Source organism: Psammomys obesus, unplaced genomic scaffold (assembly GCF_907164565.1).
Source record: "Psammomys obesus unplaced genomic scaffold, mPsaObe1.curated_primary_1811, whole genome shotgun sequence".
Lineage (NCBI taxonomy): Eukaryota > Metazoa > Chordata > Mammalia > Rodentia > Muridae > Psammomys > Psammomys obesus.
In genome coordinates, this window is record NW_026585689.1 from 19,795,949 (window position 1) to 19,868,037 (window position 72,089).

Consider the following 72,089-nt stretch of genomic DNA (forward strand, 5'->3'; position numbering starts at 1 on the left):
GATTATTTCATTCTTCTTGTATCTCTTGAGGCTTGCTTGTACCTTACTATATGGTCAATTTTGGAGAAGTTTCCATGAGGTGCTGAGAAGAATGTATATTCTTTTGTGTTTGGGTGAAAAGTTCTGTAGACATCTGTTAGGCCCATTTGATTTAGGACCTCTGTAAGTGCCATTATTTCTCTGCTTAGCTTCTCTCTTGCTGATCTGTCATATGGTGAGAGTGAGGTGTTGAAGTCTCCCACTATTAAGGTGTTGGGATTAATGTGTGATTTAAGCAGGAGAACTTTTAGAAAGACCTAGAAGAGACAGGAGCTCCACCAGGAGGCCAACAAAGCCAAAAAAAATCTGTGCTCAGGTGGTCTACAGAGACTGATGAATCTACCAAGGACCATGTATGAAGAGGACCTAGACCCCCTGCTCAGATATAGCCCATGGGCAGCTTAATCTCCATTTAGATTCTCTAGTAAGGTGGGCAGGGGCTGTCTCTGAAAGGGATTCAATGGCCAACTTTTTGTTCACCTCCTTCTGGTGAGGTGGCCTTACTAGACCAAGGAGAAAGAGGATTCATGCAGTCCTGATAAGACCTGATAGGCTAGGGTCAGAGACGTGTCAGTGGACTAGGAGAGGGACATAGAGAGAGAAAGAGGGAGGGAAAGTAAGACTGGGAAGAGATGAGGGAGAGGGATACAGCTAGGATACAAAGAGAATATATTGTAATAATGATAATAATAACAATGATTATAGTAAAAATTTAAAAAAATAAAGTGCTAAAAATATCACACAGTAGAGTATTATTTGACAATGTAAAGTAAAACAGAGGGTGATTATTTTCCATAACATGAATGAGTAATGAAACTATACAAATTAAGTCAGATATTAAGTCCATATATTGTATTATTTTATTAATATAATATTTTGACAAAGGAAATATATATGCATATTTTTATACACAGTTCTGAAGTTAGTGGTTACCATTGGACAAAAAAGAAAAATAGAAAGATTACAGAAATTATTTTAGACCATTTCTTAGTAATGGTTATTCAGGTCTATGATTTAATAGACAGTAGAATGTATACATTGGTTAAGAGCATTGTGTCATATATGAATTATATCACAATTAATTGCCTAATAATCTGTGTGTCCTTTTCATGAGATGATAAAATTGTGTCACTTATCTTCTCTGAACAATATAAATTTTGGGGCTTTAAGGTCAGTGAATAAAAAATAGTACTTAGGAGTGTAGTTTTAGGTATTATGATTCTAAGTCAGCTGAATTACTATTTTTTAACAGAAAAAGATTGTCTCATGATTCTTTTAGCTATTATTTAACTTACTCTGATTTTACATTTATTAACATTGTATTAAGAAGATGCTGACACCTTGACCTTTAATCTACATTTTAATGTCTATTGCAATAAAAGTTTATATTTTTATAGTTTGAAACTTAAAGATGTCATTGTGCTTTGGTATAAGTCATATGAGAGAAAGAAGGAATTATTGGTAGTCTTTTAAATCTGTGAAAACTAAAATATATTTGGCTCATTAAAGAGACATCGAAGCCTTTAGTTATATTAACATATTTACTGTCATACACTTTTATTGTACTCTGAAATAGGCTTACTTGAATCTGTAAAATCTCTTAATAACACTCCTTATTTCTCAATCTTTTAAAATATCTGGAAAGCAAAATAAATATTATTAGTTATTGATTGAAAGTTTGGAAACTATTAAATGAGGGCAATTTGCTTTGTTAGGATAAGGAGTGTGTTTGAACCTTCCATTAAGCTTACAAATATCATATTCACTTCTTTCATAAACATCTCAAAGTGGCTCACATGGGAAGAGGTAAATGATGAGATGAAATTTCTGAAGTATTGCATTTTTCATAATTAAAAAGAAATTGCATAATAACCTGGTTTACAGATGATTATAAGGAGTCAATAAGTACAATTAACTTCTTCTTTTGAATACTAAGTTTAAAATTAAGGTTCATTTTAATTTCCAACTCATTAAAAAGAGAGACCTAGAAGAAATACATTTATTCTGTAATAAAGGTGATACTGAGAAATAGAACTCTATAAATCAATCATCTACCTAAAATTAATTCTTTTGAGTTACTTTAATTCTCATAAAGGAGGATTAGAATGGGATTTAAATAAAACCAGTTTGTTATATTTCATATACCCACAAAAATAATTATATAATGATGGTGACAGTTTTCAGATTCAGTGTAAATATGTCTTAAACTTCAAAAAAGAAGGTTTCCTTCAAACTTGTTTAATTAATCAAACTTTACTGAATAAGTAACTTTTCCATTGTTAAAAATAATGTGTCCTATGTAATCCACTTGGAAACTGAACTGCCATGGGCTACATCTGTGCAGAGGTTCTAGGTTATCTCCATGAATAGTCCTTGGTTGGAGTATGAGTCTCTGGGAAGTTCCCTGTGTTCAAATTTTCTTGTTCTGTTGCTCTCCTTGTGGAGTTCCTGTCCTCTCCAGCTCCTGCTATTTCCCACTTCTTACATAAAATTCCATTCACTCTGCCTGGCAGTTGGCCATCAGGCTCAGCAGCTGCTTTGATAGTCTGCAGGGCAGAGGCTTTCAGAGGCCCTCTGTGGCAGGTTCCTAGGTTGTTTCCTGTTTTCTTCTTCTGATGTCTATCCTCTTTGCCTTTGAGGATGGGGATTGAGCATTTTAGTTAGGGTCCTCTCTTTTGCTTAGTTTGTTTAGATGTACCGATTTTAGTGGGTTTATCCTATGTTGTATGTTTATTTGAGTGAGTATATACCGTGTGTGTCTTTTTGCTTCTGGGACAACTCACTCAGGATGATCCTTTCCAGGTCCCACCATTTACCTGCAAATTTCATGATTTCCTTATTTTTCATTGCTGAGTAATACTCCATTGTATAGATGTACCACAGTTTCTGCATCCATTCTGCAGTTGAGGGGCATCTGGGTTGTTTCCAGCTTCTGGCTATTATAAATAAAGCTGCTACAAACATGGTTGAGCAAATGTCCTTTTTGTGTACTTGTGCCTCTTTTGGGTATATGCCTAGGAGTGGTATGGCTGGATCTTGAGGAAGCGCTCTTCCAAGTTGTCTGAGAAAGTGCCAGATTGATTTCCAGAGTGGTTGTACCAGTTTACATTCTCACCAGCAGTGGAGAAGGGTTCCCCTTTCTCCACAACCTCTCCAGCATGTGTTGTCCCTTGAGTTTTTCATCTTGGCCATTCTCATGGGTGTAAGGTGAAATATCAGGGTTGTTTTGATTTGCATTTCCCTAATGGCTAATGAGGTTGAGCATTTCTTTAAGTGCTTCTCTGCCATTCGATATTCCTCTACAGAGAATTCTCTCTTTAGCTCTGTTCCCCATTTTTTAAGTGGATTACTTGGTTTATTGCTTTTCAGCTTGTTTAGTTCTTTATATATATATTGGATATGAGTCCTCTGTCAGATAAAGCGTTGGTGATGATTCTTTCCCAATCTGTAGGCACTCGCTTTGTTTTGATGACAGTATCCTTTGCTTTACAGAAGCTTTTCAGTTTCAGGAGGTCCCATTTATTGATTGTTGCTCTCAGAGCCTGTACTGTTGGTGTTCTGTTCAGGAAGTTCTCTCCTGTACCAATGAGTTCTAGGGTATCCCCCCACTTTTTTTTTCTAATCGATTTAATGTGTCTGGTTTTATGTTGAGGTCTTTGATCCACTTGGACTTCAGTTTTGTGCAGGGTGATAAGTATGGATCTATTTTCTTTTTTTCTACATGTAGACATCCAGTTAGACCAGCACCATTTGTTGAAGATGCTATCTTTTTTCCATTGTATGGTTTTGGCACCTTTGTCAAAAATCAGGTGTCCATAAGTGTGTGGGTTTATTTCTGGGTCTTCTCTTCAGTTCCATTGATCCACCATTCTGTTTCTATGCCAGTACCATGCAGTTTTTATAACTGTTGCTCTATAGTACAGCTTGAGATCAGGGATGGAGATACCTCCAGAAGATCTATCATTGTTGAAGATTGTTTTAGCAATTCTGGGTTTCTTGTTATTCCATATGAAGTTGACAATTTTTCTTTCCAGGTCTGTAAAGAATTGTGTTGGCAATTTGATGGGAATTGCATTAAATTGCATAAATTGCTTTTGGTAAGATGGCCATTTTTACTATGTTAATCCTGCCAAGCCATGAACATGGGAGACCTTTCCATATTCTCATATCTTCCTCTAATTCTTTCTTCAGAGACTTGAAATTTTTTTCATACAAGTCTTTGACTTGCTTGGTTAGGGTTACATACCAAGGTACAATATGTCATTTGTGGCTATTGTGAAGGGTGTTGTTTCCCTAATTTCTTTCTCAGCCCTTTTGTCTTTTCTGAAGTTCAAACTGCTCAAGGTCTAAATGTGTGACTAAAAAACCAAGTTCATAAAAAAATAATAATAGGAATTATATATAGCATCTGCAGGCATAATTGAAGTAAAATGTACAAATTATTAAAAATGTAAAAACATTTTATAAAATTTGTTCTTATTGTTTTCAGTTTTGTATGCATATGTGTTTTGTGAATGCTTGTATGAGTGTTCATTGTGTGTGCTGCACCTTGTGGGTGAATGAGAACGTGCACACGTGAGAACATGCAATGGAATGGTTGTATCTTTTTTAAAGTAACTGACAAAGAAAATTCTATGTCAAGAAAGAAGAACTTTAAATATTAAATGAAAATAAAGAGTTACTAGATGTAAAATGTAAACAAGTCTGACACTCCCATATATTTATTCAGCTAATAATACTAGTAAAATTCTTTCTGCCCAAAGAAACAGGGCTCTAGATAAAACCTTCAACATTAAACTTTATATGTCAACTTGATTAGATCTTGCACCCAAGATCTAATGATTATGTGTTGTCACATAATCATCTGAACATTGTTACCAATCTATTTTGGAGATGCCACTAAAATTTTCATCTAGGTAATCTAGTCCTCTGTTTTGTTAGTAAGCCTTGTTCTGTAAGACAGATAGGAGGCCACACTGAAGTTTGCTGAAGCAGGCTTTATGCGCTTAACGTGGTTCACAGTGTCAGTTACCAGTCTTTTAAAAATCTTTTCTGACATGAACTCAGTGGCAGGCTCTTTGACCATTCTCCCTCCTGAGGGGGAGCAGGGGAACAGAGACTGTCTCTGTCACAAACTCAGTGGCTGGCTTTTTGACCACCCCATCCTCCTGAGGGAGGAGCAGCCTTGCCAGGCCCCAGAGGAGGACATTGTAGCCAGTCCTGATGAGATATGATAAGCTAAGGTCAGATGGAAGGGGAGAAGGACCTCCCCTATCAGTGGACTTAGAGAGGGGCATGGGAGGAAATGAGGGAGGGAGGGTAGGATTGGGAGGGAATGAAGTAGAGGAATACAGCTGGGATACAAAGTGAATAAACTGTAATTAATATAAAAATAAAAATTTAATTAAAAAAATCTTTATCTCCTCAAATACCAGAGAAATGTTTAACACTTTTAGCCTCCAGGGATATGCAAATCAAAACAACTCTGAGAGTTCATGTTATACCTGTCATAATGGCTAAGTTGAAAAATACAAGTGACAGATCCTGCTGACAAGAATATAGAACATTATTGAGAAAGTGCAGATTTGTATAACTACTTTGGAAATCAATATGGCCATTTCACAGAAAACTGGGAGTCAATCTACCTCAAGACCCAGCTCTACCACTCCTGGTCATGTACCCAAAGAATGCTCCATCATATTACCAGGATACTTGCTCAACTAGGTTAGTAGCAGCTTTCTCCATAATAGCCAGAAACTGAAAAAAAAAAAATGTTTCTTAAGAAAGAATGGATTTCCTTGGTTTTAATTGCTGAGTAGTATTCCATTTTGTAAAAGTACCACAATGTATCCATTCCTCAGTTGAGGGGCATCTGGGTTGTTTCCATATTCTGGCTATTATGAATAAAGCTGCTATGAACACGGTTGAGCAAATTCCTTGTTGTGTAGTTGGCAGCTGAGTATTCAAGTGGATACCTTAGTAAGCGAAACAGGGACTGTCTCTGTCATGAACTCAGTGGCTGGCTCTTTGATGACCTCCCCCTGATGAGGAGCAGCCTTTCCAGGCCACAGAGGAAGACAATGCAGGCAGTCCTGATGAGACCTGACAGGCTAGGGTCAGATGGAGAGGGAGGACCTCCCTTTTCAGTGGGCTTGAAGAAGGGCTTGGGAGGAAATGAGGGAGGGTGTGATTGGGAGGGAATGAGTGAGGGAGATACAGCTGGGATACAATGTGAATAAACTGTAATTACTATAAAAATAAAAATTAAAATAAAGAGAATAGATAAAGAAAATATGGTACATTTAAATAATAGAGTATTACACATCTGTTTAAAAATGACATCATGATAACAGCTGGTAGATGGATGGAAGTAGAAAAAAAATCATCGGGTGCAAGGTAACCCAGACCCATAACGGCAAATATAGTATGTACTCACTTATTAGCAGATATTGGATATAAAGTAAAAGATAATCATGATGCAATCCCCAAACCCAGAGAGGCTAAGTAACAAGAAGGGCTCAAGAGGGGATGCATGAATCTCCCTGGAAAATAGAAAAAGAATAGTAAGAGCTGGAGAAGACAGAAACCACACAAGGAGAGCAACAGAACCAGAAAACTTGAACACAGGGAACTTCCCAGAGACTCATACTCCAACCAAGGACTATTCATGGAGATAACCTAGAATCCCTGCACAGATGTAGCACATGATAGTTCAGTGTCCAAGTGGGTTACATAGTAATGGGAAGAGGGACTGCCTCTGACATAATCTGATTGGCCTGCTCTTTGATCACCTTCCCCTGAGGGGGGAGCAGCCTTACCAGGCCACAGAAGATGACAATGCAGCCATTCCTGAGGTGATTTGATAGACTAATATCAGAAAGAAGGAGAAGAGGACCCTCTCCTATCAGTGGACTTGGGGAGGAGCATGCATGAAGAAGGGGAAGGGAGGGTGGGACCGGGAGGGGAGGAGGGAGGGGCTTATGAGAGGATACAAAGTGAATAAAGTGCAATTTATATATATATATATATATATATATATATATATATATATATATATATAATAGACATTACGGCTGAACTGGGGTGGGTGGGGACAGAAACAGGAGAGATCACATTGGAGGAAGATGTGGAAGAGAGAGTACTCGGAGCAAACACTGGAATTGGGAGGAAGATGCGGAAGAGAGAGTACTCGGAGCAAACACTGGAACTGGGAGGCATTTCAGGGTTGAAGTAGAAAGCTAGTGCAACGGGAAGTCCCAGGGATGTGAGGATGATCCTAGCTAAAACGCCTGGTAATGGAGGATACAGAGCCTACACAGGCCATCTCCTGTAACTAATCAAGTCTTCAACTGTGGGGATTGGACTACCAACCCAGCCACAACACTTTGGACCAACAATTTATCCTGCCTGCAAGATGTTCTGAGACAGAGTTGTGCAGAACTTGTGGGAGGGGCCAACAAATGACTGGTCCAACTTGAGAACCATAACATGAGAAAAATCACACACCTCACATTGCCTGGAGGGCCAGGAATCAGAGGCTCAATAACCTGAGTCCTAAGATATGACTAGAAAAAAAGATCATGAAATGAAATGATTCCTAATGGTTCTCTGCTAAACTCATAGAATGGAGCCTACCACAATCATCATCAGATAGGCTTCATCTAGTAAGTGAAGGGAACACATGCAGAGATCCACAGTCAAACATTAGGTGTAGCTCAAGGAATCCTGTGGAAGGATTGTAGGAGTCAAAGGAGTCAAGTTTATTACTAGAAAACCCATAGAGTCAACTAACTCTGGCTCATAAAGACTCACAGAGATGGAACCAAAGACTGGGGACCCTACATGGTCTGATCTAGGCTCTCTGGCTATATCATAGAGTTGTGCAGCTTGATTTTCTTCTGGGAATTCTAAGTATGGGAGTGGAGGCTGTCTTTGTCTCTTTTGCCTTCCTTTGGACCACTTTTTTTTTCCCCTACTGGGTTGCCTCCCAGCCTTGATATAAGATGTGCTTAGTCTTACTGCAACTTTATATGCCATGCCATGTTTGGCTGATATCTTTGAGAGCCTTGCCCTTCTCTGAAGGTAAATGGATGAGGAATGAATCTGGGAGAGATGCGAGATTGAAGGAGGGACTAAGAATAGCGAAGGGAGGAAAAACAGTAATATATGAGAGAAGAATAACTAAATAGAAATAAAGGAAGGAAGGAAGGAAGGAAGGAAGGAAGGAAGGAAGGAAGGAAGGAAGGAAGGAAGGAAGGAAGGAAGGAAGGAAGGGAAAGAAAGAAAGAAAGAAAGAAAGAAAGAAAGAAAGAAAGAAAGAAAGAAAGAAAATTTTGTCCCTTCTTGCACTACATACACACATACACAGAGTGAAATAATTTCTACCTCTCTACACAGCCTTGAAAGAAAGCTCTTTTATATAGAAAGAACTTTTAAAAGTCACATATGGCAAATGCATACAAAAATACAAAGCATTACTCCTCTCTTTAGACATTTGAAAGATGTGTTGCTGGCAGTTCTGTTTCAGTTGCGTCTGAAGAATTGTTTAAGAGCTTTCTGTCAAGTAACAATTGTAACTTCAAGTAATATATCAAAAAATATCATCTGAAATCTTTAAAATAAAGACAAATGATATAGAGAAAAAGTAAGACCTGAAAAATGACAGCCACAATGGACTACTGGATCAAAACTGTCTTCAACTACTCTTAGATGTCTAGGAATTGAAGAAATAGATATAAGGAAATGCAAGAAATATAGATAGTGTGAGAAATCTTTTGTTTGTTTGTTTGGTGGTTGGTTGGTTGGTTTTTTGTTTGTTTTTTTTATTTGTTTTGTTTTTATTTTCTCTGTGTAGTGTTGGTTGTTCTGCACTTGCTTTGTAGACCAGACTGGGCTTGAACTCACAGAGATCTGCCTGTTCTGTATCACACTGGAATTATTATTTTTATGAAGAAGGGAGACATTTTTTAAAATTAATTAATTTTTTAAACTTTTATTAATTACACTTTATTCACTTTGTATCCCCCCCATAAGCCCCTGCCTCCTCCCCTCCCAACCCTACCCTCCATCCCTCTTCTTTGTGCATGCCCCTCCCCAAGTCCACTGATAGGGGAAATCCTCCTCTCCTTCCTTCTGATCTTAGTCTATCACATCTCATCAGGAGTGGCTGCATTGTCATCTTCTGTGGCCTGGTAAGGCTGCTCCCTCCTCAGGGGGAGGTGATCAAAGTGTAGGCCAATCAGATTATGTCAGAGGCAGTCCCTCTTCCCATTACTATGTAACCCATTTGGACACTAAACTGCCATGGGTTACATCTGTGCAGGGGTTCCTAAGAGAAACAAAAACTGTGAAAAAGAAGAAAAGGAAATCCTGCAACTAAAACATTTAATGTATGTATTAAACATTGTATAGCACTCATAATGGAGATAGCTGAGTCAGCAAACAGAGATCATCAAAAATTACCAGAAAAAGGAAAAAAAAAATCAAAAACCAAAACAACAGAATTAGAGAGATGTTTGAAGGTATCAGAATGTTTATAGAACACATACTAAACAGTAAATAATCAATAGGATAAAATTAAAGATATATAATCAGTACACTGTTGTGGTTCTGAATAACCCAGGTGAACAAAACAGATAACTAGGTGTTACCTAAACAAATTTCCAATATGATACCCACATCAGATATCCTGTTGAAAGTGGTAACCAAGAATATCTAAGTCATTTCTTACTTTACAAGTAACCTTAGTGCTTTCTAACCAGTTGACCATGCTGTCAAAATCATTCCTATACTCTGTCTCACAGACAAGCTTACTATGGTTTACCCAGTAATATTTCCAATGGTTCTCAAATGTAAAAAGTTTTGACATAATTTATCATGTAGCAAAGACTTTAGTGAGCATTTCAAGATCTAAGAAGCTTAGTTCAGTGATGGCACAGTGAGGGCACTTTGTCATTTTCTCAAAACAGTTAACCCCTCACAAAGAGGAAAGTTTGCATCCTTCTATGATCTTCTTTGCTTGCTACACAGCCATTCATTTGGCTGACAGAACAGAGATTTCCATGTCTTAGATGAATCAAGTTAAAGTAGACTTGAGGAAGCTACTAGAGGAAAAGAGCATGACAACCTTAATCTCCCAGCAGAAGACTTTATTTTTCAAGATGGTGGCTGATGTTTTAATATCTCCATGATCCGGTTCAGCTTGAAATGACTGAGAACAGGAAAATACAGCATGGAACCCTACAGGAGTCTTTTTTGGTGCCTCATATTGCAGTCAATACTTTTTCTCAGATGAGGGATATGGTTTATTAGGTAAAGTACATGCTGAACAATCATGAGGACAGTAAGTGATATCTCTAAAGCAAACATAAGGCCAAATTTGGTAGCTTGCAGTTGTATTCCAGCATTCACACTCCAGGATGGGAGATGCTACAGGAGAACCCCCAGAAGCTTAAGAACTAGCTATCCTTATATTGCTAGCACCCTACAACAAAAATGGTCTCAAATGTGGTAGAAGGTGAGTGCCAATAACCAATATTTCTCCCTAATTTCTACAGATATGTACCGTCACTCACACACAGAAACACACACCACACACATATCATAAACACACACACACACACTAAATATAAAAAAGAGAAGAAATTCTCCTATGCTGTGTTTGTAATTCTACCTGACATGCACATGCCTTCCTCCTTAAATATTGCACTAAATCTGAAAGCAGAGAGAGAAATACTAACCATCAGAGTCTGGACTTGTTGAAGCTCGGTAGAAAGGGTACAGGGTACATGATCATTCTGGATCCAGACATGTTGTCCAAACTTTCCATGCAGTGTGTTGCTGTTGCAGACATGTTCTATGGCAGCCAAGACACTCAGGAGGAAGTGAAAAGAAGAAAGCACTGTTAATTTAAGGGATCCAGTAATGACCTCATTATCTGCAAAAAATGCACCTCCTAATCCTACGACATTGGGAGTGAATATTTAAAAATATACAATCTCAAAGACCAGAAACTTTTAGTATAACAATATTGAATAGAATTAACTACCCAATGTCATAATTCACACAGCTAATGGAAACCATAAATGTTAATATTAGATAGATCAGATTGTTTTTCTTTTTAAGACCCTTAAAGTAGTTGATAAAATCTGTAGACATATATGTAAGAAAAAACATACAGCTTATTTTCAAGGGCAATGCTTACAAATATTCAGTATTCAGGAGATATGGCAACAACATATTTATGTATAAATGTTCTAACAAATGTTGTATAAAGTATTGCTAATGAGCCATCTGGAAAACAAATAATGAAAATCTACAAAGAGATGTCCTTCTAAATCAGATCTAATTGGTTACTATCAAACTTGTATGTGACATGGATATATTTTCTTTCATTGTAAAAATATTCATTGGTTTGATGGTAAATATTGTTTGTCAGTTTTATATGATGGAGAAATACCTAAGAGACATGATAACTTACAGTCTTTCCACTCTTTCTGTGAAATCCCTTAATCTTTTTTTTTAAATAAAATGTATATTTTATTTGCACATAAGTTGAATATATTTGTATATGTTCTCAAGAATTTGTTGTATAATGCTACATTTTAAATTTTTCAACCCTTAGGAAACTAAGATGTTAAAAATTATTTTTAATAAACAGTGTTTATATTTTCTTGGTCTCACGTTCACATTATTAATTTATAAATCCCCTCAGCTTTTAGACATGTTAACTCAGATTTTAGAGACTCAAATTCCAACATATAGATTCATAGGTTTCAAATGGACTATGGAAATCATATAGATTCACCAAAATGAAAAACATCTAAAAATTTGAGGAGGAAACACTATTAATACCATTTTATTGACATATTACAAAACCTAAGTTAGAAGATGACTCAACAAGAAGGCACTTAAGGAAAGACAGACAGTCATTTACCTGGAGAGATGTAATTCTGTCATAATATATTGTGGTCATCTCATCTGATCCTTAATTTCAAAGCCAGTGTAGAAATCCCTTAATCTTTCAGAGAAGGGATGTGATGTGTCAGTCCCATTGTGCTGAGCACTACATTACAGGCTACTGACAATTCTCTTGGCTTTTCTTTAATACTTGGCAGTAAAACCCTCATGCCAAAGAACCAGCAAGGAGACTCAGAGAACATAGGGAAATCAAACCAGTACTCACTTGGAAGTCACACCGCACACCCCACCACCAGCCTTTTATTTTCTTTTATGTGGTCTTTGTACTTTTGGTTTTTATTTAATTTATTTACTTTTATTTATTACAATTTTTCACTTTGTATCCCAGCTGTACCCCCTCCCTCCTCTCCTCCCAATCCCACCCTCCCTCCCTCTTCAGAGGCCCTCTGTGGTAAGCTCCTGTCCTATTCCCTGTTTTCTGCAGCTTCTTATGTCTATCCCATTTGCTTTCTGAGTGAGGATTGAGCAACTTCCTTAGGGTCCTCCTTCTTGTTTAGCTTCTTAAGGAGTATAGATTTTAGTATGTTTATCCTATATTATATGACTAATATCCATTTATTAACTGAGTATATACAATGTGTGTCTTTCTGCTTCCGGGTTACCTCAGTCCCACCATTTGCCTTCAAATTTCATGATTTCCTTGATTTTAATTGCTGAGTAATATTCCAATGTGTAAATGCACCACAATTTCTGTATCCATTCCTCCATTGAGGGACATCTGGGTTGTTTCCATATTCTGGCTTTTACGAATAAACCTGCTATGAACATGGTTGAGCAAATGTCCTTGTTGTATACTTGGGCATATTTTAGATATATGCCTATGAGTGGTATAGCTGGATCTTGAGGTAGAACTATTCCTGATTTTCTGAAAAAAAACAAAACAAAACAAAACAAAACAAAAACACCAGATTGATTTCCAATGTGGTTGTACAAGTTTACATTTCCACCAGCGATGGAGGAGGGTTCCCCTTTCTCCACATCCTCTCCAGCATGTGTTGTCACTTGAGTTTTTGATCTTAGCCATTCTGATGGCTGTGAGGTGAAATCTCAGGGTCTTTGATGTGTAGCCTTCTCAGTGTGATAAAGTGGTAGCAAGAGCATTGGCGGAGAAAACTAATCATCAGTTTCAACAAGCTGTGAATCTGAAACCTATAATAGGACTTCCATGACAGGACATGTATTCTAGTGCAATAATGACACAAATATTATGGAAGTGACCAACTACTTTCTCATTGCATCTAAGACCTGTTCTATAAGACAGAACTCATTCCTGACACTGTTAATGGAGCCAATAAAATATAGTTAGAACAACATAGACCCTAGGACAGAACCTAATACTACTATTGTGCTAAATGGAGCCACAGCATTAAAATGGCTCCTAATGACTTATTGTTATGCCCTCGAAGGAGTGCAACTCTCAACTGTCATCATTGCAGTAGATAACCATTAACAAAGAGAAATGCTTCTGCTCAGTACGAAGATATAGGGGAAGTTATATGATATAAGGAAGTTATAAGATATAGGGAAGATATATGTGGACTGTTATATCCCAATCTACTTTATTGGATTAGTTTAGAGTTCTTATTACCTGTAGAATCCTATTCCAGAAATCATTTCATCCCCTGTTTCTTAATGTGCTAACTGTTTGGTTTTCACATTTTTATATTTTAGAATACAGATATTAGCAGTAAAGGATTTGTATGTGGCTTTCTTTGTGAAATTATTTTCAGCACTGAAAAATAATATATTTGAGCAATATATGAAATGATATATGCACGTTCCATTAAAACACTGACAGAAATATTACAAATTTAATAGTGACTTGAAGTAAAACATGATTTATAACGGGAAGCTCTACTAATGGTTATAGGGGAATTTTTAAACTAACACCTTTGGATATGTCCTTCAAATTAAGCATAGTCCAGAACAAAAGAAGAGATAATAATCTTTTTCATGAGCATTTACATAGTCTGTTAGCTATAAAGTATTCCATACTAGCATAAACAACACAATGTGAAAAAAAAATCTAAACAAACTAAAACAAATTCAGCTCGCCTGTGCTTGGTCTTGTCATCTATGTAAATTCTTCTGAAGTTTAGAAAATGCCTCCATATTAGCTGCTGCCCTTTGCTTGTATGGATATGAATTCTTAACTAGTTTCATACTCATCATCAGGATTAGTGACTCTAAGATACTTTCAAGATAAAATTTCTTTAAAGCACCATTAATAATAAAGGAAAAGGAAATTATGCCTTGGCATAAATATACATGGACACCATGACAAATTGATATTCTGATGAACAGAATCTTGAATTCAGACTTCAGATTATGTCAGAGATTATGCATCTTGCATTATAAGTAGATCGTAGTGCCCAGATCACACACAGTGAAATTGCAAATCCTATACCTGCATAGGTGAGGAGCACAGAGCACATGTACATGTCAAGCTATATGTTATTCACAAAGCACTCAATATGATAATTATTTTCATGAATGAATTATAATTAATTAAAATGTATCCAGACCTTCAAAGAGAGAAAGTGAAGGTGATCATAAATAACATGTACTTTTTGATGTATCTCGTATTGTAAAAGCTCTTAAAACTTTATGACAGTTAATCTACAGTAAACTATTCTTTTAAACCAGGATTTTCCCTTATAGAAGGCTCATTAAAGTATGAATTAAAAATTAAACCTCATAAAGAATACAATAGTAGTGTTGCTTGATTTCATGATCATGTAAGCAGACAATGTTTAATTCTACCAACCTATAAGATGTAATTTCATATGCAAAGACACACGAAATTTGTGTGAAAAACATGATTAATTTCCATATGTGTAAATAAGATGGTACCCCAACCCAAACATATATTTCAAAGCAATTTTGTTTTGCTTTTGACTCACAAGTTTAGAAATGATAACACTGATGAGAATGTGGATAGTAAAATATCAGAACTGGCAGCACACAACTCCAATTTAGAAAAGAAATTAGATTTCCCTGTAAAGTAGATTAGGAAAGGAAGTAGAGACAAAGAGCAGTACAACACAAAGACAATTCAAGCAAACATTTCAAGACAGGGGAGAAGGAGCTGCATTTCTGCTTAATGAAGTGGATGATTTAGAGACTGAGTCCTCAGATTTTAAATAGGAGCGGAGAAAGGAGAAATGTAAAGTAGTCGTTGGGCAGCCTGCTTCCAGATTTAAAACATGTGTACTCAGTTTCATATGAACTCTTTTCTTTTCTGTAATTCTTGAAATCTAAGAAAACTTAGTTGTCTGAAAAATGAAGGATATTTGTGCTTAAAATCTATTTTTAATAGCTGCATTTAGGCTTACAGCTTATATTAAAAATTAAAACATTATACAAATTTTAACTTAAATGACTCTGTGTTGGAATCAAAACCTAATTCATTTTTTACATTTATAATTGTAACAAGCTAATAAATATTCATTGATTTCTTATTTGATGCCAAAGTCTTTTCTGGGCTGTAAAGATAACCCCCATGATTTGCCATTCTATTGGAAGAAGACCAACAGTGAAAAAAATTGAAACAAAGAATTCCTATGAGATAAAAAATGCTAATTTTTTAATGGGAAAGAATAACTAAAAACTATTCATGTAATGGGTGAGAGATAAAATACAAAAGAAAAAAAAGAAAGAAAAAAGACCAGAAAATAACTTAATGGGAAATATATGTGGATGTTGGAGAGATGGCACAGTGATTTTGAGCACCTAATACTCAACCACAATGACTAAAGTTCAGATTCTAACACCCATTTAAAAATCCTGATATCCTTTTCAGTTTCAAAAGGTCCCATTTATTTATTGTTGCTCTCAGAGCCTGTACTGTTGGTGTTCTGTTCAGGAATTTTTCTCCTGTACCAACAAGTTCTAGGGTATTCCCCACTTTTTTTTTTCTAGTCGATTTAATGCGTCTGGGTTTATGTTGAGTTCTTTGATCCACTTGGACTTCAGTTTTGTGCAGGGTAATAAGTATGGATCTATTTTCATTTTTCTACATGTAGACATCCAGTTAGAACAGCACCATTTGTTGAAGATGCTATCTTTTTTCCATTGTATGGTTTTGGCATCTTTGTCAAAAATCAGGTGTCCATAAGTGTGTGGGTTTATTTCTGGGTCTTCTGTTCGATTCCATTGATCCACCATTCTGTTTCTATGCCAGTACCATGCAGTTTTTATAACTGTTGCTCTATAGAACAGCTTGAGATCAGGGATGGAGATACCTCCAGAAGATCTTTTATTGTAGAGGATTGTTTTAGCAATTCTAGGTTTCTTGTTATTCCATACGAAGTTGAGAATTTTTCTTTCCAGGTCTGTAAATAATTGTGTTGGCAATTTGATGGAAATTGCATTAAATCTGTAGATTGTTTTTGGTAAGATGGCCATTTTTACTATGTTAATCCTGCAAAGCCATGAGCATGGGAGATCTTTCCATCTTCCCATATCTTCTTCTAATTCTTTCTTCAGAGACTTGAAATTTTTTTCATACAGTTCTTTGACTTGCTTGGTTAGGGTTACACCAAGGTACTTTATGTCATTTGTGGCTATTGTGAATGGTGTTGTTTCTCTAATTTCTTTCTCAGCCCATTTGTCTTTTGTATACAGGAGTGCTACTGATATTTTGAGTTAATTTTGTATCCGGCGACTTTGCTGAAGGTGTTTATCAGCTGTAGGAGTTCCCTGGTAGAGTTTTTGGGGTCACTCATATATACTATCATATCATCTGCAAATAGTGATAATTTGACTTCTTCCTTTCCCATCTGTATCCCCTTGATCTCCTTCAACTGTCTTATTGCTCTAGCAAGGACTTCCAGCACTATGTTGAAGAGATATGGAGAGAGTGGGCAGCCTTGTCTTGTCCCTGATTTCAGTGGGATTGCTTTAAGTTCAGTTTGATGTTGGCTATAGGCTTGCTGTATATCGCCTTTACTATGATTAGATATGGCTTCTGTAAAGAAAATGACACTGTCATCAAAACAAAGCGACTGCCTACAGATTGGGAAAGAATCTTCACCAACCCTTTATCTGACAGAGGACTCATATCCAGTATATATAAAGAACTAAAGAAGCTGAAAAGCAGCAAACCAAGTAATTCACTTAAAAAATTGGGAAACAGAGCTAAACAGAGAACTCTCTTTAGAGGAATATCGAATGGCAGAGAAGCATTTAAAGAAATACTCAACCTCATTAGCCATTAGGGAAATGCAAATCAAAACAACCCTGAGATTTCACCTTATACCCATCAGAATTGCCAAGATCAAAAAATCAAGTGACAACACATGCTGGAGAGGTTGTGGAGAAAGGGGAACCCTTCTCCATTGCTGGTGGGAATGTAAACTTGTACAACCACTCTGGAAATCAATCTGGCACTTTCTCAGACAAGTAAGACTAGTGCTTCCTCAAGACCCAGCTATACCACTGCTAGGTATATACCCAAAGTTTGCTCAAGTTCACAAAACGGATACTTGCTCAACAATGTTTATAGCAGCTTTATTTGTAATAGCCAGAAGCTGGAAACAACCCAGATATCCCTCAACTAAAGAATGGATGCAGAAATTGTGGTACATCTATACAATGGAGTATTACTCAGCAATGAAAAATAAGGAAATCATGAAATTTGCAGGTAAATGGTGGGACCTGGAAAGGATCATCCTAAGTGAGTTGTCCCAGAAGCAAAAAGACACACACGGTATATACTCACTCATATAAACATACAACATAGAATAAACCCACTAAAATCTGTACATCTAAACAAACTAAGCAAAAGAGAGGACCTTAACTAAAATGCTCACTCCCCATCCTGAAAGGCAAAGAGGATGGACATCAGAAGAAGAAAACAGGAACAAACCTAGGAACCTGCTACAGAGGGCCTTTGAAAGCCAGAAGTAGAAAACAGAAAACAACCTAGGAACCTGCCACAGAGGGCCTCTGAAAGCCTCTGCCCTGCAGACTATCAAAGCAGATGCTGAGCCTAATGGCCAACTGTTGGGCAGAATGAATGGAATTTTATGTAAGAAGTGGGAAATAGCAAGAGCTGGAGAGGACAGGAACTCCACAAGGAGAGCAACAGAACAAGAAAATTTGAACACAGGGAACTTCCCAGAGACTCATACTCCAACCAAGGACTATTCATGGAGATAACCTAGAACCCCTGCACAGATGTAGCACATGATAGTTCAGTGTCCAAGTGGGTTCCATAGTAATGGAAAGAGGGACTGCCTCTGACATAATCTGATTGGCCTGCTCTTTGATCGCTTCCCCCTGAGGAGGGAGCAGCCTCACCAGGCCACAGAAGATAACAATGCAGCCACTTCTGATGATATCTGATAGACTAAGATCAGAAAGAAGGAGAGGAGGATCTACCCTATCAGTGGACTTGGGGAGTGGCATGCATGCAAAAAGGGGAGGGAGGGACGGATCGGGAGGGGAGGAGGGAGGGGCTTAAGGGGGGGATACAAAATGAATAAAGTGTAATTAATAAAAGTTAAAAAAGATTAAAAATATCCTGATATCCTCATCATAACCGTTACCTTACACCCAAGAATGAGGGTTGAAGAAGAGGCCGGAGAATCTCTGGGGCTTGCTGGCCTCCAGTCTAGCTAAGAAATTGGGAGAACCAGGTTCAGAGAAACAGGTGAGAGAAGAGATTGCTCTGGCCTCTGCACATGTCAAAATGAGACCCCGGGTAGTTATTTATCCAAGTGGTCAACATTAAACACATGTACATACAAACAACAGTAAATAGACTCTGCAACTATAACTCAGGAAAAGAAGGTTATGAGTTCCAGAGAAAGTCTTGAGGTAGGAGAGGTAGAGGAGTGTTGAAAATAGTGTGAATACAGGACACTCACTATGGAATTCTCAAAATTTAAACTGCTTATTTAAATAGTTGTGTGTTTCAGATTTTAATCCATAGTTGTTATACTCAGCTGCTTTAAGTTGTTGATATTTCAGGACATTGGGGTAGAACAGAGGGAGAGTGTACACTTTATGAAAGCAAGGAAAGAAAGCAGAAACCATATTTCAATGATACAGCCTCTCTGCTCAAGCTAGCAAGCTACGAATCCACAAAGGGAAGGCTGCTAGTGAAGAACAAACCTTAGTGACCTAGGGTACACCTTTGGACATTGCCGTGGTACTGGGCAGCTTTCAACACATATGTTTGGGGAAGAATATTTCAGATTGAAATCATAACATTTGCTGGCTAAAAATGCAAAATTATTTCATTATGCTTAAAGTAGAAGGCTGATTTAACTTCTTTTCTGCTAATAATATTCTCATTTTTAAATGTCAAATCATAATTGCAAATATATATAGGTAACTTATATGTTAATGTACTGATAGGTTGTTTCTACATTTTCCAGGAAATTTTCTAGTTTGTGGACTAGGAAATCCTTACATCTCAGTGCCTATACCTACAAAGTAGCTAGGGCCCACAGGAATGCAGCTTCATACCTCACCCAGAGATATGTTCTTAAATTTTTAAAAATTTATTTTGATTTCATGTGTATTAACATTTAACCTAAATATCTGTATGAGTAACATGTGCATGTCTGGTTCCTGCAGAGGCAAGAGGAAGACATGAGATACTTGAAACTAGAATTTTAGACAATCATCTTGAGCAGCCCTTTCTCTTAACCATCAAAGTCATCTCTCTGGCCCTGATAATCCTCCTCCATCTCTTCTGCCTCCTTCTCTTCCTCCTCCTTTTTTTCAGACTAGATATGATATTTATTACTGAACTATTTGGAGGGATATAGAAAAGCACAATAGAATCTCTCATTATTGCAGGCCCTGCCACTTGGCCAGGGGACCAAGAATGGGAATATATCTGACCCCACGGCCAGCAGGGATAAACCATCTTTCAGCTACCATGTCTTCAAATGCACCTGCATTAAACCTGATGAAGCACCACTTTTTTGAGATGTGAATCTTCCATCATCTGGGATACTTGGTCTTTGCTTTACTTCGAGCATCAGTCATGTCTTCCTTATTTTGCACTTTTGTTTGGATGGATATAATGACCTAACCAGTGTGAACCCTGGTTTCTGTACCCTGGGCCTTTCAAAGGCACCACACATACCAGTGTGGAGCATGCCAGCATAAGCACAGAGAAACTACTTGTTGGTGTGGGTATTGTGGAAAGGAAAGGAGCCTGTATTGTACATGAAAGCCATCTTCACCACAACTTTTTATATGTATTTGTTGGCACAACTACTGGCAGTCCCCAGGGCTTCAGAGACAAGTTGCCCATTTTCATTCTATACCAGGTGGCCACAAAGTGAACTGTTATCAACTTTTGCCTTCTTCCTATCCAAGTCAAAACTGATGATCTTGTCATCTGGCATGCATCAACTGAAGTATGGCTTGACCTTACAATATTGGTAATACTGGGATGGGTGGTAGCCTGTGATCGCAAGACAATCTTCTTCTGTGGCTCTCTGGAGGAAAAGAACCCTGCTATCTTCTTATTTTGATTTTAAAAAAATACTATTTCAGTTTCAAATACTGAACCATTGGAATTGGAGTACAGGGCTGTAGCAGAAACCATTTATATTCCTGACTGTACTCTGCAGTAATAAAATAGCTAGCTGTGCACATTGCCATACAGAATATCACTGCATTTCCTAATACATGTTTTAAGAGTTTAATCATTTATTTCAAATATAATTTTTAAATCGTAAGTGGACTTTCATAATACAAGTTGAAACATTTATTCTCCATCACTTTAGAATCTGAAAAGCAATTTCAGAGCAGGCTTTCCAAATCCTGCTTCTTTCCAAATCCAGGCTTCTTTGCTATTTTTCAAGCTTCTGAAACCTAGTATTAAGCCACACTGTTTTTAGTGTACATAACCATTGTACACTTACTGATATATAGTTTTTGAAAACTGTCCATCACACATAAAGAATAGTCTCTGTTGAAGGATCAGCAACAAAGAAAAATATTAAATAACAGTGAAGAAATCACATATTCAATTTCAAAATACCAGAATCACTGTTCTCCTCTGCCATAAAACACATGCACAAACAAAAAGGAATGTGTTTCTTCTTGCATGCTGGACCTTACATCATGGTAAAAAGCCATTCTTTTCTTTCCATAACATAAGCACCACTATCAAAGATATGGGCATATTTTGCTACTCTGGTTACTTTTTTATCTCATGGGGTTCACAGTTGGTCAAGACTATTCCATTTCTCTAAAAATCTCCATTACCTCCTGGTACTGTGAAACCTAGCTATCAGGGAGGAGGCTTTTTGGTCAGTACCAACTTGATTTCTCCATACCCTGTGATCAAAGTGTGTGGCATCTTCATGAATAGAGTTTGACCATCAAGTTGTGGGAGGAAAATCAAGAGTAATGGTAATATCCAGGATTGTTTAAAGGTTAGGATATTCCTGGCCAACATGTTAAAGACAGGTATCCCTGTATCTAGGAATTTTATTCAGCAACCTATGGCTTATGGAAGTAACATTATTACTTATGTATCATAACTCCCATGCAACACTTTTATGAGAATATATATATATGCATTCTATCTATCACTATCATATCTATCTATCTATCTATCTATCTATCTATCTATCTATCTATCCATTCATGTATGTATATATCTCTATCTATCTACCATCTATATCATCTATCTTCATCTATCTATTATCTATCCATATGTATATTATAAAATAGATTTAGGGACTAGAGAGATGGCCTGCAGTTAAGATCATTCACTGCTCTTCATGTGCAATTCCCAATATCTTTAGATCCAGTGAATACAATAACCTCAAGTCTCTGCTGACATTGCACTGAAATGTACAACCTTTCACATAGAGACACCCATGTAGACATAATTTTAAAGTAATAAAGTAATAATAATAAAATCAAGTATTGCAAATAGCAGATCTTCATATGGCTTTTTCTACATTCTTAGAGTTTGTTATTTCTCCCCCTCACCTTTCTTTATCCTATCTTCCCATCTACCTTTACTTCACGTCCCTAACCATTATTACAATTTCTCTTTTGTATCTTCTCCCTTAAACTTATTTTCCCCTCTCCACACTAATAACACTTTTCTAGTTTCCTGGTCTCTACAGGTATTCTTAATTAAATAATAACAATAAAATCTAAAGATACAATGATAAGATCCACATGCAGTTTAGAACAAAATCTAAGGATTCAATAATTGGATCCACATCATGATTAAGAACATGTAGAGTTTATATTTCAGGGCTGGATTACCTCAGTCAGTATACTCCTTTCTAGTTTTACCCATTTTCACATTTTTAGTTGTTTGAGAATTTTGTACAATGTGTTTTTATCTTATTTATCCTCTTCATAACTCCCCTCATCTACTCCCCTTTCCTTCTCACCCAACTTTTTGTCCTATTATTTAATTGAATTTTATTTTCACCAATCTAGTCCAATAGCCCAGTTTCTGTTGTCTGTAGAGAGAATATCTGTGTATTGTATGGATACAACACCTGTCAATTAAAAACAAACAAACTATGTTCTATAGGAAAGAGTGAAATAGAAGGTGGGACGTCCAGTAGGCAGAAATAATTTTGGAATAGAGGCCGGGTCAGGATATTAGTCCAGAAAGATAAGAGGAAGACAGACAAATGGTACCTGAGCACAGGTAACCAGCCAAGTGACATAATATAGATTAGAATAAATAGGTAATTTTAAATTATGAGCTAGTCAGAGAAGACGCTAGCTATATTGCTTAGCTATGTGTAAATATATTATGAGTTTCACAATATTCTGGGAGATTAGGGCTGGCAGGAAATACCACTGTAAAAGTTGTCCAAATATGTTTTTGGATGGGTATCCTTCCAATGGAGTATGGTAAGATTCTTAAAGTAAACTGGCTTTCCCTCTCCCATCAGCTAATAACTTCCCATAGCTCTTCTGCGATTATATGTCCTCACGATTACCTCCCTGATCCATCTTATGATTTGGTTTGATTTGATCTTGTGGAGGTCTTATGGATTCTATTGCAATTGCTGTGGGTTCATATGGGAAGATCCCCTGCAGTGACACTGTTTCCTTGTAGTCATCCACAACTTCTGGCACCTACATCTATTTTGTCCCTTGTTAAGCAATTACATCTGAGCATTACAAATGTGCTATGGATGTTTTTTAAAATTCTTTATTAATTACACTTTATTCACTTTGTATCCCCCCCTGTGGTTCCCTCTCTCCTCCTGTCCCAATCCCTTCCTTCCTCCACCCTCTGCATGCATGCCCCTCCCCAAGTCCACTAATAGGGGAGGACTTCTTTTCCTTCCTTCTGATCCTAGTCAATTAGGTCTCATCAGGAGTGGCTGCATTGTCTTCTTCTGTGGTCTGGTAATGCTGCTTCCCTCTCACGGGGAGGTAATTAAAGAGCAGGCCAATCAGTTCATGTCAGAGGCAGTCTCTGTTCCTATTACAATGGAATCCACTTGGATATTGAACTGCCATGGGCTACATCTGTGCAGGGGTCTTAGGTTATCTCCATGCATAGTCTTGGTTGGAGTATCAGTCTCAGGAAAGACTCCTGTGTTCAGATTTTTTGGTTCTGTTGCTCTCCTTGTGGAGTTCCTGTCCTCTCCAGATCTTACTGTTTCTCACTTCTTTCATAAGATTCCCTACACTATGCCCAAAGGTTGCCCATAAGTCTCAGCATCTGCTTTGATAGTCTGCAGGGCAGAGCCTTTCAGAGGTCCTCTGTGTCAGGCTCCTGACTTTCCTTATTTTCTCCTTCTTCTGATGTCTAGCCTCTTTGCCTTTCTGGATAGGAATTGAGCATTTTAACAAGAGTCCTCCCTCTTGATTAGCTTCTTTAGGTGTACAGATTTTAGTAGGTTTATCCTATATTATATGTCTATATGAGTGAGTATATACTGTGTGCATCTTTCTGCTTGTGGGATAGCTCACTCAGGATGATCTTTTCCAGATCCCACCATTTACCTGAAAATTTTCATAATTTACTTGTTTTTTGTTGCTGAGTAATATTCCATTGTGTAGATATACCACAATTTGTGCATCCATTCCTCCACTGAGGGCATTTGGGCAGTTTCCAGCTTCTGGCTATTAAAAATAAGGCTGCTACAAACATGGTTGAGTAAATGTCCTTATTGTGTACTTGAGACTCTTTTGGGTATATGCCTAGGAGTAGTATAGCTGGATCTTGAGAAAGCGCTATTCTTAGTTGTCTGAGAAAGCACCAGATTGATTTCCAGAGTGGTTGTACAAGTTTACATTCCCACCAGCAGTGGAGAAGGGTTCCTCTTTCTCCACAACCTCTCCAGCATGTGTTGTCACTTGAGTTTTTGATCTTGGCCATTCTGATGGGTGTAAGGTGAAATCTCAGGGTTGTTTTGATTTGCATTTCCCTAATGTCTAATGAGGTTGAGCATTTCTTTAAGTGTTTCTCTGCCATTCGATATTCCTCAATTGAGAATTCTCTGTTTAGCTCTGTACCTCATTTTTTAATTGTATTACTTTATTTTTTGCTGTTTAACTTCTTTAGATCTTTATATATACTGGATATTACTCCTCTGTCAGATAAAGGGTTGGTGAAGATCCTTTTCCAATCTGTAGGCTGCTGTTTTGTTCTGACAATGAAAATGAAGGCACAACATTGTGGGACACAATGAAAGCAGTGCTAAGAGGAAAGTTCATAGCACTAAGTGCCTTCAAGAAGAAATTTAAAACATCTCATTTAAGTAACTTAATGGCTCACTTAAAAGCCCTAGGAAAAAAAAAAAAGAAGAAGCAGACACACCAAAGAGGAGTAGATGGCTGGAAATAATCAAACTCGGGGCTGAAATCAATATATTAGAAATAAATAAAACAATTCAAAGAATCAATGAAACCAAGAGCTGGTTCTTTGAGAAAATCAACAAGATAGACAAACCCTTAGCAAAACTAACTAAAGGGCAGAGAGAAACTATCCAAATCAACAAAATCAGAAACGAAAAGGGGGACATAACCACAGACACTGAAGAAATCCAAACAATATTTAGGTATTACTTCCAAAGTCTATATGCCACAAAATTTGAAAATCTAAATAACATGAACAATTTTCTTGACTGCTTCTACATGCTAAAGCTGAATCAAGACCAGGTAAACCAATTAAATCATCCTATATCCCTTAAGGAAATAGAAGCTGTCATCAAAAGTCTACCATGCAAAAAAAGCCCAGGGCCAGATGGTTTCAGCGCAGAATTCTACCAGACCTTCAAAGAAGAGCTAACACCAATACTCTTCAAACTATTCCACAAAATAGAAACACAAGGAACACACACTTATGGACACCTGATCTTTGACAAAGATGCCAAAACCATTCAATGGAAAAAAGATAACATCTTCAACAAATGGTGCTGGTCTAACTGGATGTCTACATGTAGAAAAATGCAAATAGATCCATATTTATCACCCTGCACAAAACTAAAGTCCAAGTGGATCAAAGACCTCAACATAAAACCAGACACACTAAATCGCTTAGAAGAAAAAGTGGGGAAGAGCCTTGAACTCATTGGCACAGGATACGACTTCCTGAACAGAACACCAACAGCACAGGCTCTAAGAGCAACAATCAATAAATGGGACCACATGAAACTGAGAAGCTTCTGTAAAGCTATAGATGTTTTTATTAAGCACTCAGTCATTCTGAATTTTCTAAGTCTCCATACTTTGACCAACTGTTGGCTACTCTGTTATATGCAAATAGGAAATAATTGAATTGAAGAATATTATGCTACCATAGTATCTCACATATGAAAAATGTAAGGATAATATTTCTATTGAAATAATAAGCTAATGTTAAATAGAGAAAGAGTGGAAAGTTGCCGTTCTGCATCCTGTCTGGACCTTGTCATGTTCTCCCCTGCGAAGCTTGGTCCTCTTTGAGCACCAAGCCAGAAGTGCAAACTCCTCTGCCAGAATGTCAGGGTTTTGCAGGTTTCCTGACAGCAAAGTGTGAAGTACAGGGTCAAAGGAGCTCAGGATCTGAAATCAGAATCAGGTGACAATGAGGGCCTGCCTGATTTAAGTGAGTCCATGGTTGTTTTAAGAACAGCCAGTAATGGAGGCTTGGACCTCTAAAATGGAGAAGTAACTGCTGGAGGTTCAGGCAGACAGAATGGCTGCTTCAAGAACACCCAGCTGTTCTCCTTTGCAGACGCTCACTGTGGTAGGCAGAGCAGCATGAGGAATATGGCAGCAGCAATACACGCTGACATGCAGGTGAATGGCAGAAGCTAGGGGAGGCCAGCAGCTTGTGGCCGGCTAACCAGAAGTCAAGCCTACGGATTCAAACAATGAATTTTTGGGGGGAGAAGAGTATTCCTTCATTCCCTAGAATAAAGAAGAGTCTTAGATGATCATGGTAGAGGAATGGAGTGAGAGAGCAAGAGTTTATTTCATGAATCAGGGACATTATAAAGCTTGGGCGGTGGGAGGGCTTTTAGGGATGAATATGTTTGATTCACTGGGTCTAGTAGTGCCGTAGTAGCATAAGAAGTGGAAGACAGTATTTAATTATTCTAGGAGAAGCGGGGGAAGAAAGGAGGGAGAACTCCAGGAATGGTTAGAGGTATAGAAAAAGATACCAAGTTAAGGTACCAAGTCCTGTCAATAGCATGCAGAGAGTATTTCAAAGAATCTCAAGGTTTTCCCAAGGAATCCCAAGGAATTCCCAAGGAAACTGGAGGATTTCCTATTGGGAAAGGGTTGGGCCTGCAACCTCCTTGAGGGCCATGTGACACTCCTTAGAGGAAATAGGATTTTTCCAGGTCAGGAGGAGTGAAGGAAACCTATCTGAGGAAGAAAGTCCATCATTTTAGCACTGAGCTCAGGGGTCAGACTTCAACCTTAACAGCAAAATCCAACAGAAAGTCAGTGCAAGGAATTCTTTCTGAAGACAGCAAAGAATAAGAAGTTACGATTGTGAGCAAAGACGGAGAAAGGCCTGTACTAGCAAAATGCTTTGTGTTCATTTCAGATTATGAGTCCAAAGCCAACAGAATAAGCAAAAAAAGAACTTACTAATAATATATTAGGAAGTTCAAAGAGCGGCTTAGAAGTATAGGATTCTATTCTCTGTTTCCCAGCTGATATTCCAGAAAGAAAAATAAAACACTATTACCAAAGAGGACTAATGAGAATATAAGTCTTTCCTACTGTACATACAACTGGTAGACAAAAATTCAGCTAGTACCATTGTCGGGAGCTGAATTCAACTTCATTAATCAACTTGGCCATAGGTTTATAATCTTCCTTTGTAGTTTTGTCCTTACATTTACCAAAAATAAAGAAGTCTATCTGGGGTCTGTTAAACTCACTTTGTTTATTGTTGTAGTTTGTTTGTTTGTTAATTCTCATCTTAAAATAATTTTATGTATTTGTGACATGGTGTAACCTTGAAATAAATGTCAGAAAAGTCAGATGTTTTCTTTGTACATGCTGAATGTGAGTTTGAAAGAATAATGTTTGCCCCAATTAAAAAAAAAACAAAAAACTGAGCAGGTTATGACTATGTATTTAGGAAAAACAGATACACACACATACACAGGTACACCAATTAAGGCAAAAGAGGTCATGGACTTGAAAGAAAACAAGGGTGGACGGTACATTGAGAGGTATCTTCAGAATGTTCTTGCGTTGACCTTCCACTTTTTCTCTCTTTATTATCATCTTATTCCTTAAATAAAAATTATAAATGACCTAATTATATGATAATCTAAAAATATTTTTAAAAACTAACGACACACTTTCCATGTGCAACATTCTAGAACTTAAATTCTCACATCCATTGAAAGCTATTGGCAAAATATAACAACGAAGGAAAGTCAGAAATAGTTGGAGAGTAAAGGGATTAAAGTTCATTTCCAAATTTTACATCTCAGGGGCAGCAAAATGGCCCAGGAGTGAAGGAACTTAAGTCAAGCTTGAGGACCTGAGTCTGATCCTCAGACTCCACATAGTAACAGAACTCTGAACATTCTTCTGTGACCTCACATGCATACTGTGGCATGTTCTCCCCTGCACACAAATAAAATTTTAAAATACTTTAAATTACATTTTGTCATTTTTTTTTTACAATTTAAGCTATATTTCATACTTGTGACCTGCTTTATAAAGTAAAATAGTGTTTAATAAAACAGCACAAGGCCATAAAGCAATTTTCATTACCATATTTGAAAATCAGTTAATAGACCCACACATTTATGGTACGTGTAAAATCATTTCTCAGATGAATAAGATTCATGAGTTACTTGATCCTAAGTAGTTCGTGTAGCCATTGAGAAAATTTGTAGAACAGGAGAACATAATAAGTGGTATTGACCAGAACATGGGGTCTAGTCAAAAATAAGTAGAGATGAAATTCATTTTGACTCTTTCTTTACTTAGAATGCGAAGATATTTGTGTGCACGCATAGGTGTGTGCTCAGATTATCCGTACAATCTTTCCAGAATAGAGGAAAACAGATCCTCAAAAGCATGTTTTAAAGATTTACAAGTGTGCAAGAAGGGTTGTAAGTGGTATATGGATGTAGAGAATACTAAAGCTTTTTTGGGGGGTGTGACAACTCATAATGTGATGAGTACTGTGAAAATAAATTTCAAAAACTAACATAAACCTGCTGATAAAAATGTATTCTGTAAAAAGTAACACCTGGAGAACATTTCAAAAAAGGGACAGAGAAGTGAAGAGTGTGGACAGAATCACTGGTTCATAATTTGCAACAATCTTCACTTTAATTCACATGACATATTTTGAATATCTTATCATATAAAATATATAGAACAGTAATAACTTCATTATTTTTTGTCAGCAGGTATACATTGTTTTTTGTGTAACTTAGAAGGGACACACAAGAATAAAAATATGAAAGATGATAAATAGTTTATATATTCATACTCAGAAGAATGTGTATGAGTAAAATGTAAAGATTTTCCAGTACTGGATAGTGGTTGCTGCACAAAGAAATGTGTACTCTGTTGAACAAAACATAAAATCAACGAATGTAATGCTTTTCAGCAACATCCAATAATTTATGCATTCTGCCTCATGGTATTCATTGTCTCAGCATGTCTTTTTAAATTTATTTTTAATTTATTAATTTTTTATTAAAATCTATTCACTTTGTATCCCTGCTGTAGGTCCCTCTCTCATCCTCTCCCAATCCCAATCTCACTCTCCTTCCCTTTTCTCCTCCCATGCTCCTTCCCTGTCCACTGATAGGGAAGTTCCTCTTCCCCTTCCATGTGACCCTAGCCTAACAGGTCTCATCAGGACTGGTTGCATTCTCCTCCTCTGTGGCCTAGCGAGGTTGCTCCCCCTTGAGGGGAGGTGATCAAAGAACCAGCCATTCATTTCAGGTCAAAGACAGTCCCTTTTCCCTTTACTAGGTAACCCGAGTGGATACTGACCTGCGGAGGGCTACATCAGTGCAAGGGTTCTAGCTTATCTCCGTGCATGGTCCTTGGTTGGAGTATCGGTCTTTGCATAGACCCCTGGGCCCAGATTTTTTGGTTCTGTTCATTTCCTTGTAGAGCTCCTTCCCCTTCTAGGTCTTTCTATTTCCTGCTTCTTTTATAAGATTTCTTGTATTCTGCCCAAAGTTTGGCTATGAGCCTCAGCATCTGCTTTAATACCCTGCTGGGTAGTGTCTTTCAAAGGCTCTCTGTGGTAGGCTCCTGTCCTATTCCCTGTCTGCTCCCACTTCTGATGTCAATCTCAGAAGTTAAACAATTTATGAATAATCCTTGACATCTTGTAAAATATAGTTCATCTGTTCCATAGTTGTGATGCAGAATTTTTTCCATTTTGCCAATGAATATCCTGCTAAAACATTTTAGGGTGTGCTTAAACGATATTACACTGTCTCTTCTACACAACTGAATCCTTTTCCTTATGGGTGAATTCTGTCACATTTCCTGGTAATAATGTGCCTATCTGCTTTTGGGCTGCTATGATGCTTTTTGCAAAGCCACCTCTCTGTAAGTCCCCGATGTGGAGGTAATAGTTGTGTAGACCAAAACAGATGTGTTCTTTTTATTGTAACAAAATTAAGTGAATATAAAGTACTATAATATGAGCCAAAGTGCTTGATATCATAAAAAATTTCAAGAAAAAACATCTGCAGAAACTGAGGATTCAAGCATGGAGATTGCCCCATCCACTAGTCGAATAGGTACAAAATGAATCTTCAGCAGCCTCAGTGATTAAAGGTGCCTATGGGATGAGAGTCAAAGACTATGAGAAGAAGCACTGGAGAAGATATTTCCCAACTCTTGGTTGAAGTATTTAAAAGAAACTCTTCAAAGTTAATGCACCTTGAAATTAATAACAAATTTCTACTGATAATTAGGAAGCACACACAACAGTTTTACCTAACATTAAAGGATTAAATTAAATACTGGAGAGGCAATTAAATACTTCCTAAGCAAGAATATTTGTGGCAGGTATTGGAAAGCCATGCTACCATTTTGGAAATTCCAGTGCAAGAAAAACAACAACAATGACAACAAAAAGCAAAACCAGGAAGACGATATTTTTGAAAACACAGTAGAGATTCAGATGTACGGATGCAACAGACTAGCTATGAATAGCAGTTGAGTAATTCAAAGATTAATACCTCTTTTCCCCCTCAAAGGGAAGTTTCATTTCTCAGATTGAAAATAAAATAAAATCCCTGAGGCTGAAGAGATGGCTCAGTGGTTAAAGGAAGACAATGCAGCTAGTCCTGATGAGACCTGATAGGCTAGGGTCAGATGGAAGGGGAAGAGGACCTCCCCTATCAGAGGACACAGGGAGGGTCATGAAAGGAGAAGAATGAGGAAGAGTGGGATTGGTTGGGTGGGGTCTACAGCTGGGATACAAAGTGAATAAATTGTAATAAATATAATAATAAATAAATTTAAAAAAATAGAGTACTGCCTGCTCTTCCAGTGGACCCAGGTTCCCAGCACCCACCTACCAGTTCACAGATCTCTGCGACTCTGTTTCTAGGAGATATGACACCCTTATACAGACATACATTCAGGCAACAAAGAAACAACAACAACAAAAACCCACCAAAGCACATGAAGTAAAAATAAAATGAGTTCACTTCCCCTTGTTGGGACTGTCTTGCCAGACCACAGGCAAGTTGCACTCAGTCCTGATGCAACTTGATGTGATGGAGTGGGGTGGGTCGGTTCTCCTCTTTTCTGAGGAGTAGGGGAAAAGGTGGGACAAGGAAGAGAAGAGGGAGAGGTCTACAATTAGGATGTAAAATGAACAAATAATAAATAAAAGAAAAGAAGTTTAAAAAAAAGAAAAAAATTTGATATTCCTCTACAGAGAATTCTCTCTTTAGCTCTGTTCCCCATTTTTTAAGTGGATTACTTGGTTTATTGCTTTTCAGCTTGTTTAGTTCTTTATGTATATTGGATATGAGTCCTCTGTCAGATAAAGGGTTGGTGATGATTCTTTCCCAATCTGTAGGCAGTCGCTTTGTTTTGATGACGGTGTCCTTTGCTTTACAGAAGCTTGAGAAGCACTTAAAGAAATGATCAACCTCATTAGCCATTAGGGAAATGCAAATCAAAACAACCCTGAGATTTCACCTTACACCCATCAGAATGGCCAAGATGAAAAACTCAAGGAACAACACATGCTGGAGAGGTTGTGGAGAAAGGGGAACCCTTCTCCACTGCTGGTGGGAATGTAAACTGGTACAACCACTCTGGAAAGCAATCTGGCGCTTTCTCAGACAACTAGTAATAGTGCTTCCTCAAGATCCAGCCATACCACTCCTAGGTATATACCCAAAAGAGGCACACGTACACAAAAAGGACATTTGCTCAACCATGTTTGTAGCAGCTTTATTTGTAATAGCCAGAAGCTGGAAACAACCCAGATGACCCTCAACTGAAGAATGGATGCAGAAACTGTGGTACATCTATACAATGGAGTATTACTCAGCAATGAAAAATAAGGAAATTATGAAATTTGCAGGTAAATGGTGGGACCTGGAAAGGATCATGCTGAGTGAGTTGTCCCAGAAGCAAAAAGACACGCATGGTATATACTCACTCATATAAAACATACAATATAGAATAAACCCACTAAAATCTGTACATCTAAACAAACTAAGCAAAAGAGAGGACCCTAACTAAAATGTTCAATTCCCATCCTGAAAGGCAAAGAGGATGGACATCAGAAGAAAAAGAAAATAGGAAACAACCTCGGGACCTGCTACAGAGGGCCTCTGAAAGCCAGAAGAAAACAGGAAACAGCCTTGAAACCTGCCACAGAGGGCCTCTGAAAGCTTCTGCAGTATAGACTGTCAAAGCAGATGCTGAGCCTGATTGCCAACTGATGGGCAGAGTGAATGGAATTTTATGTAAGAAGTGGGAAATAGTAAGAGCTGGAGGGGATGGGAACTCCACAAGGAGAGCAACAGAACAAGATAATTTGAACACAGGGAACTTTCCAGAGACTCATACTCCAACCAAGGACTATTCGTGGAGATGAGCTGGAACCCCTACACAGGTGTAGCCCATGGCAGTTCAGTGTCCAAGTAGGTTACATAGTAATGGAAAGAGGGACTGCCTCTGACATAATCTGATTGGCCTGCTCATTGATCACTTCCTCCTGAGGGGGGAGCAGCCTTATCAGGCCACAGTAGAGGACAATGCAGCCACTTTTGATGAGAACTGATAGACTAAGATCAGAAAGAAGAGGAGAACCTCCCCTATCAGTGGACTTGGGGAGTGGCATGCATGCAGAAAGGGAAGGGAGGGTGGGATCGGGAGGGGAGGAGGGAGGGGCTTATGGGGGATACAAAATGAATAAAGTGTAATTAATAAAAAATTTAAAAAAATTTAAAAAAATTAAAAAAAAAGAAAAAAATTCCCTAACATACTATTTAAATTTTTCAGATACTCATTATTTCAAAATGAACCAGTAGGTTAAGGTTTGGGGTAGTGCTCTTTTCTCTTAAATTTATTGTTTAAATTTATCTGCTCCATCCACAAGACCATTTCAGAAAGGGAATGTTTAATTCTCCCCATTAGATGCCTTACCTGGGTTTCTCATTCACTTCAAAATGTTTGACTTCAGAAGGAACGAATTGAGTTAACCTACAAAAGTGAGTGACAGATTCTAGGTGCAACTCAGGAATTGACGAAATTAATTAATCATTGTAGTTACACAAATGTCCACTGAACACCAATTAACCTCTTCCTTTTAAAAAGATGTTCCCTCTCTTTCTCTCTCTAAGGACCGGTGTAAATGAGTGAGTTTAAATCACTTTTACCATACAATTTAAAGTGATCATTAACTCAAAGGATAATGAATGTGGATTCTCACAGAACGAGGAAAAAACAAGTTGGTCTATCAAGCAGGGCCCCATAATATCTGCCCAGGATTTGTTCCAGGAAATTCATTCCTACAAGCTGAGTTGCTTCTGTTTAGAGATTGTGAAGCTGTCAATGGGGGAGAGCTTTTCTAAGAAGTGACTAAGTCCACAGCACTGCACATCCAGACATGTTTTGCTCTTTCAAGAGAAAATTTCAATCTGGTGACTTTTTAGGGCATATGTTAGTGGAAAGTAGAAAAGAAATTCAAAGGTGATAAGGATCATTTCTGAGTAGGGTACGCTTTTAAGGACGGCTAAGCCTTACATGCCTGAGACTCTTTCCTTGCTTATTCCAGCCCAGCTAAGGAGATCTTTGTGAAGCTTAGTTTTAGAAAGCTCTTTCTGTGGAAGCACCAGAGAGTTTGGGAGGATGAATTAAATCTCTGAAGCACAAACAAGACATAATATTATCTGAGTCAGTCTCTACTTTTAAAGTAAAATTCAAGGGAAGAAAAAATAATTTGATTAAAGGTCGGCATTTTATACTGTTGATTTGAAAATATGTAGTTCATATCTAATTAAACTTGACAAATCCCCTGATGGCTAGGTAAATGGAAATGTTTCTTCTCTTTGTTCCACACTCTGTCTCTTTATTATGTGATACTGATGACAGGCTTCTCACCTAGACTGCAGCTAGCAAGTTTGAGCACTGCCTGCCAGAAGTGATTAATACCATCAAACGGAGTTTGTTCGGTTAGAAAGACTGGCAGAAAACATTTATCATCTTCTCAAGGAATTAGAGTTCCAGATTGGCTCTGTGTTGGAGATAAACAGGATATAAATGCATTTGCTCCACTGTTCACCTTCTTATCACATCTACTGAGCCTGTTTCCCACATGAAAATCACTGAGCCCAGAATTCCCAGAGCCTTCAGGTGAAACTTGTAAACATTGAAGATCCTTCAGTAATAACTACTTATAATCTTTAAAAACTAGGTCAAATATGAAAAGCAGGAAAAAATAAATAAGTGATACTCAGAAAGACAAAACATCTTCTATACATTCTTTCTGTTTTATTTTCAGATAAATATCAACTAGGCAGCCACATGCAACCAATTTTAAATAGGGGGACATTCATTTCTGTTTCTTAATGTTATGTTACTGCAAATAACAGTCCAAATTACTTTCAAAGGAAATACAAAATGTGTTCTTCTCCTTACTCCCAAAATATGTGTTTTAAGGAAGGAGGGCTGAGAAAGCTCTACAAAGGACCAAAAGAGAGAAAATGAAAAGCAGGTGTTGACTGCAAGGGTATTTACTTAAAGCAATTTTCCCCAGTCCAATGTATCCACTTATGATATGTAATTCATATTTTACTATATTCAGATCTGTTCAACCTTTACCACATTGCAATACCACCAAGAAACACAACCACATACCCACATCAATCACCCGCTCTGTCCCTCAAACTGCCTTAGTACTTACTCTCACTAACTTTGTTTTTATCTGAGAAGCTTTGCCAATGCTGTGTACTTTATATAAATGGGCTATGACCATCAGTTTTATCTTGGTGGCTCTGGTGACTCAGTCCTTTTATTTGGTGCAAAGTTTTCCAGTTTCCTCCCTGGCTAAGAGTATGTCTAGATTCAATTTTAACACTTTTTGGTTTCCTAAGGTTGCCTATTATTCCTCCCTTCCCCGCTGACCCACAAAGTTTTCCAACCTTATCATTCTCCAGTCTCAGTTCTAAGTGCCTTGTATTTATTTACACCTCATGTTCCCTCAAATGGCTGTTGCAGCTCCCAGCCTGATTGCTGATATACTGTTATCCAGAGATCTACAGAGAATTTATTTTATTACCTTCACTGCTCTTTCTAGTCTATTGTTTTGGCATACACAAATCAGACTTTCCTTGAAACTTTTATCCATTAAGACAAACATTTCTGCTGTAACAATTCCTAATCTCCTCAGAATTGAGTGGAGGCCTCTTACTAAATAGGAGATAATCTCAGAAGGATAAAACAAAGTACAGGAGAAGAAACAGTAACTTACTCTCACTTCTTGTACCCACTTAGCACTTATATCAACCATTTCTGTTTTTAATATTCATATTTTTTCTTCCTTTTTAAAAATTATTATTTATAATATATTCAATTTGTATCCCAGTTGTACTCCTCTCCCTCATCTCCTCCTGAACCCACCTTCCCTCCCTTTTCCTCCGTTATCCTTCTCCCCTTGTCCACTAATAGCAGAAGTCCTAATTCCCGACTATCTGCCACTAGCCTACCAGGTCCCATCAGGACTACATGATCCTCTTCTTCTGTGGGCTGGCTAGGTGACATGAACTCCGTTGTCTGCTCCTTGATGACCAGCCATTTCTTTTGCATGACCAGACCCCTCAAGGAACTCACTGACTAATGTACTGGAGAGGATGTAAAATCAATCCTCACAATACATTACATCACAAGAAATGTACGTAGGCTGAGAGAGAGTGTTTGGAAAGACACTTGATCTAAGTATCAGAGAAAAACAAGAGCTAAAGGGACTGCATGGGACAGGGACAGTGGAGCTCCAGAGGTATGAGAGTGCTGGCTACAGGTGGAGCAATAAAGTATTCCAACGTTCTTTCTGAAGACAGATGAGAAGACAGAGCAACTTAAAACCAGGGAGGGCTGTGTTAGTCTCGAGAGGCATTTTAATGCCAACTGTAGCTACATAGACATTATCTGAATTACTCATGGAGGTGACAAATCTTTAGATGTACATCTAAAGCTTGAAAGATGCATTACAGAAACAAGAGAGAAAAAAATTACTGCAAACATCTCAAATAATATCCTTAAGTAAATGGAAACGGATGTCTTCAGTGAGGTTTCAATATAAACATTTGACCAATTGATTAGCTTATGAGAAGATATGTACATGTGGTCACCACCAAATGGTGTTCATGTCTTAATTAGTCCTCTGGAATGATAGGAACCACATCCATCATCTGGCAGAAGACATGGTCATGTCCATGAACTACAGGAGACAACAAGGCAATTAGTTAAGAAATATAAATAAGATCTTATTTTATTCTGCCACAGCATTAAGATGACTGAAATTAGTTTTTTCTTTAAAAAATCAGATTTTTAACTTATAGAAGGCATAAACTACAAAAATAAATTATAATCCAGAAGCTGCTAGAAAAATACCTCCTTAACCTACTTCTTCAAATTAGGTCTACAAAATAATTTTAAGAGTCAGTGTTTGCCCTTTCAACAAGGTTGTAGCAAAAGCTATAAACAGTTCCTAATAAGATTTTAGGAGAGAAACAGAGGAGAGAAGCTGAGGTTAAAGATCAGAGTTAATACTTCAACTACTTACTTAAAAACATGTGTTGCCTGAATCCGTTTACACAAGCTGCAACCTTTATTAACTGCGTTTTTTTCTTCTGGAAGATAGGATTTGGAGATAAATTATTTGGATAGGCCACAATCTCCACATTAATTTACCAGGGCTTCCAGACTCCCACACAAAACTATGTTTCTTAATACATCTCAAAAGACATCAAGTACCTCATCCAACTTATTCGCTAGCTCTAAATGGGATTTGACATTACGAGGTCAGCGTTGCTTCTCCTCAGAGATGACGACTAACAAATTTACAGAGACATAAGTTCACTGTTCTCACATGGATCACTGCGCAACAGACCAGTGGTTTTGGATCATAACGTTTAGGTTTCGTTTATTAAATGAAAGCAGAAACTCAGGCTGTGACAAATTGCTTAACACCTAAGTAATGATCCAGAGAGATACCTTAGGAAGTCTGATATCTGTTCACATTTCAGTAGAGAGAGTTGAACAAAAATAGTGAAACTGTATTATTATGTGATATTATAAAATATACAGTGGATCCAAATATAAATTGCAGTATAATATCCTGTTAATTTACCTGCAATTCTTTGAATTCTTAATATGATTCAGTCTCTCAAGATTTCCACAAGGTAATGTTCATAGCATAAGCCTAAATATTTATAAACTCCCAGGTTATTCGAAGATTGAAAAGATAGCCCATCTGGTAAAATACTTGCCACACAAGCACAAAGACTGAGTTGCAATTCCCAGCACTCAGCTAAAAGTCTGATGCAGCAACCTGCTCCTGTCACTCAAGCACTGGGGAAGGAACACAGGAGGATTACCAAGGCTTACTGAGTTGTTGAGTTCCAGGAACAATAGACCCCACATCAGAAAATCAATTGGACCATGTATGGCTATAACCTGGAACCTCTGCTCGGATGTAGCCCGTGATAGCTCAGTAACCAAGTAGGTTTCCCTAGTAAGGGGAACAGGGACTATTTTTGACATGAACACAATGGCAGGCTCTTTGAACTCCCCACTCCTCAAGGCAGGAGTAGCCCTACTAGGCCACAGAGGAGGACTTTGCAGCCAGTCCTGAAGAGACCTGACAAGGACTATTTCTAACAGGATCTCAATGGCAGGCTCTTTGACCTTCCCCCCCCTCCTCAGGGGAGGAGCAGTCCTGTTAGGCCACAGAGGAGGACTTTGCAGCCAGCCTTGAAGATACCTGATAAAACAGGGTCAAATGAAAGGGGAGGAGGTCCTCCCCTATCAGTGGACTTGGAAAGGGGCAGGGAGGAGACCAGGAAGGGAGTTGGGGAGGGGGAGGGAATGAGGGAGCAGGATACAGCTGGGACACAGAGTTAACAAATTGTAACTAAAAGGAAAAATAAAAATAAATAAATAAATAAAGACATAAATCAATCAATCAATCAATCAATCAATCAATAAATAAATAGATAGATAGAAAGGGGAGGAGGTCCTCCCCTATCAGTGGAATTGGAAAGGGGCAGGGAGGAGCTGAGGGAGGGAGGGTGAGATTGGGAGGGGATGAGGGTGGGGAATACAGCTGGGATACTGAGTAATAAAATGTAACTAATAAGAAAAATCAGTAAATAAAAGTTTTAAAAAAAGAAAATCAATTAGAGAGCTATTGAGGAAACCACTGGACATGGTCCTCTGGCCTCCATATGCACATATGTGCACACACACATGACCAGATACATATCACATATACACACATCCAAAAATTCCAGCTTGTTTTGTTAGGTACTAACTTTTTTTTTGTTTTGCAATGCTTTTATTTATTGATTTATTTCACTCTATTTCACAATACTTATTAAACATGAGTAATTTGTCATGCAAAAACAGAATATTAGAAGAAAGCAGATTCTATTAAAATTATATTTTTGTTTATCTAGAAGTACAATATCTTTTTTAATTTAATTTAATTTTATTAATTACACTTTATTCACTTTGTATTCCCCCCCATAAACCCCTCCCTCCTCCCCTCCCAGTCCCATCTTCCCTCCCACTTCTTCACGCATGACCCTCCCCAAGTCCACTGATAGAGGAGGTCCTCCTCTCCTTCCTTCTGATCTTAGTCTATCAGATCTCATCAGGAGTGGCTGCATTGTCATCTTCTGTGGCCTGGTAAGGCTGCTCCCCCCTCAGGGAGAGGTGATCAAAGAGCAGGCCAATCAGATTATGGCAGAGGCAGTCCCTCTTCCCATTACTATGGAACCCACTTGGACACTGAACTGCCATGGGCTATATCTGTGCAGGGGTTCTAGGTTATCTCCATGCCTGGTACTTGGTTGAAGTATGAGTCTCTGGGAAGGCCCCTGTGTTCAAATTTTCTGGTTCTGTTGCTCTCCTTGTGGGGTTCCTGTCCTCTCCAGATCTTACAATTTCCCACTTCTTACATAAGATTCCATGCACTCTGCCCATTAGCCATTAGGGAAATGCAAATCAAAACGACCCTGAGGTACTAACTTTTTCATTTAATTTTATAAATTAAAGATTTAGAAACAAATTATGTCTTCTCAGTGAGAATCCAGGCAACACAAAACAACAAAACTTCACTTGAAGCTCCAATAAAAATTTACTGACAGTTTATTAGCTATCTCTATAGTAAAGCAAATAGTTAAATGCAAGGCTTCCCTTAAGAAGCCTTAAGACGCATATTTTTTTTTAAATGGCTTGTTGAGATGCAAAGTCGAGAGTAAGATTTTGAGTCAAAAGGCGAACCCACTTTTGCTTCCTGATCAAAAGCAACTAGCACGTGGCTGGTCTAGATAGATGCCACTTCTTATTTATGCATGCACCGTGGTAGTTCCACCACGCTCTGCACTTAGTACAAGTTTTCCATTTCTACAAATAGTAACTTCACCTCTCCTTCACCCCTCACTTCCACCTCATTGCTCTACCCTCATTGCTAGAGCCAGAAAATGTGTTTTCTACATCTTTGGTTATAAACCTAAAAGCATTTCTGCATCGAAAGCATGGATTCTCATAGAATCAATGTTGTAATGCTTACTGGGTAGAGGTGAAAAAGCACTAACAAAATCCCTTACCCAATGCATAATTCATATGTCAATTTAATAAAAATGTATTAGGCATACCACATACCAGTTACTAGGAGGAAAAGGCAAGACACAAAACACAACTTCTCTAAAAGTCCCTTCTCTCAGAGGACAAATCCAACTCCAAATTTATATGCAACTATCAGATAGGATAGATTATTTAGCAACAATTTTCTTCTTTTTTTTCTAAATAAAGCCAGTGATTATTTTCAATTCCACAACTTATTCAAGAGGACAAAGCCTCAGGAGGCATGCAAGTAGCAATTGTTTTGACCTCTAGGAGACAGATAGCAAGGTCTAAAGATATTGCATTGTGTCGCACTGGGGGACACAATGTCTAATGTAGAGGGGTAGAAAATATTGCTATATTCCTTACAATAAACGAAAAAAGAAATACTTGACCCAAACGTTCACTATTTTGTTCCTAGAGAAACATTGCCTAAGTTGCCATTATTTTAATAAGCCTACTAATTCCTGATGTACACGCTCAGGTTATAGTTTTCTTTAGACTGTCACCATTGTCTACAAAGCAAGTTTCAGGAGATCCAGGGCTACACAGAGAAACTCTGTCTCAAAACCCAACCAGCTACCCTTCCACCCCTCAAAAAACATAAATTCAAAAAAATGCTGTCATAACCTGTATGGCCTGGAAAAGAATTAAGACACAAGTACCAGTGGCAAATTTAGCTGCCACTCTACTGAGTGAGCTGTTTGAGAAGCAGAAAGACACATACGGTATATATTCACTCATATAGACATATAACATAGGATACACCTACTAAAATCTTTACATCTAAAGAAACTAATCAAGAGAGAGGACCCTGACTAAAACGCTCAATCCCCATCCCGAAAGGCAAAGAGGATGGACATCAGAAGAAGAATAAAACAGGAAACAACCTAGGAACCTGCCACAGAGAGCCTCTGAAAGGCTCTGCCCTGCAGACTATCAAAGCAGATGCTGAGACTTATGGCTAACTTTTGGGCAGAGTGCATGGAATCTTATATAAGAAGTGGGAAATAGTAAGATCTGGAGAGGACAGGGACCCCACAAGTACAGCAACAGAACCAGAAAATTTGAACACAGGGTCTTCCCAGAGACTCATACTTCAACCAAGTACCAGGCATGGAGATAACCTAGAACCCCTGCACAGATGTAGCACATGATAGTTCAGTGTCCAAGTGGGTTCCATAGTAATGGGAAGAGGGACTGCCTCTGCCATAATCTGATTGGCCTGCTCTTTGATCACCTCCCCCTAAGGGGGGAGCAGCCTTACCAGGCCACAGAAGATGACAATGCAGCCACTCCTGATGTGATCTGATAAATTAAGATCAGAAGGAAGGGGAAGAGGATTTCCCCTATCAGTGGCCTTGGGGAGGGTCATGCACGAAGAAGGGAAATGGAGGGTGGGATTGGAAGGGGAGGAGGGAGGGGCTTATGGGGGGATACAAAGTGAATAAAGTGTAATTAATAAAATAAAATAAAATTTACAAAAAAGCAACGTGTTATACTGAAGAAATAAAACTTGGAAAATACCTCCAGTTTTAAGTAACAACAACAAAAAATTACTGTAACAATGATGAAAACTGTCTTGTCAATGAACTGAAAACCTTATATTTGAGAAAAAAGTCAATGTCAAAAGCTTAAAAAAAAGAAATATTTCGCTTTTGTAAAAATTTTTGGTGGCTGTATGCTGGCTCACTACAAAAATCTCAACCCTCAGAAGGCTGACGGAGAAGTATTTCCATTAGTTCTAGACAGTCTGTATTATAGAAAGTATCCTGCTTCAAAACAAAACAAATAATAAAATTTAAAAAGTCTCTACTTTTGAATAATTTTATATGTTTATATAGGTTTTACTAATTTACTAATTTTTAGATGCAATGTTTGCTAGTTTTTTAATTGGGTTATGAGTTCTATCTAAAGTGACATTTTGTAGCATCCTGTTACATTCATGTTACTGCTGGATTTGAATGATTTTAATTACCATGTTTATTTGTATTTATTGATGAATTTCCATAAAGTTTCTGGAAATGGCTTTATTCATAAAAATATCAATATGTTCCCTATTTTCACAGGTCACAGAAAACTCGTATTTTATATTCAACTAATGCTTCAGAATAAATTTTTACCTAAGACACCTGCATTTAAAATTCAAAGAACTTCTATACTTTATGCTATATTTCATAACCAAATATGAGTACATAATATAAATTATGTGAATATACTCAATATGCTAACAAATGATGTAAATGTGTTAGGAAAGTTTGTCTGTAAAAGCTAAATCATAAATACCTTTTGCTTGGATCGCTTTATAAGTCCTGACACAAGTACTCAACTCAGACACTCTATAAAAATGGTCATTGAAAGAACATTTAGCAGTGGTTTAGATTCTAGTCTAATGAAACTTACAAAAATGGAAAGCAGTACAGCTTTGTTTTCTTTTGTTTTTCTATTAACAGTCCTTAGTCCTTCTCAAGGTCTCAGTTCCTCAGAGATGTTTAAAAGACAAATATATGTAACTGAGTTAGGAACCTCAGGTAAAGAAAAGAGATTAGGAAAGATGTGTGCTGACTTTCTAAGCAGAACTCACTTTGTTTCTTGGAATTTCATGTGGTTTTTCTTCCCAGCCCAGGAGGCAACTAAGGAGATACCTCTAGAAATGAATAATGGATATGCAGTTAGGAAGGAAGTAAAAATGGACTATAAGGGAAGTGGAGAGGAAGGAGCATGGACAGGCTGCATCTCATTTCACCAAACAAGGACTGAAGCTCTAGCTTTCCAGTTGAACAGTGACTGAAAGTAAGTTCACTGCAGATCAGAACGAGAAAATGCTCCTAGAGCATGAGAAATGAAGGAAGTAATGGAGAGATCATTATTTCCATATGTGAATCTTCCAGTCTTCCAAGGTAACCATCATAGAGGAGGACATGTATAAGATACTAAGGACCATAAGGACAATCACTACAACAAATTTCAGAAATATGCAATCTCAGCAGCATTGTCAGAGAAATGGTTTCAGAAGGCAAATTTTCTCTCCATTTGTACTTTCTTTGATTAGGAAGTTGCTGTGTTAGCAATCTCACTAACCAGGCAGAGAAATACCCTATCAAGTATAATTATGAATACAATCAACACTTATATAATTGCAAAATAAAATTGTGAAGCTTCTAAAGAAGAAAACCAATGGGAAATGAAACTACTGTTTAAAAAGAAAGAAAAAGCGGAAAGATTAATAGATATGTGCTCTCATGGAATGAGGGCTCTCATGCATTTAGCGTGAAATTGGTATTCTGCCATTAAAAAGGGAGACATTTTAGAGACCTTTTCAGTTCTAAGGAGAGGTACTGAAATATGTAGAATGAAGGAAGGAGAGGATAGCAGTTACATAGAGGTCTTGGGAGTTTTGTTATTGTCATCTGCTTTAAAATAGATTAATATCTATTGATATTTATGTAGGTGTTTCATAAAAATCTAATAGAGGTCACTCTCAAAAGTAATTATTGTCACTTCAGAGAACCATGAGGTCATCATACTTCTAGTATTTCTTACCAAGTCATTGTTCTCAACTTTGAAAGAAAGTTACAAAAGAGTTTGATTAGATGAGATCTTTTATATATACATATAAACTTTATATATATATGTGTGTGTGTGTGTGTGTTTACGTGTGTGTGTATAGATAAAGCCTTATTTCTCTATCTAGTATAAATGTTTGAAAGCAGTGCCTTGCACATGGCTCTCCAAGGGATCAGTTTCTTGCAGAGTGAAAAGCTATTCTTTCTACCATTTCCTTGATCTTGGAATTAGGATGAATTTTAAATATATTATATTTTTAAATATATATTATATTACATATATTTAAATATACATACATTTTATTATTTTTCATTTATTACAATTTATTTACTTTGTATCCCAGCAGTAGCTCCCTCCATCATTTCCTCCCAATCCCACCCACCCTTCCTCTTCTCCCATACACCTCTCCCAGTCCACTGATAGTGGAGCTCCTCCTCCCCTTCCATCTGACCCTAGACTATCAGGTCTCATCAGGACTGGCTAATTGTCTTTCTCTGTGGCCTGGTAAGGCTGCCACCTCCACCCCAGGGGGTGGTGATCAAAAAGCCAGCCACTGATTTCCACTTTGGAAATCAATCTGGTGCTTTCTCAGACAATTAGGAATAGTGCTTCCTCAAGATCCAGCTGTACCACCCCTAGGCATATATCCAAAAGATGCTCAAGTACACAACAAGGACATTTGCTCAACCATGTTTGTAGAAGCTTTATTCATAGCAGCCAGAATCTGGAAACAACCCAGTTGTCCCTCAACTGAAGCATGGATACAGAAATTGTGGTACATTTACACAATGGAATAGTACAAGGCAATAAAAACAAGGAAATCATGAATTTTTCAGACACATGGATGGAACTAAATATATATACTTAAATATATACATGTATGTATGTGTATATGAATATGCATATGTGTATATATTCTTCATATAATTCTTCACATAACTGACTCATTGTATACATTATTACTTGTATTTATGCTTTCAGAGTTGATAATTTGGTGTTGTGTAACTAATTGGCACGCTTTTTCCTAAAGAATGTTTCTGCAGCTCTCAGTATACCTTAGTTGCCTGTAGTACTTTTTGTGTGGTTGGGTCCTAGCGGTCTTTCCCCAGTCACTTTGGAATGTCTACTGTTGGTGTCTCTATTAGAGCTATATTTTTTTTAATTTCATAAAGTTCCAAGTCTACATTAGTTCAGTTAGCCATAATACTACACAGTTATGTATAGAACTTCAAACTCAAAGTACAAATTTTGTTACTATTAGTTAGCAGTGCCCAATAAACTCTTGTTTCCATTATTTAAGCTGAAATTTTCAAATGCAGAATTTTATGTTTATGCCTGTCTACAATGAAGAAATACTCTGTAGCAGTTCCCTTTTAATAAGAGTTTAGTCTTCATTACACACACACACACACACACACACACACACACACACACACACACACACGTTGTCAAGGAGATAGGGTTATGTGAGTGTGAGAGAAGATACTGTGGAAGCTTGATAGAGACTTGGTCTTCTGCAGTTGCTGCTGCAGATTTGAATGAGCTGCCCAACCTGGATGCTGACAGCTGAACTCAGAGTCTCCTTAAGAGTACAATGTGCTCTTAACCCCCGAGGCTTGTCTCTAGGATGTCCACCAAATGTCATTTGGCCAGTTTTTTTTTTTTTAAATCTAATATCTTAGTAATTGCATTCTCTGAATTCTACCTCTTCAAACATTTTATATGTATTCATGTCTCAGTTCCAGGACTATAACATTTCACAAGTCCAAAATGTTGCCTTACTCTTTCAATATCTGGAAAATGAGGTTTATATTTCCTAGACCTTAAATAGTCGATGAAACTGGTTGACTTACTGGGACTGGGTTGGATCACTTACACCTGTGGACACACACCTCTAGTCTGCCTCTCGGTAGTTGTAATCTGCAGTGATTTTCTGGTTCGCCTTTAACAGCTGTGATAGGGAAGCGCCCAGTGAAGGGAGTGATGGTATTACTGTTCTTTAGTTTGTTAACATACATGTGCACACAGGCATAAATCCTCAGTGTGTGTGTGGGGGGGGGGGGACAGATGAATAAGATCAAAATACATCGTACAAAATTCTCAATGAACTAATGACAGAGAAAAACGGAACAGAAAATGTGACATAGTTTTTATTCAGATCACAATTTCACATGGAAGCAGTTTGGGCTGTATTCGGGTGAATTACTTTTTTCCCCGTCGTCAACTGTGTCTTGTGGAAGTTTAGCTGTTTTCAGGGACACTGGGGTAAGTCAACATCTCTGTGATCAGATATTCCACCACAGCTAGCAAACTGCCCTTAATGTTAAACTGCTTAGCTAAAAGGCAAGCAGTAAAGTCATGTGGGACACGGTTTAGAAAATGCACTTCTCTGTCGTTTAATATCCATGTAAAACACAAGGTAAGTTCAGACTCGGAATGGAAAACTTCAAGCAATGCCAAAGAGTCGCTTGGCAACTCACTCTGACTAACTTTGCAAATAATCACAGCTGGAAATGTTAGGAAAAATAATCAGTAGTTTTAAAAGCATCTTGTAGAACTTCCATGTAACACAGTCAAGAAGAAAATATGTTCTATTATAGACAGAAGATAAAACTGTACAGTGATAGAGATAACATCTTGTCAGGAAACATTCACTTCTTATTTACTTGAGAAAGTGTGATAAGAACTTACTCTGTACTTGGGAATGGGCACTAACAAAAAGTGTGTGTATGTGTGTGTGTGTGTGTGTGTGTGTGTGTGTGAGAGAGAGAGAGAGAGAGAAGCAGAGACAGAGACAGAAAATGCATATGTGTGAGTGTTGAGTGTGTTTCTGTGAGCATGTGTACACATGCGTGAATATATGGGGTCTTTGTGTGAACTGTTATGCTTTCTCATTTCTCATATCCTGCATTTATGCCATTATTAAATCAAATATTATGTCATTGTTAAGTCAAATATTAGCTGATACACAGCTCTAATTTGCTCCAAAACAGCATATTAATTTTCATTTATATCCGATCTCACCTATCAGCATTTAGTAGTAATTTTTTCTTTCAAATTTGTAGTTTTGTACTCAAGAAATGCTAAGTCACTTGTAATTTCACATTTGTTAATTGATTGTCACATACCATACTTCCTGACTGCAGCCTCCCCTTCCTGCGTCTCCTCCCAGTTCCCCTTCAAGCTTCCTTTTCCCCCAGATCCACTGGTCCTCCATTTTCCTTCAGAAAAGAGCAGGCCTCCCAGGGATAGCCACTGAACATGGAAGAGCAAGATGCCATAGACTAGCCACAAAACCTCACCTCATGTAATTTGTTATTCATATTATTTAATAACATTTTGAACAAAAAATATTATTCTTCAATGTCATTTATTTATTGAATTTTAAAGTTTGGAATGTTTGCTTCATAAGAAAATAGCTTTTGAATATATATTCACCATCTAGCTCAGAATAAAGTACATTTTAAATCTATTTATTTCTTTAAAAAATTTCAGTCATTTGCATATAGTTCAAAATGCATTCATGTGAAATTGTGATCCCATACAAAGTACTCAGGATGTTTTTTCCTGTTTCTCTATTTATATTACTTTTTAAAAATTTTGTACAATATGTTTTGATATTATTCATTTGGTACCCCTACTGAGAATTTATGTGTGTGAGCATGTGTATGTTTATATTAGCTATACCTGGGGATAAGTATTAAATTCATTTTAAATATAAAAAATCAGTCAATTTTACTGTGACTAAGGATTTGTTATTCATGCTGGTAAATTATGACTTTATAAGTTGACATATTCAATAATTATTCAAAGCCATACATCTTTGAAGTATTTCACATCAATTCTAAAGCTTCCAATAATAAGGAATTTAATTAACTATTGATGCTTGTAAAACTCAAATAATATAGGTCAATATGGCATGGGATGTAGTTCAGTAGTCAAGCCAAGTATGTCCTGGCTCTGATCCCCAGTTCCACACACAAGCTCAAACACACATATGCTGTATATTTTTGTACAACATAAAATTTATATGTCAATGTAGTATATGACACATAAACAATCAGAATCTTGGGGAGACACACACCACAATTCTACCATAATGGAAACTGAAGCAAGAGTGCAAATTCAAAGCCAGCTTCAGTTACAAAATGAGTCCTTTTCTCAAAAACAAAAACTAAAATAAAAAGGGAATAACAAAAAATAAGGGGGACCTCCCCTATCAGTGGACTTGGGGAGGGGCATGCGTGAAGTAGGGGGAGGAAGGGTGGGGCTGGGAGGAGAGGGGGGAGGGGCTTATGGGGGGATACAAAGTGAATAAACTGGGATTAATAAAAATAAATAAAAAAAGAATCGCTATAAAAATAGAGACAGTGAACTCAAGGAATATTTAATAATGCATTACTTGCTTTGCTGTGAACATAACACAAACTTTATCTTAAGTAAGTTATTTTTCTTCACATATTCAAAAATGTTTAAAGAAACAGTTTTTTAGGATTTATCTTTGTAGTGTTTCAATTCTCCATACATTGATGTATAATAGTCATCTCTTCTTAGAGATAAATAGACTTGAAATGTGCTTTATTCTAAGTGTACATAAATTAAAACAAACAATTGTTTTACATAAGATATATTTAAAAACCTTAAAACTCAATAAATAAATGATATTAAAGAATAGCAATTTGTTTAAAAAGTTATTATGTGAAATACCTTAAAACGTTGTTGCAAAGTGATATTTTTGTAATCAAATCACAAAAAAATAATTTTCAAAAGTTTTCCACTAAAGGCTGACAAGTGAGAAATGATGTAAATGAAAAGCAATAAGCTTTTATAGTAACCAATTAGAGGTGTGTATAACATAATACTTGATTTAAGAATGTCACAAATAAAGAATACCAGTAAACAATCACACACACACACTGACACACACACCACACTAGGGAGCAAATGCAGCACATTTCACATGCTAGTTAATTCTCTACCAGCTGAAACCCAATCCCACACGATCGCCTATGTACTTTTCTTCACAAGAATGCCTCACAGGATGACCCATAACGGTAAAACTTAACACAAGTTTTAAGTATAAATCATTGCTATGTGTATTATATATTTTTCATTTGATAAAAAGTTTAAATAGCAGTATTATTGTACTGTTTCTAGTATTGAAATAGAAAATAAGATAATATATATCTCAATCAAAGTGGCTTGAATAAGAATGACCCACACAGGCTCAGCTCATATAGGTGAGAACTTGTTGGAAGATGTGTGTCACTAGAGTTGGGATTTGAGATTTCAAAAACCCATGCAAAAATACAGATCGATCTTTCTCTCTCTCTCTCTCTCTCTCTCTCTCTCTCTCTCTCTCTTTCTTCGATCAGGTGTAGCTCTCAGATATTGCTCCAGCCCCATGTTTTCTGGCGTGATGTTAGTTGACTAACTAAGCCTTTGAAACTGTAAGAAAGCCCCTATTTGAATAGTTCTTTTATAAAAGTTGCCTTGGTCACAGTGTCTCTTCAAAGCAATACAATAGTGCAACAGTGGTTAAAACAGAAGTTGATACCTGGAGTGGGGTATTGTTGTGACAGGTCCGACCATGCTGCTTGCTGGTGAAATATCAATTTTGAGAAGTTGGACTATGAAAGAAGTTGAATGCTTTAGTTAGCTTAATAGGTTATATTAGTGAGAGCATGAAAGGGAGTGGTTCCCAGGGTGATGGACTGGCAGAGCGCAGCTCAAGAGGTATCACAGGGGAAAGTATTAGTAAGTGGCCTAGAGACCATTCTTGTAATATTTTGACAAAGAACATGGCTGCTACTTTGGCCCTTTTTCTAAAAGTCACCTGCCAGGTGTTTATTATAATCATTCTTATGCAGGTCAATAATCAAAGGGGGAAAGCTGGATCAGGAGAAAACAAAACGTACTTTTTCAGGAGAAAAAGAGTACCAGGGACCATAATGGAACTAAGTCCAGTGCTCAAGAATATAAAAAGTTTAAACAAAATCCTGATTCTAAATGGAATAAAAGAAGTAGTGATCTCAGAGCAAGCCCCATCCAACCAAGCTCCCAACTTGTGGAAAAGGAATTAAAGAAAGCTTAATCATTGAAAAAAATATAACAGAAAACTGATGCAAGTATATACTTAAACAAGGAGGCCAAGTTCCACCCCCATCAAATAGGGGAACTTGGCAGCTCCGGCCACATGGTTCCAGCTTTATGTAGTTGTCCTCAAATGTCCTAAATTGTGATTCTTTAATTCAGTTTCTCATAAAATTATTGTGTTGCTGTAACTGTATTTTTGCTACTGTTATGAATCATAATGTAAATATCTGATAAACAGAATATCCCATATGCATTTTCCAAAGCCATCACAACACACAGCTTGAAAAACCATTGCTTTATATTCAAGAATACAAGAAAGGAGTTGTGGAATCTCTCTCTCTCTCTCTCTCTCTCTCTCTCTCTCTCTCACTCTCTCTGGTTTAGGAAAGCCCCTGAAGCCAGATGTGTGTTGGAGGTATTATTACCACATGGAGATCCAGAGAGGCCACTTCCTGAAGTTATGAAGGGGAAGCCAGAATTGTCTTGTAGACTTCAAGATGTCATAGATACCAGAGCTGTGGGATACCTGCCAAAGAGAACTGCAGACCAGGTGTGGAACTAGCCCAAGAGAGAGAAGTGTGTTGCAGTCAACAAAGCTGAAAGGAGCTAGAGATCTGAAGAGTGCTTTAACATTAGACACAGAGATGCAGAATTTGTAGTTTGTCCTGCAAGTTGTCAATATTGCTTGATCCAGTATTTTCTCACTGAGTTCCCTTTCCTCTTTTTTTTTTTTGGAATGGTAATATATATTTTGTGGTCCTGAATGTTTAAGTATGTGATCTGCTTTTTTATTCTGATTTTATAGGAGGAGGAAGTAAAGGGATTGACATGAGTTTCAGAAGAGATTTTGAGCTTTGGACTTTTAAACAGTGTTGAGGCTGTTATAGATAACAGGGACTCTTGAAGTTGGACCGATATATTTCTGCATTATAATATGGCTACTAGCCCTGGGAGTACAATGTGGTTATCTGAATAAGAATGAATTCCATAGGCTCATAGTTATGGCCTTGTTTGAGTAGGTGTGATTTTGTTTGAAGAAATATGCCACTGGAGTTGGACTTTGAGGCTTCAAAAGCCAATGCCTCCCTCCACCCTGGTTCTGTGCTTGCAGCTCAGGGTACGGTTCTCAGCTACTCCTCCAGAGCCTTGCTCTGGCCGTGAGAATAAGGGATGAAGCCTCTGACAGTGTAAGCAAGCTTTCTTTCATAAGATTTGCCTTGGTCAAGGTGCCTCGTCACAGCAATAGAACAGTGACTAAGACAATCATATTGGCCTTAGTATATCCACCTAATAAGAGTGAAAATGCAATCACGTATTTACACTACAACACACATTAAATGCTCAGCGATACTACCGATAAAACTGTGGATTATCAAGAAGCTTTTTTTATTTTCTTCAAAGACTCAGGGCTAGAGACTTTGCTAAGATGCATTTTTTAGTAGGTCTCCACCACTGGAAAAAAAAAAAAAAGTCATGGTGTTTACACATTTAAAATTTGCACCAGCTGACAATATACATTGTGTATTCCCCCATGTCATCAGCCAAGTCGTATGGCCACAAAGTCCAAAGCATATAAGATATTGCAAATATATCATGCCTATAGTGTCATATGATAGCCAGTAAATGCACACACATGTACACAAGCACACACACACACATACACACAAACACAATGCACTGCTTTTTGAAAAAGATATTAAAAAGAAAATAGTGTGCATGGAAAAGCAAGTTCAGAAAATATTGGAAAAATTGCTATTAATTGAACTTCAGATAATATATTTAATATATATTTATATATTTAAGTATTTTTTATTTTATTCAAATGTAAATGCAATATGGATTACAGTATCAAAATATAACTTCTATTTTTTGTTATGCTTCAGTAAATAGGTCATTTTTTTCACAAAATTGATTGTACTTATCAAGAAAAAAATATTTATTCCCCCAAAGCATGTTTGAGAAAAATCTGTGATAATTGCTTTTATTATCAATACATTAAAGCTTAGAGACCCTTATCAACTTTTTCCTGACTATATTTTTTCAGAAACAACATCAAATTGATTGATGTCCTGAACATCAATGATAATTTATTGCACAGACCCGAAGAGCACTGTCAGAAGCGAACAAATTGGGAATGAGTTTCACAAGAAGACTAGTGTTATAAATTATACTATTACCAGTCACTAGACATCAGTGTTTTAAAAAATAGTTATAATTTTTGGAGATAAGGTTTAAAATGATTTAATATAGTGATCGATTGAAGGCTTTTTTCATCTTTTGAAATAGAAGTAAAGTATAATGGCTAATCTGAACCATTAATTTGTGCAGACTAAATTGAACATTTTGTATACGTAAATCAGGTACCGTGTTCACCCAAGTTCTGAGTCCTTAGAAAGAAGCATTTGGTGGTGTTCTTTCAGTCCTTTCCAACCTTCAAGAAACTGTATGTATTTTCACAAATGACTGTAAACTTTCCAAATGTGAAAAAGCATAACTTCCTGTAGGAATAGTTCGGGTTATTTTAGGAGCTGGTTGAACTGCAGCGTGTTCACTTTGGAAGGAAACTCACAGAAAATACAGTTCCGACAGTTGTCATTACTGCTCACTAATTTCATTGTTAAAAAATAAAATGGTACAATCAAGGCAATCCTCAGAAAGTAATGCTTAATACTTCTCAGAAGATGAGAAGTATTAGTTCAATCTGAAAAAAAAAAAACACGCCTCATAAGATCTGATGGATTTTAAGTATATTAAACCATGATAAAATAGATAACTTTAATTTTTTTCTCCAAAACAATGCATTTCATGATGATGTAAACAATATGAGATCAGAGTTAATTTAATTCGAAGCTTTCTGAATCATGTTTCAAAACAGTTTACACCAAATTGCAATATTTGCACAAGGGCACAGAGCATTTTTGATGAACATCATTTGAATGTAATGGAAGAAAGAAAGTAGAGGAAGAAAGTAGAGCTTTTGGTTTTATCTTTTCACTCTCTTGAATTTATGTTCCTCCCCGTTCAGCCTTGCAAGTAGCCTTGATGACTTGTGCACACTCGCTCAGACTACTTCACCTGAATTGTCAGAATTAAGGTTTGTAAGGCAAAAAGTCTGAGACAAGCAACAAACTTAAAATTCTCAGAGTTAAGCTCCTTCTAACTAGTCTTCAGACATTTGCCTAAAAACTAACAGGAAATAATAACATTAAGCATGCTTTCTGCGGCAGAATTTCAAAATGACACATATAATTGTAATATTGAGCGAAGATTGAAATGTTGATGAGATTTAGATTAGAATATACATGAAAATTAAATACCAACACAGAAGAAATATTTGAACAGTAGAATTTTATTGTAAAACCATTCCTATACTGAACAATCTTTTGAGAAATGTCAATATTCATCTTTCTTTTTATGCAGTGCTGAGGATTGAATTCAGGACCTTCAGGAAAAGCAGATACCCTACCATTGAGTCTTTTTAAAAATTCTTTCCTCTCGAGAAGCTTAGGGGTACTATATATTTTCAATGACAAACAATAACTGATATTAATGGAAGGTTCTAAATCTCCAAACTCATTTCATTAAATGTACGCTATTAACTGGTTCATAACACATTGAAATGATTTTCTTTTTTGCTATTTGTTTTGTGTCCTACCTATTCAACTTAAGTATGAAGAAAGTATTATAGAATAAGCTATAAAAACAAGCAGGTTGGATACTAGATATATAATATAGGATAATCATACTAAAATCTGTACACCTAAATAAGCTAAGCAAGAAGGAGGACCCTGGGTAAGATGCTCAGTTCTTATTCAGAAAAGCAACTGGGATAGACCTCGGAAGATGGAGAACACAGGGAACAAGACAAGACACAGAGGGCCTCTGAAAGACTCTATGCAGGAGGGTATCAGAGCAGATGCTGAGACTCATAGCCAAGCTTTGGGCAGAGTGCAGGGAATCTTATGAAAGAATGGGGAGATAGAAAGACATGGAGGGGACAGGAGCTCCACAAGAACAACAGAAGCAAAATATATCTATGCCCGGGGGTCTTTTCTGAGACTGATACTCCGACCAAGGACCATTCATGGAGATAATCTAGAACCCCTGCCCAGATGAAGCCCATGGCAGCTCAGTGTCTAAATGGTACCCAAGTGAGGGGAACAGGCATGAACTGACATGAACTCAGTGGCTGGCTCTTTGATCACCCCCTGAGGAGGTGTAGCCTCACCAGGCCACTGAAAAAGACAATGCAGACAGTCCTGATGAAACCTGAAAGGCTAGGGTCAGATGGAAGGGGAGGAGTATCTCCCTTATCAGTGGACTGGGGAAGAGTCATGGGAGGAAGGGAGGGACGGATAGCGGATTGGGAGGGAATGAGGGAAGGGGCTAAAGCTGGAATACAAGGTGAATAAACTGTGATAAATAAATAAAAGAAAACAGGCAGGTTAAATAAAAAATCCAAACGACTGTCATAAATACATTTTAACAATTTGTAATAAGCAAAAGGAAGAAGGAAAGAGGGAGGTAAAGGAATAAGATAGGGGTGAAAGACAAAGAGAGAGGGAGAGGAAGGAAAGAAAGAAGAAAAAATGAAGCTAAAAATTTTCTCTCGGGTGCTGAAGATGCCTAAAGAATTGGAAATGATGTTGGCAAAGTAATGGCCTGTGTCACCTCACAAGCTGTCAAATCCTAGACTGCACAAGACTAATGGCCTTCTTATAAAGACTTTCTTTCAGTACTGCTCCCCAAACTCAAAGGCGCAGAACACTAGCCATTTAAGGGCGAAGTGATAAGGACTCACTAGCTTAAGTTGATAAGCTTTCTCTGGAGTAGGGTTTTGATTCTGAAACAAGTCACAGAACTCATTAACAGAACCAATGGCAGTGATAATAGACTATGACTATCTTTAATTGTCCCTGTGTTGTGTTATGCATTTCAAGGCCAGCTTTGGAATGAAAGCCTTGTCAGTGATTTAATGGCAGGATTGGAGTTCTAAAGTAAGATAATCTCACACCTGTAACAAGATCAGTTCTGCCTGAGACACATGTCCCAAGTCACCTTCAGAAATCTTTGTTGACCACATAAAAATGCAAACACTTCGAGCTACTGATTTCTCAAAATAAGAAAATTCACCCATCATTTAGCGTGCACGGACATTAGCTTTATTTTTCACGAACTATGAAATAAATACTAGCTAAATCTGCTTCAAATATCAGCTTGCGTTTAAAGAGTCAAAAGATTTTAAGTAGTCCCTACTGCAGTATGTTGCAGAGGTTTTAAAGGCTGCCATCATGATGCATAGAAATAATTTAATATCAATAGGACAGCATAGAGAACTTAAATAAGCATATAAAAATCAAATTTTATATTTAGTAATACTTATAAAAATAGGGTTGGTTGAGAAATTTGAGAAAGTAAGATCATATAAAACAATAAGTCTACTTGCCCATTGTTGATTTTGAAAGCAAGAATATAGGTCTTAGACAAGGATCTTCATTTTGCAAAGCAGAATCAAGAATTTAAGAGCATAAAGTCAGGAAGTAAATTTAAAATATGATCCTTAGATCTAGATTCAACAATGCCCTATATATTCCTCCAGAGTGTTTGGTAGCTCATCTCAGACTTATAAAATTTCTTATCTCAGTGTTGCCACACATGTCAGACATTATAGCTCATAGCACACATCTATCTGGACTTTTGTATTCTCTTACACACACACACACACACACACACACACACACACATGCATATATACATGTACGTACCTGTGTGCTTATTATTACTATTTTATGTTACAAAACACAGAACACTAAAATAATAGAAAAAAAATCAATGAACAGGTGGTAACAGTTCTTCATCTCTATGGGAATCTAACCAGGAATGGGAAGATGACAAAGATTCAGAAACTTTACAAACTTTCTGCTTTCTTTAACCTTTGTTCTAATCCTTAAAAAGCAGCCTAATGAACCAAAACAACCTTAATGAAACTTAATGACAGTAAATTAGATAAAAGATCGAAACATTAGGATATAATTTGCTCTATTTCTCCACCTTCTCTCTCTAAACATATACATACACACACACACACATAAATATACACACATACACATTTTTTTGTAAATATTTTAGGAATTTAAATAGAAACCATATTGCTGAGAGTAACAATAAAGCACCTTATTCTGTTCTGCCCGGAGGAAATTAAAACATATATTGGGGCTGATAGCTGGTTATTTTACTAGTTTTGTGATTTAAGTGTGTGTGCAGGTGTTCCTAGTAGAATCTGACTTTGATTCTTTGGGGTATATATGGAGAAATGGCATAATAAAATAATATGACAGTTTTATTTTTAATTGTTTGGGGTTCTCTATGTATTTCCATAGTAACCAAACTATTGGCAGAAACATAATGATGAAAGTTGCCCCTTGGGGATGTGACCTTCCCAGGCCACAGAGGAGAAGGATCCAGGCTGTCTTGATGACACTTGACAAGCTATGGGCAGATGGCAGTAGTGGAGAAGTCTCCCTTTCAGTGGTCTGGGGGAAGGGGATGGGGAGAAGAAGGAGGGAGGATGGGACTGGGGAGAGTTGAGGGACGGGGCTTCAATTGAGATATGTAATGAAATTGTAAAAAGTTAAAATTTTTTAAAAAAGGTAAATTAGGTGTATTTCCATTTGGAAAGCTCTTCCTGATGCTAGGATCGGGGAATAACTCATAATGAAGCCATGATCCTGCAATCCAAGTGAAAATCTAATAAAAGAGGACAGGAGGACACGTGTGATCTGAAACAATAAGGGGGCAGCTGTTGTGATTAAGGCCACTTTCAGCCCTATCACGTAGAGACAAACCTTACAATATACAAGCCATTTATTTCTCAAAATCTTGAGATCCATCTTTTCATAGTGTTTGGCTGAAATAGCAGTCTGGTCCTTTCCTGTGACAAACATTCTAAAAGACTTACTGGCTTTCATTTCAAAGGGAAAATAGTAACTGAGGAAACACTGTATCTTTTGGGATGTCCTATTTTTTGAAGTGAAGGGTCTCCATAGACAATAAATTTGAGTCTGATCTTTCTTAAGGACAGAGTGGACCTGTGGCTGGTGAGATGCTGGCCTTACTGGCTTCTCCAGTTTTAATACATGTGCAATAATAAACACCTGGGAAAGAAAAATGTTTTAAGCTTGTTTATTTTAGCAGTGCAATTTAATGCCTATGTTAACGGATCAATGGTGTCTGGAAATGTACTTGGAGAATGCTTAGTTCTCTGTTTTATCCCATTGTTTCAAACTCTAGTTGATTCTCAGATCTAATAATTTAATGCTAATTACACAGCCTGAATTACTGAGCGTGACGGTGCCAGACTCTAGTCCTGGTACAGGTGGGCAAGGACAAAGGATTTCTATGAGTTTGAGGTCAGCCTTGTGTGTGCAGTAAGTACCAGAGCAGCACTACATAGCAAAACCCTGGCTAGAGTCACTTGCCTGTGTGCATGTGTGTGTGTGTGCCTGTGTGGGAGAGAGAGAGAGAGAGAGAGAGAGAGAGAGAGAGAAGCTTGAAGAAGAACAAGAACACTAACCACTGTACTAATGCTAATAAATAAATGAAGTTAAAAATTAATCCTGTGCATTTGGTAAAGAATCATTTTTTGACACTGAAAATATAGTTATAAATGAAGTGCGCATTGCTAGACATCCAGTTAAGTGTTTTAGGTTGAATTAAAACATAGATTCAATGTTTTCCGCATAGAGAAATACAGAGTGCTTTAAAAACTTGTCTTCCAAAACAGCTCTTTGATCTTGAAATTGTGATACAGGGCTCCTGGGGGAGAACCTTTGTTTCTTTCAGTCTCTATGCAACCTAGTACAGCATTGTCTTTCTGTTAATTATCAAGTATGCACAAACCAGACAAACCGACTTAGAGCACAACAGTAAAAAAAGGGGTGTTTTTAAAATTTTTAATTAATTAATTCAATTTACATCTCTGTCATAGGCTCCTCTCTTACCAGTCCCTCCCTCCCTCCTGAATTCTTCCTTCCATGTTCTGAGGAATAGGAGAGATGCCTCTACCCAGTTACCCCAGCTCATCTAGTCACATGAGCACTAAGTTCCTCCTCCTTTGTGGCCCCTCAGTCCCAACATGGGGACGTCAAAAAACAGGCAACATAGTCAATGTCAGAGATACCCCCACTTCCCTAACTAGTGGGCCCATGTGAGGCCTAACATGCCCACTAGCTACTTATAAGTAGAGATCCAGACCATGCATTGTTCTTGGTTGGTGCTTCAGACACCCTAGGCCCCTCTGGGCCCTGGCTGATTGGCTCTGATGGTCTTATTGTGGAACTTTAGTCACCTCTAGGTCCATTTATTCTTCTTTCCTCTTTTCCAGTAGACTCTCTATGCTTTGCCCAGTGTTTAGCTCTAAGTCTCAGCATCTGTTTCAAGCCTGTAAGAGAACAGCTCTGGGAGGCTCCTGTGTGCAAGCATATCAGAGAATCATTGATAGTGATAGGGGTTGGCTTTCTTCCACAGGGTAGGTCTTAGGGTTGGGCAGAGCATTGTTTGACATTCCCTCAGTCTCTGCTTTATCTGTTCTGTCTTTGGCTCTGCAGGTCTTGTAGGTAGGGTAAGTTTTGGAATGATTTTTTTTTTGGATGAGTTTGTGATCTCCTCCATCCACTAGGAATCTTGTCTACATAAAGGGTGTCTTATGCAGTCTCCATGGCCCCTGATACTAGGAGTATTAGCAAGAGTCCTCCACATATCCTCCCAGAGGCCTCTTCTGATTTAGGTCTTCAGCTTGTCTCAGAGATGCCTGCCACCACCCACCATTTCTCTTCTCTCTTGGAGAAAGTAGGGGAAGGAGGGCAGAAGGCCTGCAGGGATATGCGGTTTTAAAAACAAACTAAAATAGGTAATTTAAAACATTAAACTGTCTGTAAAAGGGTAAAGAACTAAAATTTATTTTCCGTATTTTGAAGGGTTCACTACAGCAAGAACAAGAAAATAATTATCATATGAGCAGAGGGCATGCAAAAAGCTGAATGGTGAGATGTACATTTTGTAGTTTAGAAATTCACCATTGCATTAGATTTGAAGACACCTGATAATAGGCCCTCACCTAGTTTACAGATCATTGTGAAGCTCCAGAGAGGAAGGCACTGCAGGTGCTGAGGCTGCAATAAAGTCAAAGAAACAGGTATAAACTATAAAATGGGTGTGAAGGTTCCCCTTTCCACTCTCTCAGCAGATTACCAAGCAGTACTTCCAGGCTCAAGGCTCTGCTCCCTGCACTTGGGGTGGTGTATACTTGCTAGGCTTTTGTTTCAGTGGAGTCAAACTCAGACTCCTTATAACCCTGTCTCTTATTGAAACAACCTTGAGTGAAGTCAACCCTAATTCCCCAGTTAATGCATTGATAGTATTTAATGCACAGAATTAGCAGAAACAAATTCTCCAATACCTAGAACCTCAGATTCGTTGATTTATCGTTGTGCTTTCTCGTTGCTCAATGCTGAAATGTTTTAAGTAGAGTTAGATAATGTCCTTGCCCGTGGTTGTTTGTGGAAATGTCAGAGGTTTATAAATGGCTACTTTTCTTCAGCTCTATTCAAAATCATATTCCATAGGCTAATTCATTTGATCTGATCTTCCATTAGTGATATGAAACTTGAAAGAATAACCTTAGTAATTTTCTTCCTGTCAATTATTCAAAGCTTTTATTTATTACCTTTCTTATTCAGTATACTGAAGCACAATGAAACAGACACAAAGCAGATTTAATAGCACACAGTGTAAACTAACAAAGTTGTAACGCAGGGAGATTTATGTGTGATCCCCATAAAAATGTTGCCATTTCAATCAGCTGGTGTCACCTAGAAAGACAAAGTTAATGCCATCTGTTAAAATCCATGACCCTACAAGTTTCTGTATAAACATTTAAGAGGGGCTGAGTCCCCTAACCTGTTTGGATAACCTATCATTTGAAGTGGCATTGTCAGAGATATTTCCCATCCTGGTGAAAACAACAAGCCTCACATCTAACAAGAGTACAGACCTTTATGAATTTCCTCAAGTGGTTACTTGTCGCTAATGGAATAGTACATTTATATAGCTTTCAAAGTGCATTTGCTAAATTATAACCACTATTAGAAGGAAAAATAGCACAGGGCTATAATAATTCTTGAAATGTTACTCAGTGAATCATTTCATCTCAAGAAATCAAGAAATTACCATTGTGCATAAACAGACTCAAACATATAGATATTTATGGTGGTCTTAACTCTAATAAAATGTCATTATTTATATATCAATGTGAAGACAAAGCTAGAGTATGTTCCATATCAAGTAACTGGAATACATACAAGTACACTGTGGCAAGGCATCTTCCTCAGGGTCTGTGTGCTGTGGAGACTGGTTCTAAATCTTTATTTCCCAATTACTCGAATGTTCAATTCACTGATAATATTTTCATGCTTTGGCTAAACATCTCACCTTCCAGGCAATAGTGCTTCTACTACCTTCTTCCTAATTTTTGGAGAAATTCATTTGGATCAGAGAGACAACACCAAATTCTCTTGATAGTCAACACTACTTGCAGACCTGTGATATAAGTGCTATTTATTAACTTGTTAGATAACCTGTGTTTGTGTATGTGTGTGTGCAAATATGTGTTTGAGAGTAGAGAGGTCAAAGTTGAGTTTCTTCCTTTTTCTCTACCCACCTTATTATTTGAAAAATGGCTCTCACTACTTCCAGAACTCACTGGTTAGCTCTAGTGAATTGTCAGAGCACCAGAGATCTCTTTTTGTTTTTTTTTTTTCCTGCTCCCCCATGGCTAGGGGAGCAGATGCACACAACTATGATTAGTTTTTATATGGGTGGTTGAGATCCAAATGCAGGCTCTCATACTTGTGTGTGGTGGGTACTTTATTGCTTGATGTTTATAGTTCTGATATGATATCCGCCCCTACCTCCCCCCAGAATGTGCAGATAAGGAAGGCTAATTCTCTAGGCGTTATTGAGGTGATTGGATGATCACAAGGAGGCAGATTTTATCTATATGTTGATCCACTGATATATTTAGAGCATCATGAGTTCTGAGATGGAGGATAGATGGAGAAATTGATCCATCCAGATATCGCTTTGAAAAGCACATCTTGTTACTGGGTCACGCTGCTCCCTCCCTCATGGCCTTCCAGATGTGTAGAGCTTCCACTGTACTGTCTGACATGATGCTTTTCTTTCCCAACAACAAATGAGCCAGCTAATCATGGACTGAAACAAGGAGCCCAACTTGGCCATTTTTTAAATTTTTTTGTTATCATTATTTATTACATTTTATTCACTTTGTATCTCAGCTGTAGCCCTCTCTCTCATCTCCTCCCAGTCCCACTCTCCCTCCCTCTTGTATCCCCTATGTCTCTCCCCTAGTTCACTGATAGAGGAGGTCCTCCTGTCCTACTATCTGACCATACCCTAACAGGTCTCATCAAGGCTGTCTGGATCTTCTTTTTCTGTGGCTTAGTTGAGCCACCCCACCACGGGGAGGTGATCAAAGAGCCAGCCACTGAGTCTATGTCATAGATAGCCCCTGATCCTCTTACTAGGGAATCCATTTGGAGATTGATCTGTCCATGGGCTACTGAGCAAGGGGTCTAGGTCCTCTCCATGAATGGTCGTTGGTTGATTCATCAGTCTCTGAAGGACCTCCTGAGCCCCCCTTTTGGCTCTGTTGGCCTCCTTATGGAACTTCTGTCCCCTCCATGTCCTTCTATCTCCCCCTTCTTCCATAAGATTCCCTGCACTCTGCCCAAAGTTTGGCTATGAGTCTCAACATCATCTTCAATAGCCATATCATATAGGATAAACATATTAAAATCTATAGTCCTAAAGAAGCTAAACAACAAGGAGGGCCTTAGGGAAGAAGTGTAATCCTAATACAGAAGGACAAACAAGATAGAGATAGAAAGTACGGAGATAAGAAATAGGATAGGAGCCTTCCACAGGGGACCTCTGAAAGGCTCTACTGATCAGGGTATCAAAGCAGATGCTGAGACTCATAGCCTTCTTATTTTATGATATTTTGATGCCTTTCTCCTTTTGTTTCACTTTCTCAGTTTTCTACTATAATTTTTAAAAATCAGTTTAGAAAAAAAGCATTAGCACTCAAGTCCTTTTGTCCATTTCACTCACCTCATCTGTAACCTGGAGGAGCTAGGATATCCCACTTGTAGCCAATGAGACCTAAACAAAAGTTTGATGAAGAGAGAGAGCAAGAGGTAAAGATGGCTATTCCATATATCCCCTTACTTCTCTAGCTCCATTTCTGCTTTCTTCTTTACAAATGAACACACATAGACCCTGAAAACCCAAGAGAACTTCAGGCAACATGCTCAGCCTGGTGTAAAGAACACAAGACTTGAACAGATGAATAAAGGAGCTCACGATTGTGAGAAAAGTAATGTAACATAATTATTTAAAATTTTATATATTGAGATTTTATTCCTGTAACATGCACTAATAATGATTCTTCTCTAAATGGAGACAGTATTATGTTAAATGGGAAAGGATTCTCATTGTACAATATTCAGGAAAACTGCAGATTTTTTACTGAATAATTTTAAGTCCCTAGTATTAATCTTTTTCACAAGCTTCTCTTCCTGTATGCAATATTCAAAAATATTCCCCATTATGCTGAATAATTTATTTTCTGTGCTCAGCTTGTGTAGTTGACACATAAACAAAAGAGTAGTTGTTTCCAACCAAATCTTCAATATTTTTTGAAGCAAGCTTCTAATGAGGCCTCTTGATTCATTTTCCATGTAAGCATATTGTTCCAGAAAAAAAGTGAACAGATTCCCCTAGTGTAATTCCCAAATTCAGAACAGCATAGTTATATTTAAATTATTTCTCTAGGTCTACAGTTAAAAGTTGGACTTTGAATAGTATCTGAGACTGACCCGTAAGATTTGCAGCAGACAAAGCCAATCAAAATCCCACCATACAGGGATATCATGATATACCATACCTATGTGAGTAACTATTGGTATTTGATGGATGCACAGTAGGAACAACCGTTTCTTCAGGAATGCTGGCACCAAGAAGCTACTCATGCTTCTGTAGATTGTTCCATATCAATATATGTACAGAGAGTAGTAAACGGACTCAGTTGATCTTATACATACATATACACATTTTATATATACATATATGTATATATAAAATCGTAGGTATATACGTGCACATATATGTATATATGCATCAGATCTACATTTATTATACATTTATATTGATTTCACACATACAAACATAAGTGTGTATAACAATAATAATAGAAAAAGAGTTTATGAATTAGAGATTGGAGGGGAAATGAAAGAAGAAAATAATGTGTGTGTAGTACACTTTTGAAACTTAAGAAATAACTCTAGATATGATACAAATTGTGAAGGAAGAAATGTTTGGAAGAAGGGAGGAATTGATGGGTAGGGAATAGTGGGTGGAGTTGATCAAACACTTAATACACATGTGCGAATATTGAGTAAAATGTTTTTTAAGTATTACTTTGAGACATATAGGAATGCTGTCATTAAGAAATGAATGTGAGCCATTTAGTTGGCTCAGTAGGTCAAGGTACTTGCTGCCAGTCTTGCAGAACCCACCTGATGGTCAGAGGTAACCAACTGCTCCATGCTGAAGTCTGAGCTCTGCATAGAACAAGTCCTCTACCACAGGAAGTAAATGTACAAAACAGGGAATCAAATAAGCATGCTAACAAAGCAGGGACCAATGACTACTAAAAGAGGGAGTATCAATATTCCTCAGAGATGAGCCCACTCAGTGACTATCCAATATCAAATGCTCAACCCTAAGAATGCTAAATGGACTCAATAAGTTATAGTTATATACTTTTGTTTAGATAATGTATGTAATAAGTATATGTGTGATAATAATTAAATAAAAAGATGTTATGAATTTGAGAGAGTTGAGGGGAAATGGAAGAGGTTGGGGAGAGGAGAATAATGTAAATGGAGTACACACTGTGAAACTTAAAGAAATCTAAAAAGAAAAAATGTAACAAAAAGGAAGATATAGGAATGCTTTATAAGCTGCCTCACATAAACAGCTACCTAATAATTCTAAATGAACAATAATAAAAGAAAAGACTATATGCTTTATTGTAGAGAAAAAAACAGAAACAGAAGAGGGGTCTAAAATATTTCTAGCAGTGTTTCAGAGAAAAAAAATTCTAGATGTTAGACACAGAGAGCCAATCCAAGTGGCCACACTTGAAAGGGTATTGCATATGCAAGCTTTGATTAATAAGTTGACTTCAGACTTGAGAGGCTCGAAACCATACTGTCAGGATTTATGTCAGTATCAGTCTCAGATTGGACTCATCTTTGTCTAGGTCTAGAGCAAAAATACCTTACCATACAGAGATGATCTGATCATCCTTTCATTGAAAAAAATCTCCATTGAAGCAAAAGTATAAAGAACACAAGGTCTTCTCCATAGACTAAAACCAATGTCATTCTCAAGCGATATCACCACCTGTTATTACTCTAACATCATGTAACTGCTGAGAAAATATTTCCCCCAGATAGTATGCCTAGAAAATAGAAGTTGATAAACTCTATTAAAATTGTAATCACTGTAAAGTCTAAAACTTACATGGGCATTTATTCAACATATCAGTTGTTGAGAGCACAATAAATGTTAGGACCCTGAGAAAAGGAATTTATGAATGTGCACACCTCACTTTACAGACAATACATAAACAACAACTAACATCCTCTAATGATCACATTGGCCTCAGGTTCCCAGTGCTGTAATGTATTTTTTAAAAGGACATTTCCAAATTTTTCCTCATAGTTGGAAAAAAATGATCATGTACTTTGTAATCTACAGAACCCGGCTTTATAAAATAGCAATCTTTATATTTTTAAATCTGTCAAATAAAACTAATAGCTTGGGAATATGTACCATAATTGATCTAAAAGAGTCACATTCTTCTGATGATTTAAAACAATGAATTTTGGTTTTAGACATATTTGTTGTTTAATCACCATCATTTCTGAGTGTTCAATTTGCTGATATTCATATAGCTAACAAACATAATAACATAACATATAGAATAATATAATATAATAATATAACATATTATAATGTAATAAATAGAATAACAAAATGGATTCAATTTGCTATTGGAGGGAAGAAGACTACGCTCATTGATTTCCTTCTTTCCTTTTCTTTTATAACTGGTAACTGATGTTTACTTACTAGTTCATTTCTTTCCCAAAGGGCCTTTATCGGTGTTGTACATTCCAAAAATAATGTGTTGTTCTGAAAGGGAAAACTGTAGAGACTTTGATTTATCCCTCATTTCATCGGCAGTCTAGATCATCATAGCATTAACTCATGCCAAGTTTTAACCCTCTGGGAGAAAACTAGAGCTATAAAGAAAGGATAAGACACTTGTATTTATAACAAACACAAGAGGTAGTCAGATGTTATTGGTAGAGGTTAAAATGTATGTATGGGTCTTAGTGGTCTAGAGAAAAGGATGGCAATTTAAGAAGTTTTACTTTTTTTTCCATTTTATTACTAAAGGAAGTATGCATAGTTTGTTGAGGTTGGCATAAAAATATCCTACTGACTCACAGAAACCACTCTCATAGACATAAACATCTTAATGTATTTAACCATTGCATAGTCTCTTCCTGACAAATGAAAATTTCTGTTGTAAATAGAATTAAGTTATCTACTGGCAATCTATAACAGCATGAAGGTTGCTTTGGTTTACCTAGGTAACCACAATGAAATTGCAGAGGTATTTAATGTTTAACAGAAGTCTGTAAAAAAGTAGAGTTGGAAGAGCATGCCTACCAAAGGAGATAAAACTGTAGAATAAGGACATTGCCTCAAGAAAGAGTTGATCTGTCTTTGCTCACTTACAAGACAGAAGTAAAATACAAAAGCCAGAGAAGTTGGATGGCTTCTAAAGGCTGGTAAAATTAAAACAAATGAGCCTTGATGGGGTATCTTCAGGTGTTATCTGGCCTAATGGAATGAAACTTTTATTTGAACCCGATAAGACCTGTTTGGGGCATCTATCCTCCATATCAGTAGGATAATTACTATGCATGAAGTCACTTGATGTTGTGAGATCTTTTTTACTTTGGCAATAATAAAAAACAATAAAACTTGCTCTCCTTCCTGAACTCATCTTGAATGTCTTCACAAGGACTCCATGAGATGGTGCTAAGACAGTACTAGAGGCATGAATAAATCACTCTCAAGGGAAAGTTATTGAGAGCTTTGCTGTGCTTGCAATACCTAAAAGAATAAGTTTCTCAGTTTCAAGGAAGGAGACTAGCACACTCTATTATATTCATTACACTTCATGCCATGTACCTCTCAGATACAAGTATGTAGTGTAATCTCTTTGCTACCCCTAAAACAATCTCAAGGATAATGTCAGGGAGTGATAGAGGACTTACTTCAATGTTCATTTATGTTTCTAAACTTCCTCTTAGCATAATAGTGCTGCTCTCTGAACAGTTACCACCTACTTGGGGTGGATGAGGAATTAAAGTTTTGTTAGTTGACGAAAGGGTAGATTACAGAAACATTACCTGTTTCTGTGATCATCTGCATCAGCTACAGAAACATGTTTGCATTTAAGGCTTTTTGCTTTTCTTTTCAATATATTTATTTTTTATTAATTACAATTTATTCACTTTGTATCCCAACTGTAGCCCCTTTCCTCATCCACTTCCCTCAACACCATTTGCTCTCCCTCAACTCCTCCCTTTTACCCCTCCCCCAGTCCACTGATAAGGGAAGTCCTCCTCACCTTCAATCTGACCTAGCCTATCAGGTCTCATCAGGATGGGCTCCTTTGTCTTCCTCTGTGGCTTGGTAAAGCTATCCCCTCCCCTGCCCCGCCTCAAGGGAAGGTGATCAAAGAGCCAGCCACTGAGTTCATGTCAGAGACAGTGCCTGTTCCCCTTACTAGGGTACCCACTTTGATACTGAGATGTCATGGGCTACATCTGTGCAGGGATTCTAGGTTATCTCCATGTATGGTCCTTGGCTGGAGTATCAGTCTCAGAAAAGACCCGTGGGCCCAGATGTTTTGGTTCTATTGCTCTCCTTGTGGAGCCCCTGTCCCCTCCAGTTATTTCATCTGCCCCTTCTTTCATAAGATTCCCTGCAGTCTGCCCAAAGTTTGGCTATGAGTCTCAGCATCAGCTTTGATACCCTTCTGGGTAGAGTCTTTCAAGGGCCCTCTGTGGTAGGCTCCTGTCCTATCCCCTGTTTTCTCTCTCTTGCAATGTCTATCCCATTTGCCTTTCTGAATTGAGCTCCTAGGCATATATCTGAAATTTGCTCAAGTATACAATGAGGACATTTGCTCAACCATGTTCATAGCAGCTTTATTCATAATAGCCAGAATATGGAAACAACCTAGATGTCTCTCAACTGAATTATGAATATAGAAATTGTGGTACATTTACACAATGGAATACTACTCAGCAATTAAAAATAAGGAAATCATGAAATTTGCAGGTAAATGGTGGGAACTAGAAAAGATCATCCTGAGTGAGGTATCTCAGAAGCAGAAAGATATACATGGTATATACTTATTTATTAGTGGATATTAGACATATAATATAGGATAAACGTACTAAAATCTGTACACCTAAAGAAGCTAAGCAAGAAGGAGGATACTGGATAAGATGATCAATTCTCATTCAGAAAGGCTTTTTGCTTTTAATTTCCACTAGCAGATATCTAGAAAATGGCTCAGTAAACTTGAGGCATGTAACTCTCTGTTTGAGAGTCTGTTTTTCAAATGTCTCTTCTTAAACAACATTTTAAGACAATACACTAATTTGTCTCATCCTATTAAAATAAGTGGAAACTTAAATTTAAGTGATCACAGAAGAAGTTAATTCTGCTAAATGTGACTTCAGATCATTAAGAGCTCAAAAGTGTAGCCGACTTCAATGTTAGATTTTAGGATTTGTCATTTTTCTTTTGTGTTTTTGTGTGTTTGGTTGCTTACCTGTGTGCTTTTGCTAGTGTGTGTGTGTGTGTGTGTGTGTGTGTGTGTGTGTAAGTCTTCCATGTTATGATGGTTTGTAAAAGATTTTTTTTGTCTTCTTCTGCTTTGTGATATGATCCACTGTGATGAATTATCCTAGCTTTGCAATAATACTAGAGCTGTGTTAATATGTAGCCAGAATGAGTATGGAGTTGGATAGATAGAATATAACCAGTGGCATTCTGGGAAGCCAAAGAAGTTGTACGTGGAAGAGTTTATTCATCCGTTTATGTAGTTCATTCATTTAATGTGTGTTTGTGAAGAACTTTCTAAATGTTTGGCATAGGTCACTCTGCTATTGCAGCTGTGATGAAAATATTGTCTCCTCTTCCTAGGATATTGACTTGTAAACAGGCACTTTTAACAAGCATAGACATGTTGAAAAAGAATGTTCCTACATAGGGTAAAGCTGGAATAACACAGGCAGACTGAAAAGCAAATGCAAAGACCCAAACTTGAAAAAGAGGATAACAAAGTATGCTCTGTGACCTAAAGGTGTTTAAGCATTTCTGTGGGACAGAATTTAAGGAGGGACAAGATGAGAGATGAGGAGATCTAGAGCTAAGGTGTGAAATATCTTGTAGGTGAATGGTGTTAAGAGTTTAGACTTTATTTGGAAGGCTGTGGAAAGAATCGCAAGATTTTAAAACAGGCAAAGATATGATCATATTTGCCTTTCAGAAATATCAGCATGAAACTGGTGCACAGCTTGGATCTGAGAGCAGCATCTGTGGCAGCCTCTGCTGCTGGCGCACTTGATATCATCAAGGCTGCCTGAACCCTGGTTGCTCTGGGCCTGCAGAGATTTACAGATACAGTTCTGACTCTGACACTTCTTATATAGGGTTCAGATAAAGAATATCAAAAAGTTCTAACCACTGCAACATATATCACCCCATAAAATCATTGGGGATAGTTTCTATAGTTTCTAAAATAAATTGATGGGATAATTTGTAGGCTAATTAAATTTCACTCCTCAGATCATGGAACTATTCTTTGACTAGATTACCAGAAAGCAATTCTGGCTCAGGACATGAGCTGTAAATTAGTAAGCAATGAATCTCATCCTCATTTCCATCAGTGTTCTCAAATGATTTTATTCAAAGAATCCAGAAATGAATGACCTTGGTAGCATTAACACAACATAGTGAGGTTTCCAAGGCATTCTGCAAAATGCCGTTTCTTTTAGACGCTGGAAGGAAAGCTATGTACTTCTCCAGAGTGTTCTTTCCTTCAGCTGTGGGGAAAAAATACTCCTCAGAATATAACAGAGAAAAGGTTCTATTAAAGCTGGAAAAGTTATCATTTATTGCTCATGTAAATGCTGATGTTAGACAAAGCCTAGACACCTTTTCTTAACAATTGTGGGAATTCTGCAGAACCATATTCTGATATATCCTTTTTGGGGGAAGGGTCTCATCCCCACAATTTAGTTTTCATGTTCTTGAGGCTTCATCTTCTTGAATGTTTTTAGCAATACCTTTTGGGTTTTATGTGCCCTGATCATGCAGCAATAGCAGGCAAAGTGAGACAAACAAGCAAAAACAATGAAAAGGAGGAGAAGGACAAGAAGGAAGAGGGAGAGGCAGGGGAAAAGGAGGAGAAGGAGTAATTACAGACAAAGAGAAAGAATGAAAGGAATTAAGGAAGCCTGTACTTTAGAATTGCCCTTTCAACTGTTTCTCAAATATTTGCATTATGGTGTTATCCAGGCTTAATAGAGTGAAAATTAAAAAAAAAAAAGAACACTTAGATAATAAATATTTTCAAATGTGTGTTCACTACTATGACTATCTGCATAAGTCAAATTTATATTGCTGCAACAAAAGAGCTGAGAAAAATCAATTAATACATTGAAACAGTTTACGTATACTTTTGGAAATTTCATATCCACAATTAGTGAAAGATTCCTTTGATTTAGCCTCTGGTGTGAATAGAAAATATAAAAACATGTTAGCTGGAAGCAGTGGGCACAAGCCTCTAGCATACCTGTCAGGATATACGATATACAAACAGTAATACCCTTGTTGGAGCAGAGGGTCATATTCCTGACACATAGAAATAAAAAACGTTTTAAGAAGAAAATATCTTGACTCTCATTACCAAGCAATAAGTGTAAACTTCATTCAGTTTAAGAAGTATATTTGGATTTTTCACAGACATAAGTTTCAATGGCTGTGTTTTTTGAGTTCTTGTTAGAATATATTATTTCATATGTTAGCTAAAATAAAACCTATTGGAAAAAAATAATTACTATGCATAATACTGATATCCCCGGCAATGTTATTGATGCAGATCAAATGAATATTGAAGATGGCAATCTGTCCATTCTATATCCCCAGGAAAACTAATTTACATTATGTGAAAAGAAAACTTAGCGAACTTATTGAGTCTTTCTAAAAGGAAAAAGAATAAAACAGAACATGTTGATGATAAAAAACAACTGTGATGTCAATAAATAAGCTGCAGGTTTCTTTTATTGCAAAGCATGTATTAACCCTCAAGTCTGAGGTGGTAACTACATTAAGTATCTTTATGTTTTAAAATAAAAAATAGAAATTGCACACAGGGAAATGATAGTTATTTAAATTAAAAATATAAAGCCAATGGAAGAAGCACAACTTGTGATTAGTTGAGCTCTAGGACAGATACTTAAGCATAAAAGTGAGTATTTATTTTTCTGGATATTTTTTATTTTCTTCTAGCAAATGTTAACAAGTCCAATGCCATTATAGACACATTAGTAATCTTAAGATTTATCCACGGTTACTCATTTATTTTTGTTCAGTTGTATTTAAAAAGGTACCCTGATTAGGTTCTCTTGCATTCAGAATCATATGGACAAAGTACAGTCTCAAAGCCATCACAACTAAAATTCTCGTGCCATTTTTCAGACATGAAAAAAATGCCTTAAATTCATATGAGAGCACATAAATTCTTGAATAGACAAGCAAACCTGTATAAAATGAATACTGCTTTGGGCGTGACAGTGCCCAGCCTCAACCTATACTGCTGAGCCATCATAAGGAAGACAGCATGGTACTGACACAGAACAGATGCATCCATCAATGGGAGAGACAACCCAGATATAAATGCATCCAATTACAGTCTCTTGATTTTTGACAAAGATGCCAAAAATACACACTGGGATCACAAGTTCATAGCATCACACAGGCATTTTTATCTGGATTCTGAGGATTGAAGTCAGAGTCTCAAGCTAGTGGAACTATCTTCCCAGCATAATTGTCACTTTAAAAAAATACCATTTATTCTGTGCTTAATTGCCATCTACCACTTTCAAAAATAAGTAAATTCTTCTTGTGTGAGAATTATCCCTGGTCTCCTTTCATACATTTTTACTCTTCCTTCTGCACCACATTTCTAGATAATCACGAATGTGCAATAGTCGTATGAATTCTCAAAAACCATCCACTCTCCGCTATCAGATTATTTATTTATTTTATTTAAAAATTTCATGGCTTCCCTGAAAAACTTTAGTCAATACCTAAAAATAGCCTGTTGAAATTTTGATCAGGATTGCTTTTTGTATACAGATCAATTGGGGAGGAATTTCCATTTTCACAACCATCCATATCTTCAGTTGTAGGGGATCCAATACCCTCTTTTGATCACCGTTGGCAATAAACACATAAGGTGAGCAAACATACATGCAATCCTGAGTCTCTGTGCACCTTGTATTGGTAGTATTCTCAGGAGTATTTATTATGCACTTCACTGAAAGTGTTAGTAATAAGAAATAACAGAGAAAAGAAATAGACGTCGAATCCAGAGCATGCTCTTGCTAATAAACTAGTGGAAGTTTTTGTCTTCTTTTGTTTTTCATGACAGGGATTCTCTGTGTAAACTTGGCTGCTCTGGCCTTGAACTCAGAGATCCACCTTCCTCTGTTTCCCAAGTGCTGTGATTAAAGGTGTACATCATTGCAACTTAGTAACAAGTGGAATTTTTAAAACAATTTTAAAGATTATAAGCAATAATAAGAAAAAGCTTTTTGTTAAATATGAATATAAACTGTAAATAAAATTTAGATTTTCGTGTTTTTACTTCATTTAGTTCAAAGATCATAACGTATATAAGTGACATAAGAACTATGTCAAATACGTATGGCAAATTCCAAATGAGATGCATTTTCTCATTTGTAAACAGTAATTGTATGCATCATCAGATACTTCAGGGCTGAAATACAGGAAACAGTTTACCTGGCCCAAGATACCCAGACAATAGGCAACTTCCCAGCACACTGAAACATATTTCCTGAGGGAATATATTTAATTACTGTACCAGTAAAATCAATGGATATTCAAGTTATTTCTCCAGAGAATTAAACATTTATTCAACATTTACACAAGAAGAACTCAGAAATCCTTCACTGCCTTATGCTCTGAGCCACAGTTAATTGCAGTTGAACCCTCTTAATTCTTTAATATATTTTTAATTATACTCATAAAATGACCTAAACATTTTAACATATCAATGCTAAACTCATAAAGCTGCAATC

The 72,089-nt window shown here is 37.2% G+C and overlaps 1 pseudogene; it reads right to left on the reverse strand.

Moving 5' to 3' along the window:
- Positions 1–19,821: 19,821 nt before the first annotated feature.
- LOC129666302 (60S ribosomal protein L10-like) lies at positions 19,822–35,464 on the reverse strand (annotated as a pseudogene).
- Positions 35,465–72,089: the final 36,625 nt, after the last annotated feature.